General features: G+C 46.0%; 1 protein-coding gene across 1 annotated transcript; it reads left to right on the top strand.

Moving 5' to 3' along the window:
* Positions 1–38437: 38437 nt before the first annotated feature.
* LOC543137 (expansin-A2) lies at positions 38438–40121 on the top strand. The gene is made up of 3 exons (XM_044494749.1): positions 38438–38682; positions 38800–39112; positions 39380–40121. Exons 1-3 carry the CDS (start codon positions 38544–38546, stop codon positions 39681–39683), a joined length of 756 nt encoding a protein of 251 aa, XP_044350684.1. The 5' UTR covers positions 38438–38543; the 3' UTR covers positions 39684–40121.
* The last annotated feature ends 31968 nt before the right edge of the window (positions 40122–72089 follow it).

The raw sequence follows: 72089 nt of genomic DNA on the forward strand, positions 1-72089 counted from the left end.
TAGCTGAGCAATTCTCCTCCATCTTTTAGGCGAAGTACTTGTCAGGGGACTCATACCTCTTGACTCGGGCATGAGTCTGAAATACCAATTTCAGCTCTTGGAACATCTCATATGCTCCATGATGCTTCAAAACGGTTTTGAAGTCCTGGTTGTAAGCCGTAAATCATGGTGCATTAAACTATCAAGTAGTCATCATATTGAGGTAGCCAAACGTTCATAACGTCTGCATTTGCTCATGCAATAGGTTTGTCACCTAGCGGTGCATTAAGGACATAATTCTTCTATGCAGCAATGAGGATAAACCTCAGATCACGGACCCAGTCCGCATCATTGCTACTATCATCTTTCAACTTAGTTTTCTTTAGGAACATGTAAAAAACATAGGGAAGCTACAACGCGAGCTATTGATCTACAACATAATTTGCAGAATACTATCAGGACTAAGTTCATGATAAATTAAAGTTCAATTAATCATATTACTTAAGAACTCCCACTTATATAGACATCCCTCTAGTCATCGAAATGATCACGTGATCCAAATCAACTAAACCATGTCCGATCATCATGTGAGATGGAGTAGTTTTCAATGGTGAACATCACTATGTTGATCATATCTACTATATGATTCACGCTCTACCTTTCGGTCTCTAGTGTTCCGAGGCCATATCTGCATATGCTAGGCTCGTCATGTTTAACCCGAGTATTCTGCGTGTGCAAAACTGGTTGCACCCGTTGTATGTGAACGTAGAGCTTATCACACCCGATCATCACGTGGTGTCTTGGCACGAAGAACTGTCGCAACGGTGCATACTCAGGGAGAACACTTATACCTTGAAATTTTAGTAAGGGATCATCTAATAATGCTACCGCCGTATTAAGCAAAATAAGATGCGTAAAAGATAAACATCACATGCAATCAAAATATGTGACATGATATGGCCATCATTATCTTGTGCTCATGATCTCCATCACCGAAGCATCGTCATGATCTCCATCGTAGCATTGTTGTCGTCTTGCCAACTATTGTTACTACGACTATCACTACCGCTTAGTAATAAAGTAAAACAACTACATGGCGTTTGCACTGCATACAATAAAGCGACAACCATATGGATCCTGCCAGTTGCCGATAACTTTTTACAAAACATGATCATATCATACAACAATTTATATCACATCATGCCTTGACCATATCATATCACATCAAGCCATGCAAAAACAAGTTAGACGTCCTCTACTTTGTTGTTGCAAGTTTTACGTGGCTGCTACGAGCTTCTAGCAAGAACCATTCTTACCTACGCATCAAAACCACAATGATTTTTCGTCAAGTGTGTTGTTTTAACCTTTGCAAGGACCGGCCGTAGTCAAACTCGATTCAACTAAAGTTGGAGAAACAGACACCCGCCAGCCACCTTTGTGCAAAAGCACGTCGGTAGAACCAGTCTCATGAACGCGGTCATGTAATGTCAGTCCGGGCCGCTTCATCCAACAATACCGCTGAATCAAAGTAAGACGTTGGTGGTAAGCAGTATGACTATTATCGCCCACAACTCACTTGTGTTCTACTCATGCATATAACATCTACGCATAGACCTGGCTCAGATGCCACTATTGGGTAACACGATAATTCCAAAAAAATCCTACGATCATGCAAGATCTATCTAGGTGATGCATAGCAACGAGAGGGTAGAGTGTGTCCACGTACCCTCGTAGACCAAAAGTGGAAGCATTTAGTACCGCGGTTGATGTAGTCAAACTGCTTCACGATCCAACCGAGTAAGTACCGAACGTACGACACCTCCGTGTTCAGCACATGTTCAGTTCAATGCAGTCCCTCGTACTCTTGATCCAGTTGAGGCCGTGGGTGAGTTCCGTCAGCACGATGGCATGGCGACGGTGATGATGATGCTACCGGCATAGGGCTTTGCCTAAGCTCCGGAACGGTATGATCGAGGTGTGTAACTGTGGAGGGGGCACCGCACACGGCTAAAAAATCAACTTGTGTGTCTTTGGGGTGCCCCCTGCCCACGTATATAAAGGAGGGACGGAGAGAGGCCGACCCTCCTAGGGGCGCGCCAAGTGTAGGGAGTCCTACTAGGACTCCCAAGTCCTAGTAGGATTCCCTTTCCTTTTCAGAGTAGGAAAGAAGGAAAGGACGCAGAGGGAGAAGGAAAGGGGGGACCGCGCCCCCACCCCTTGCCCAATTCGGTTTGGACAGGGGGGAGGCGCACACCACCTCGTGGCGCTTCTTCCCTCTCTCCACTAAAGCCCAATAAGGCCCATTAACTTTCCCCGGCGAATTCCCATAACTCTCCGGTACTCCAAAACATACTGGAATCACTCGGAACCTTTCCGATGTCCGAATATACCCTTCCAATATATCAATTTTTACATCTCAACCATTTCAAGACTCCTCGTCATGTCCATGATCTCATCTGGGACTCCGAACAAACTTCAGTCATAAAAACACATAACTCATCATACATATCGTCATCGAACGTTAAGCGTGCAGACCCTACGGGTTCGAGAACTATGTAGACATGACCGAGACATATCTCCGATCAATAACAAATAGCAGAACCTGCATGCTCATATTGGCTCCTACATATTCTACGAAGATCTTTATCGGTCAAACCGCATAACAACATACGTTGTTCCCTTGTCATCGGTATGTTACTTGCCTGAGATTCTATCATTGTTATCATCATACCTAGTTCAACCTCGTTACCGGCAAGTCTCTTTACTCATTCCGTAATACTTCATTCCGCAACTAACTCATTAGCCACAATGCTTGCAAGGCTTATAGTGATGAGCATTACCGAGAGGGCCCAGAGATACCTCTCCGAAACACGGAGTGACAAATCCTAATCTTGATCTATGCCAACCCAACAAACACCTTTAGAGACACCTGCAGAGCATCTTTATAATCAACCATTTATGTTATGATGTTTGATAGCACACAAGGTGTTCCTCCGGTATTCGCGTGTTGCATAATCTCATAGTCTGGGGAGCATGTATAAGTCATGAATAAAGCAGTAGCAATGAAACTGTAACGATTATAATGCTAAGCTAACGGATGGGTCATGTCCATCACATCATTCTCCTAATGATGTGATCTCATTCATCAAATGACAGCACATGTATATGGTTAGGAAACTTAACCATCTTTGATTAACGAGCTAGTCAAGTAGAGGCATACTGGGGACACTTTGTTTTGTTTATGTATTCACACATGTACTAAGTTTCCGGTTAATACAATTCTAGCATGAATAATAAACATTTATCATGATATAAATGACAACTTTATTATTGCCTCTAGGGTGTATTTCCTTCAGTCTCCCACTTGCACTAGAGTCAATAATCTAGTTCACATCGCCATGTGATTTAACACCAATAGTTCACATCTGTATGTGATTAACACCCATAGTTCACATCGCCATGTGACTAACACCCAAATGGTTTACTAGAGTCAATAATCTAGTTCACATCGCTATGTGATTAACACCCAAAGAGTACTAAGGTGTGATCATGTTTTGCTTGTGAGAGAAGTTTAGTCAATAGGTCTGTCACATTCAGAGCCGTATGTATTTCGCAAATATTCTATGTATACAATGCTCTGCATGGAGATACTCTAGCTAATTGCTCCCACTTTGAACATGTATCCAGATTGAGACTTAGAGTCATCTAGATTGATGTAAAAGCTTGCATCGACGTAACTCTTTATGACGAACTCTTTTATCACCTCCATAACCGAGAAATATTTCCTTAGTCCTCTTAGGTAACTAAAGACAACTTTGGCCGCTATACAGTGATCCACTCTTGGATCATTATCATACCCCCTTGCCAAACTCATAGCAAGGCACACAACTGTTCTGGTACATAGCATGGCATACTTTATAGAACATATGACTGATGCATAGGGAATGACTTTCATTCTCTTTCTATCTTCTGTCGTGGTCGGGTTTTGAGTCTTACTCAACTTTACACCTTGTAATACAGGCAAGAACTCCTTCTTTGACTGGTCCATTTTGAACTCTTTCAAAAACTTGTCAATGTATGTACTCATTAAAAAATCTTATCAAGCATCTTGATCTATCTCTATAGATCTTGATGCCCAATATGTAAGCAGCTTCACCGAGGTCTTCCTTTGAAAATCTCCTTTCAAACTCTCCTTTATGCTTTCCAGAAAATTCTACATCATTTCTGATCAACAATATGTCATTTGCATATACTTATCAGAAAGGCTGTAGTGCTCCCACTTACTTTCTTGTAAATACAGGCTTCATCGCAAGTCTATATAAAACTATATGCTTTGATCACACTATCAAAGCGTTTATTCCAACTCCGAGAGGCTTGCACCAGTCCATAAATGTATCGCTGGAGCTTGCACACTTTGTTAGTATGTTTTAGGATCGACAAAACCTTCTGGTTGCATCATATACAACTCTTCTTCCAGAAATCCATTCAGGAATGTAGTTTTGACATCCATCTGCCAAATTTCATAAAATATGGCGACTGCTAACATGATTCAGATAGACTTAAGCATCGCTATGGGTGAGAAAGTCTCATCGTAGTCAACTCCTTGAACTTGTTGAAAACCTTTTGCGACAAGTCGAGCTTTGTAGATAGTAACACTACTAGCAGCGTTCGTCTTCCTCTTGAAGATCCATTTATTTAATATGGCTTGCCCATCATTAGGCAAGTCCACCAAAGTCCACACTTTGTTCTCATGCATGTATCCCATCTCATATTTCATGGCCTCAAGCCATTTCACGGAACCTGGGCTCATCATCGCTTCCTCATAGTTCGTAGGTTCATCATGGTCTAGTAACATGACTTCCAGAATAGGATTACCGTACCACTCTAGTGCGGATCGTACTCTGGTTGACCTACGAGGTTCGGTAGTAACTTGATCTGAAGTTTCATGATCATCCTCATTAGCTTCCTCACTACTTGGTGTAGGAATCACTAGAACTAATTTCTGTGATGAACTACTTTCCAATTCGGGAGAAGGTACAATTATCTCATCAAGTTCTATTTTCCTCCCACTCACTTCTTTCGAGAGAAAACTCCTTCTCTAGAAAGGATCCATTCTTAGCAACAAATATCTTGCCTTCGGATCTGTGATAGAAGGTGTACCCAATAGTTTCTTTTGGGTATCCTATGAAGATACATTTCTTCTATTTGGGTTCGAATTTATCAGGTTGAAGCTTTTTCACCTAAACATCGCAGCCCCAAACTATAAGAAATGACAACTTTGGTTTCTTGCCAAACAACAGTTCATAAGGCGTCGTCTCAACGGACTTTGATGGTGCCCTGTTTAACGTGAATGCAATTGTCTCTAATGCATAACCCCAAAACGAAAGTGGTAAATTGGTAAGAGATATCATAGATCGCACCATATCCAATAAAGTGCAGTTACGACAATTGGACACACCATTACGCTTTGGTGTTCCAGGTGGCGTGAGCTATGAAACTATTCCACATTGTTTTAAATGAAGGCCAAACTTGTAACTCAAATATTCTCCTCCACGATCAGATCGTAGAAAATTTATTTTCTTGTTATGATGATTCTCCACTTCACTCTGAAATTCTTTGAACTTTTCAAATGTTTCAGACTTGTGTTTCATTAAGTAGATATACCGATATTTGCTCAAATCATCTATGAAGGTCAGAAAATAACGATACCCGCCAGGAGCATCAACACTCATTGGACCGCATACATCGGTATGTATTATTTCCAATAAGTCACTAGCTCGTCCCGTTGTTCCGGAGAATGGAGTTTTAGTCATCATGCCCATAAGGCACGGTTCGCAAGCATCAAATGATTCATAATCAAGTGATTCCAAAAGTCCATCTTTATGGATTTTCTTTATGCGCTTTACACCGATATGACCCAAATGATAGTGCCACAAATAAGTTGCACTATATTATCAACTTTGCATCTTTTGGCATCAATACTATGAATATGTGTATTACCATGATCGAGATTCAATAAACCATCAACATTGGGTGTATGACCATAGAAGGTTTTGTTCATGTAAACAGAATAACAATTATTCTCTGTCTTAAATGAATAACCGTATTTCAATTAACATGATATAATCATATTCATGCTCAACGCAAACACAAAATAACATTTATTTAGGTTCAACACTAATCCTGAAAGTATAGGGAGTGTACGATGATGATCATATCAATCTTGGAACCACTTCAAACACTCATCGTCACTTCATCTTTAACTAGTCTCTATTTATTCTGCAACTCCTGTTTCGAGTTACTAATTTTTAGCAACCGAACAAGTATCAAATACCCAGGGGTTACTACAAGCACTAGTAAGGTACACATCAATAACATGTACATCAAATATACCTTTGTTCACTTTTCCATCCTTCTTATCCGCCAAAATATTCGGGGCAGTTCCCACTTCCAGTGACCATTTCCTTTGCAGTAGAAGCACTTAGTTTCACCCTTAGGTCCAGCTTTGGGCTTCTTCACGGGAGTAGCAACTTGCTTGCTATTCTTCTTGAAGTTCCCTTTCTTCCCTTTGCCCTTTTCTTGAAACTAGTGGTCTTTCCAATCATCAACACTTGATGCTCTTTCTTGATTTCTACCTTTGTCGATTTCAGCATCACGAAGAGCTCGGGAATCGTTTTCATCATCCCTTGCATACTATAGTTCATCACGAAGTTCCAGTAACTTGGTGATGGTGACTAGAGAACTCTATCAATCACAATCTTATCTGGAAGATTAACTCCCACTTGATTCAAGCGATTGTAGTACCCAAACATTCCGAGCACATGCTCACTAGCTGAGCAGTTCTCCTCCATCTTTTAGGCGAAGTAATTCTCAGGGGTCTCATACCTCTTGACACGGGCATAGTCTGAAATACCAATTTCAGCTCTTAGAACATCTCATATGCTCCGTGATGCCTCAAAACGGTTTTGAAGTCCCGGTTCTAAGCCGTAAAGCATGGTGCATTAAACTATCAAGTAGTCATAATATTGAGCTAGCCAAACGTTCATAATGTCTGCATCTGCTCCTGCAATAGGTTTGTCACCTAGTGGTGCATTAAGGACATAATTCTTCTATGCAACAATGAGGATACACCTCAGATCACGGACCCAGTCCGCATCATTGCTACTATCATCTTTCAACTTAGTTTTCTCTAGGAACTTGCAAAAAACATAGGGAAGTTACAATGCAAGCTATTGATCTACAACTTAATTTGCAAAATACTATCAGGAAGTTCATGATAAATTATAGTTCAATTAATCATATTACTTAAGAACTCCAACTCAGATAGAAATCCCTCTAGTCATCTAAATGATCACCTGATCCAAATCAACTAAACCATGTCCGATCATCACGTGAGATGGAGTAGTTTTCAATGGTGAACATCACTATGTTTATCATATCTACTATATGATTCACGCTCGACCTTTCGGTCTCCAGTGTTCCGAGGCCACATATGCATATGCTAGGCTCGTCATGTTTAACCCAAGTATTCTGCGTGTGCAAAACTAGCTTGCACCTGTTGTATGTGAACGTAGAGCTTATCACACCCGATCATCACGTGGTGTCTCGGCACGAAAAAACTGTCACAACAGTGCATACTCAGGGACAACACTTATACCTTGAAATTTTAGTAAGGGATCATCTGATAATGCTACCAGCGTACTAAGCAGAATAAGATGCATACATGATAAACATCACATGCAATCAATATATGTGACATGATATGGCCATCATCATCTTGTGCTCATGATCTCCATCATCGAAGCATCGTCATGATCTCCATCATCACTGGCGCGACACCTTGATCTCCATCGTAGCATTGTTGTCATCTCGCCAACTATTGTTACTACGACTATCACTACCGCTTAGTAATAATGTAAAACAATTACATGACGTTTGCATTGCATACAATAAAGCGACAATCATATGGCTCCTGCCAGTTGCCGATAACTTTGTTACAAAACATGATCATCTCATACAACAATTTATATCACATCATGCCTTGACCATATCATATCACAGCAAGCCATGCAAAAACAAGTTAGACGTCCTCTACTTTGTTGTTGCAAGTTTTACGTGGCTGCTACGGGCTTCTAGCAAGAACCATTCTTACCTGCGCATCAAAACCATAATGATTTTTCATCAAGTGTGTTGTTTTAACCTTCGCAAGGACCGGCCGTAGTCAAACTCGATTCAACTAAAGTTGGAGAAACAGACACCCGCCAACCACCTTTGTGCAAAAGCACGTCGGTAGAACCAGTCTCGTGAACGCAGTCATGTAATGTCAGTCCGGGCTGCTTCGTCCAACAATACCGCCGAATCAAAGTAAGACGTTGGTGGTAAGCAGTATGACTATTATCGCCCCCAACTCACTTGTGTTCTACTCATGCATATAACATCTACGCATAGACCTGGCTTGGATGCCACTGTTGGGTAACGCGGTAATTTCAAAAAAAATCCAACGATCACGCAAGATCTATCTAGGTGATGCATAGCAATGAGAGGGGAGAGTGTGTCCACGTACCCTCATAGACCGAAAGCGGAAGCATTTAGTAATGCAGTTGATGTAGTCGAACTTCTTCGCGATCCAACCGATCAAGTACCGAATGTACGACACCTCCGCGTTCAGCACACGTTTAGCTCGATGACATCCCTCGTACTCTTGATCCAGTTGAGGCCGAGGGTGAGTACAATCAGCACGATGGCCTAGCGACGGTGTGTAACTGTGGAGGGGGGCACCGCACACGGCTAAAAGATCAACTTGTGTGTGTTTGGGGTGCCCCCTGCCCACGTATATAAAGGAGGGAGGGAGAGAGGCCGACCCTCCTAGGGGCGCAGCAAGTGTAGGGAGTCCTACTAGGACTCCCAAGTCCTAGTAGGATTCCCTTTCCTTTTCGGAGTAGGAAAGAAGGAAAGGAGGGAGAGGGACAAGGAAAGGGGGGGCCGCGCCCCCACCCCTTGTCCAATTCGGTTCGGGCAGGGGCGAGGCGTGCGCCACCTCGTGGCCCTTCTTCCCTCTCTCCACTAAAGCCCAATAAGGCCCATTAACTTCCCCCGGCGAATTCCCATAACTCTCCGGTACTCCGAAAAATACCCGAATCACTCAGAACCTTTCCGATGTCCTAATATAGGCTTCCAATATATCAATCTTTACGTCTCAACCAGTTCGAGACTCCTCGTCACATCCGTGATCTCATCCGGGACTCAAAAAAACTTCGGTCATCAAAAACACATAACTCATAATACATATCATCATCGAATGTTAAGCGTGCAGACCCTACAGGTTCAAGAACTATGTAGACATGACCGAGACACATCTCCGGTCAATAACCAATAGCAGAACCTGGATGCTCATATTGGCTCTTACATATTCTATGAATATCTTTATCGTTTAAACCGCATAACAACATACATTGTTCCCTTTGTCATCAGTATGTTACTGGCCCAAGATTCGATCGTTGGTATCATCATACCTAGTTCAATCTCATTACCGGCAAGTCTCTTTACTTGTTCTGTAATACTTAATCCTGCAACTAACTCATTAGTAACAATGCTTGCAAGGCTTATAGTGATGAGCATTACCGAGAGGGCCCAGAGATACCTCTCTGAAACACGGAGTGACAAATCCTAATCTCGATCTATGCCAACCCAACAAACACCTTCGGAGACACCTGTAGAGCATCTTTATAATCACCCATTTACGTTGTGACATTTGATAGCACACAGGGTGTTCCTCCGGTATTCGAGAGTTACATAATCTCATAGTCTGAGGAACATGTATAAGTCATGAAGAAAGCAGTAGCAATGAAACTTTAACGACCATAATGTTAAGCTAACGGATGGGTCATGTCCATCACATCATTCTCCTAATGATGTGATCCCGTTCATCGAATGACAACACATGTCTATGGTTAGGAAACATAACCATCTTTGATTAACGAGCTAGTCAAGTAGAGGCATACTAGGGACACTTTGTTTTGTTTATGTATTCACACATGTACAATATAATTCTAGCACGAATAGTAAACATTTATCATGATATAAGGAAATATAAATAACAACTTTATTATTGCCTCTAGGGCATATTTCCTTCAAAAGTACTACTATGCATGCCCCTAGGGGGATATATTGGTAGCAAAAGACCATCGTTCATCCCCGACCATCAATCATAAGGAAGACAATCAATAATAAATCATGCTCCAATTTTATATCATAACGAGAGACCATACATGCATGCTTCGGGAATCACAAACCTTAACACTAATATTCTTACTAAACCACAATTACACATTAGCATAACCTTCATATTACCACCTTTATATCTCAAAACAAATGCCAAGAATTAAACTTCTCATATACTCAATGATCTTCATGAAAGTATTTATTATATCCCTCTTAAATACCCATCATATTAGGACTAAATTTATAACCTAAGCAAATTGCCATACTATATGTAAGACTCTCAAAATAATATAAGTGAAGCATGAGAGTTCATCAATTTCTTTAAAGTATAACCACCACCGTGCTCTAAAAGATATAACTGAAGCACTAGAGCAACTACCTAGCTCCAAAGATATAAGTGAAGCTCAAAGAGTATTCTAACATATTCACGAATAATGTGTGTCCCTCTCAAAAAGGTGTGTCCAGCAAGGATGATTGGGGCAAACTAGAAATAAAATAAAACAAAGACTCATATAATACATGACGCTCACAAAACACATATCATGTGCTGAATAAAAATATAGCCTCAAGTAATTTACTTATGGATTGTAGATAAAAGAGGGGATGCCATCCGGGGCATCCCCAAGCTTAGACGCTTGGTTTTCCTTGAATATTAGCTTGGAGTGCCTTGGGCATCCCCAAGCTTAGGCTCTTTCCACTCCTTATTCCTTAGCCCATCGAAACTTCACTCAAAACTTGAAAACTTCACAACACAAAACTCAACAGAAAACTCGTGAGATCCATTAGTATAATAAAGCAAACCACCACTTTTAGGTACTATTGTAAACTCATTCAAATTTCATATTATCATTATATCTACTGTATTCTAACTTCACCATGGTTCATACTTCATACCCCCTGATACAACCCATAGATTCATCAAAATAAGCGAACGACACATAGAAAACATAATCTATCAAAAATAGAATAGCTCGTAGTAATCTGGACTTTCGCCAAACTTCTGTAACTCCAAAAATTCTGAACAATTAGGAAATCGTAGGCAATTTGTATATAAATCTTGTGTAAAAACTTCAGATCAAAAGCACATTTTTGTGAATTTACAAAATTCCAGAACTGGCTGCAAAAGTTTCTATTTTTCAACAGAATCAAATAAACTATCACCCAAACCATCCTAAATGCTTTAATTAGCACACACACACTAATTAAAATACTAAAACAAAATCATAACAGAAGCATAATTGCATATTTTTTATTGAAAAACATAAAGGAAAACAAAAAATTAGAGGATAACTATTGGGTTTTCTCCCAATAACCTCTTTCTTTATAGCCATTAATATAGGCTTGAGATTTCAATGATGCTCACATGAAAGATAATAATTGAAACACAAAGAGAGCATCATGAAACATGCGACAAAAACATTTAAGTCTAACTCTCTTCTTATGCATAGGGATTTTATAAGCAAACAAATTATCAAGACACAAAATATCTAGCCTATGCAAGCAAGAAGAAAGAAACAATAACAATCCCAACATGAAGAAAGGTAATTTAGTAACATGAAGATTTCTACAACCATATTTTCCTCTCCCATAATAATTACATGTAGGATCATAATCAAATTCAATAATATAGCTATCATATAAAATTTTCTCTTCATGATCCACATGCATAAAAGTTTTATAATCTTCCAAGATAGTGGGATTAACATCAAATAAAGTCATGACCTCTCCAAACCCACTTTCATCAAAAAATTCATAAGATTGAGCACTCTCAAAATTTGTGGGATTATTTTTACCTAAATTTGACACACTTCCAAACCCACTTCCAATATTATTGCAGACATTATTATCAATATCATATTCATCGTGAAGCTTACATAAATTTTCAAGATCATAAGAAACATTATCACCCCAATCATGATCATTGCAATAAGTAGTAGACATAACAAAATTATCATCCACAAGATTGTACCTTTGCATATTATTAACATAATTGATATTAATAGAATTTATAATAACATCATTGCAATCATGCTTTTCATTCAAGGAGCTATCACGAATCACTTTATAAATTTCTTCATTTAACACTTCATAACAATTTTCAGATTCATGATTTTTAAGGAAAACTTCATAGAGATAATCAAGTGCACTCAACTCACTAGCATCTAGTTCATCATAATTTGGTCTTTTAAAATATAAGCAAGGGATGAGGGTCCATACAAATATATTTTTAGCAAGCAAAGATGCAAGCAAATAGAAGGCACATGACAACACAAGAAAAGATATCAAACACGCAAAAAGGCACACAGAAAAACAGGCAAATATTTTTGTATTTTTCTGAAAAGGTTTTAGAAGTGGGGGAGAGGAAAACGAGAGGCAAATGACAAATAATGTAAATGTAAGAGATGAGAGTTTATGATAGGTACTTGGTAGGCTTGATGTAGATCCTCCCCAGCAACGGCGCCAGAAATTCTTCCTACTACTTCTTGGGCTTGCGTTGGTTTTTCCCTTGCAGAGGAAAGGATGATGCAGCAAAGTAGAGATAAGTATTTCCCTTAGTTAAGAACCAAGGTATCAATCTAGTAGTAGGAATACACAAGTCTCCAATAATTGCACCTGCACAAACAAACAAATACTTGCACCCAATGAAATAAAGGGGTTGTCAATCGCTTCACAGTTACTTGCAAGGATGAGATCTAATAGTGATAGATGTAATAGATAAATAACAGTGCAAAATAAAATAAAAGTAAATAAATTTCGGTAAGGTATTTTTGGGCTTTTGATTTTGTAGATCTAAAAATACGATAAAAGATAGACTCGGGGGCATAGTTTTCAGTAGAGGTTTCTCTCTTGAAAGAAAGCATACAGTGGGTAAACAAATTACTATTGAGCAATTGATAGAAAAGAGAATAGTTATGATGATATCCAAGGCAATGATCATGTATATGGGCATCATGTACGAGACAAGTAGACTGACTCCTGCCTGCATCTACTACTATTATTCCACACATTGACCGCTATCCAGCATGCATCTAGTGTATTAAGTTAACAAGAACGGAGTAACGCCTTAAGCAAGATGACATGATGTAGAGGGATAGATCCAATCAATATGAAAACCCCCATCTTTTTATCCTTAATGGAAACAATACAAATACGTGTCATGTCCCCTTCTGTCACTGGGATTGAGCACCGCAAGATTGAACCCATTACAAAGCACCTCTCCCATTGCAAGAAAAGTCAATCTAGTTGGCCAAACCAAATCAATAGATCGGAAAGAAATACAAATATATATAAATCATGCATAAAAGAATTCAAAAAAGACTCAAATAATATTCATTGATAATCTGGTCATAAAGCACAATTCATCGGATCTCAACAAATATATCAAAAGAAGATTACATCGAATAGATCTCCAAGACATCAAGGAGAACATTGTATTTAAGATCAAAGAGAAAGAAGACTCCATGTAGCTACTAGCTATGGACCCGTAGGTCTGTGGTAAACTACTCACACATCATCGGAAGGGTAACAAGGTTGAGGTAGAAGCCCTCCGTGATCAAATCCCCCTCCGGTGGAGTACCAGAAAGGTCCCCAGATGGGATCTCACAAAGACAGGAACTTGTGGCATCGGAAAATATTTTTGGTGTTCCCTCTGGTCTATGGGGATTATTTTGGTATTTATAGAAGAAAACTTAGGGTTGGAAGTGCCACGGGGGGCCCACAAGTTTTTGGGGGGGCGCCCCAATGGGGCACGCCCCTGAGCTTGTGGCCATGTCGTGGCTCTTCTAGCCTCCTCCCGAAGCTTCTAGGGTGTCTTGTGGTCCAAGAAAAATCATCAAAAATTTCGTTCTATTTGGACTCCATTTGTTATTGATTTTCTATAAAGACAAAAAACAAGAAAAAAAATAGCAACTGGGCTGGGCACTAGGTTAGTTAGTCCCCAAAATGATATAAAATAGCATAATAATGCATATAAAACATGCAAGATTGATAATATAACAGCATGGAACAATAAAAAATTATAGATACGTTGGAGACGTATTAGTACCCCACAAGCCGGATTTCCAAAAAGACTACGATAGTCTCGATTGGTCCATCCTCTGCCTTGTTCTTGAGGGGAGGGGGTTCGATGAATGTTGGTGGTGTTGGATCATGCATTTGATTAGGAGTGGTAGCACCATGATGAACATTAATGGGGAGTTGGGGCCCTATTTTAGGCATTCTCACGGGATGAGACATGAGGGCCCTTCTTCCCGCTTTCTCTTAACCTTGTGGTGGACATCCTGGTGGCCATCATGGATAAGGCTAGGATGGTCGGCCACATATCAGGCGTGGTTGGGTATATTGCTAATGGAAGGTGGTGTTACCCACACCTAGTGCCGATGACACCATGATCTTGGTAGAGGGGTTGGAACTACATCAGCCTCAAGTTCGTTCTCCTCTGCTTTGAGGCCATGTCCGACCTCAAAATCAATTTCGATAAGAGTGAGGTTGTGGTTATGGGGTACACAACCGCGGATCAACATCGTATTACAGACAACCTTAATGGTAGGTTGTGCTCCTTTCGCATTATGTACTTGTGTATGCCGCTATCTAACTCGAGGATCATTGTCCAAGATTTTGACCTGCTTTCGAGATGGGTCAGTCGAAGCCGTGGTGCGGGAGATTCACTTCCAAAGGGAGTAAATCCATGCTTACCGACTCATGTATATCTACTTTCCCCATGTATCCGATGGGGTTGTATATTTTGCCAAAAGGGCTGCATATCACCAATGATAAGGATCTATCACCCTTCTTCTAGCAGACAGTGAACGAGTACTAGAAATACCATATATTCAAGTGGGCGAATATCTGCTTGCCCAAGGACCTGGGAGGGGGAGGATGTAGGCATGCTCATGCCCCGTCACATGAATGTGTCCCTTATGTTGTGATGGGTCTAGAGGGTTCTCGGGGAGGAGGGGTCTTGTGGGTACATCTTATGAAAGTGAAGTACCTGCTGGGCGCCCTCTTCTCGCTTGTGACCATAGGGAGAGGGCCCATTTATGGAAGTCTATTCAGTCGATCAAGCATGAGATTGGACTTGGACCTTTCGTTTCCATAGGAAATGAAGATTGGACCTTTTCTACTTTGATCCCTGGCTGGGCAGATCTCCACTTTGCGTTGAGTTCCCGCACTTATTTTTTATCTGCTCAGATTTGATAATGTTGGTTGCCTGAGTTGCTCATAATGGGATTGGAACGTCTCACAAATATTTTGGCTCAAGAAAACCATAGCCTAGGCCAACCTTCGGCCTCTCCCACTAATGCTTCCGGAACATCCTGATGAACATATCTTGGTGCTTGGCCCTGTCAGGGCTCTTCTTGGTCAGCTTAGCATATCTCGCACTGTGCCGCACATTGACTCGCGCTTGGGCCACATCTTTGTTGAGAGCACCTCTCCCTTTGAAGATCAAGATCACTGTTTGACAACTTCCGTGTAACCGCCTTTCATCGGAGACTAGCGATGGGTTGTGCCTTTTTTGTGATGTCGACTGGGACCTACATCTTCTTCGTTTGTACCGTTGCTGTTGGAAATATGCCCTAGAGGCAATAATAAAATGGTTATTATTATATTTCCTTGTTCATGATAATTGTCTACTGTTCATGCTATAATTGTATTGACTGGAAACCGTAATACATGTGTGAATACATAGACCACAACATGTCCCTAGTGAGCCTCTAGTTGACTAGCTCGTTGATCAACAGATGGTCATGGTTTCCTGACTATGGACATTGGATGTCATTGATAACGGGATCACATCATTAGGAGAACGATGTGATGGACAAGACCCAATCCTAAGCATAGCACAAGATTGTGTAGTTCATTTGCTAAAGCTTTTCTAAGAGCATCTCCAGCAGGCGCGCCTAAAGACGCGTGCGCGGTAAACCCAGCTTTTAGCGCGCGCGGAATGTTTTGCCGCGCTCCAGCGGTGGCGACAAACTCGCGCGCGCGGGAACCGCTTGCGCGCGCGCGTGAAAAGGCGGCAGCTCATGCGCCATTTTTAGCGCACCGCTTCCAGCGCGCCTATAAAATGCGGCGCTCGCCATGCGCCTTCTCCACGACTCCGATTCCACTTCCTATGCCATGCGCCTCTTCCTCCTCCTCAGCTACGTGCACCTCCACCGCTCCAGCGCCCCACCATCGCCGCGCCACCATGCCGTCGCGCCGCCGAGGAGCGTCGGGCTACCGCGGCGTCCACCTGCGCCCCAACGGCGGGTACTACTCCGAGATACGCTCCGGCGATCTCTGACTCCGCCTCGGCACCTACGAGATGGCGCACGAGGCCGCCCGCGCGTATGACGTGGCGGCGTGGCGCCTAGGCAGGCCGCGCGGGCAGATGAATTTCCAGGACATCTACACACTCCAGCAGGCGCTGGATGTCACCCCGCCGCCTTGTCTTAACACGGAAGAAGAGCGTGCGGAGCACGCTGAGCGGCAGCGCCGCCTCCTCGTTGCCCAGGAGGACGGGCGGGTCATGGGGGAGTGGCGCCGGCGCCACCCGGAGGACGTCGCCTACGAGAAATCCTACTGGGCAAGGCGCCGCAAGGAGGACACCCGTAGGCGCTGCAATTCGCGGTTGGAGAGGCGTCGGTGGAAGGTATTGGCGAATGCACAGTCGGCTATCGTTGCAGCAGGTGGGAGGTCATTCTTCATGGGAAATGATGATCGTTGGTTGGACATATGGCTCGATACCTCGGACGACACCGACGAGTATGATGATGGTGATGATGACAGCGACTTGGAGTAGTTTCTATCTAGTTGCGCCGTAGTTTATCTATGCTTTCGAACTATCTATCTCTAGTTGCACCGATGTAAAATACCTTTGTATCGTTTTTTATTTATGCAATCTATCTAGTTTTTATTTATCTATGCTTCCGATTTATCTAAAAATAAAAAAAATGTTGTGTGCGCGCTGCATTTTTTGTGCGCTGCTGGAGCGGCGCGCGTGCGCTGCATTTTAGCGCAGCTGCTGGAGCCAGCGCTGCGCGCCGCGCCAAACCAGGCGATGGGGGCGCGGCAAACCAGTTTTTTTGCACGCGGCGCATTCGGCGCTTGTTGGAGATGCTCTAATGTCAAGTATCAGTTCCTTAGACCATGAGATTGTATAACTCCCGGGTACCGTAGGAGTGCTTTAGGTGTACCAAATGTCATAACGTAACTGGGTGACTATAAAGGTGCATTGCAGGTATCTCCAAAAGTATCTGTTGGGTTGGCACAAATCGAGACTGGGATTTGTCGCTCCGTATGACGGAGAGGTATCTCTGGGCCCACTCGGTAATGCATCATCATAATGAGCTCAATGTGACTAAGTGGTTAGTCACGGGATCATGCATTACAGAATGAGTAAAGTGACTTGCCGGTAACGAGATTGAACGAGGTATTGGGATACCGATGATCGAATCTCGGGCAAGTAACGTACCGATTGACAAAGGGAATTGTATACGGGATTACTTGAATCCTCGACATCGTGGTTCATCCAATAAGATCATTGTGGAACATGTGGGAGCCAACATGGGTATCCAGATCCCGTTGTTGGTTATTGGCCGGAGAGCTGTCTCGGTCATGTCTGCGTGATTCCCAAACCCCTAGGGTCTACACACTTAAGGTTCGATGACGCTAGGGTTATAAGGAAGATTTGTGTGTGATTACCATATGTTGTTCGGAGTCTCGGATGAGATCCCGGATGTCACGAGGAGTTCCAGAATGGTCCGGAGGTGAAGATTTATATATGGGAAGTTGTCATACGGTCACTGGAAATATTCGGGGGTATACCAGTATTGTACCGGGACCACCGGAGGGGTTCCGGGGGTCCACCGAGAGGGGCCACCTGTCCCGGAGGGCCTCATGGGCTGTAGGTGGAAGGGAACCAGCCCCTAAGAGAGCTGGGTGCCTGAAAGTGCAACTATCCCTATGTGGTTTTGGTAATTCATAACAACATATAGCTCATTGAGCTAATGCTATTCCAAGACTATTATTTCAGGAAAGCTCAATGAATGGCATGACATGGATGATGGAAGTGGATCCCTCAAAATACTAAGGACAAAGGATTGGCTCAAGCTCAAAATCTCAAGACTCTTCATTTTATATTTTAGTGATCCAAGATCACATTGAGTCTATAGGAAAAGCCAATACTATCAAGGAGGGATGAGGTGTTGCTTAATGAGCCTCTTGCTTCATGTGCTTTGTGATATGCTCCAAAACCCTCAGCTACTTTCCCACATCCACAAATGACCTAAACCCAAAGTCAAAATCGGTCACACCGATTCTTCCAATCCGGCGCCACCAATTCCAAAAGTCATAGCCACTGCCACAAACCCTAAGCAAATCGGTCTTACCGATAGGGATCTCGGTCTCACCGAGATGGGATTGTAATCTCTCTGTTTCCCTTCGTAACGTTTTGGTCTAACCGAAGTGAGCGATCGGTCCCACCAAGATTGCAATGTAAACTCTATGTTTCCCTTTTGTAACATTTCGGTCTCACCGAAAAGAGCAAATCGGTCCCACCGAGTTTACCTGACCAACTCTCTGGTTAGCTAATTACCAAAATCGATTTCACCGAGTTTGTGTAATCGGTCTTACCGATATTACGTTATGCCCTAACCCTAACCGAATCGGTCACACCGAGATGCATGTCAGTCCCATCGAAAATCACTAACGGTCACTAGGTTTACTAAATCGGTCTGACCGAGTCTGTTGAATCGGTCCCACTGAGTTTGGTAAATTGTGTGTAACGGTTAGATTTTGTGTGGAGTCTATATATACCCCTCCACCTCCTGTTCATTCATGGAGAGAGCCATCAGACTAAACCTACACTTCCAACTTACCATTTCTGAGAGAGAACCACCTACTGATGTGTTGAGGCCAAGATATTCCATTCCTACCATATGAATCTTGATCTCTAGCCTTCCCCAAGTTGCTTTCCACTCAAACCCTCTCTCCACCAGATCCAAATCCAATGAGAGAGAGTTGAGTGTTGGGGAGACTATCATTTGAAGCACAAGAGCAAGGAGTTCATCATCAACGCACCATTTGTTACTTCTTGGATAGCGGTGTCTCCTAGATTGGCTAGGTGTCACTTGGGAGCCGCCGACAAGATTGTGGAGTTGAACCAAGGAGTTTGTAAGGGCAAGGAGATCGCCTACTTCGTGAAGATCTACCGCAAGTGAGGCAAGTCCTTCGTGGGTGACGGTGATGGTGGGATAGACAATGTTGCTTCTTCGTGGACCCTTCGTGGACTCGCGCAGCCGTTACCCTTCGTGGGTTGAAGTCTCCATCAATGTGGATGTATGATAGCACCACCTATCAGAACCACGCCAAAAACATCTGTGTCTCCAATTGCGTTTGAATCCTCCAAACCCTTCCCTTTACTTTCTTGCAAGTTGCATGCTTTAATTTTCGTTGCCTATATACTCTTTGCATGCTTGCTTGATTTGTGTGATGATTGCTTGACTTGTCCTAAGATAGCTAAAATCTGCCTAACTCTAAAATTGGGAAAACGTTAAGTTTTTAATTGGTCAAGTAGTCTAATCACCCCCCTCTAGACATACTTCAAGGTCGTACAAGTGGTATCAGAGCCTTGGTCTCCATTTGCTTTGATTTCCATAGCTTTTGGTGGTCATAGCCTTGGTTTCACAACCTAGGAAAGCATGGCGTCTAGTGAGGGAAATTATCACCATAGAGGTCCTTACTTTGATGGTACTAATTTGGCTAGTTGGAAGCATAAGATGAAAATGCATATTCTCGGACATAACCCCGCCGTTTGGGCAATTATTTGTATTGGCTTGCAAGGTCAATTCTTTGATGGGAGAGAACCGAACCGTGAAGCGAATACGGAAGAATTGAAGATGTTGCAATACAATGCTCAAGCTTGTGATATCATCTTCAACGGATTGTGCCCCAAAGAATTCAATAAAATCAGCCGTCTTGAGAATGGAAAGGAAATTTGGGATACTTTGATTGATATGCACGAAGGTACCAAATCCGTCAAGGAATCCAAGTTGGATGTGCTCCAAAGTCAGCTTGACAAGTTCAAAATGAAGGATGGTGAAGGTGTCGCTGAAATGTACTCTAGGCTTGCACTTATCACAAATGAGATTGCCGGCTTAGGGAGTGAAGAGATGACCGACAGATTCATCATCAAGAAGATCCTAAGAGCATTGGATGGAAAGTATGATACCGTGTGCACTTTGATTCAAATGATGCCAAACTACAAAGATCTCAAGCCAACGGAAGTCATTGGAAGAATTGTTGCTCATGAGATGTCACTCAAGGATAAGGAGGAACTTCACAACAAGTCAAGTGGTGCTTACAAAGCCTCAAGTGAAGCCCCCACATCATCAAATGAGAAACAAACCTTCAATGAAGAATTGAGCTTAATGGTGAAGAACTTCAACAAATTCTACAAGAGTAGAAGCAAAGAAAGAAGCTCCAAGTCAAGGTCTTATCATGACAAAAAGATCTTCTAGTCGAGAGCGCAATTGCTACAATTGTGGGAGGCCTGGACACTACTCCAACGAGTGTACGGCACCCTACAAAAGAAGAGAAGATTCTCCAAAAAGAAGAAGCAAAAGAGAAGAATCACCACCAAGGGAGAGGAGGAGTAGAGATGATCGTTATGAACGAAGACCCTCACGGAGAAGCAAGGATTCGGAAAGGAAGGACAAGTCATCAAGGAGCTACACAAAATGAAGACATCAAGCTCATGTTGGTGAATGGATATCTGGCTTCGACTCCGACAATCACTCCAAGATAAGCTATCACTCCGACTCCGAACATACTCAAGATGAAGGTGTTGCCGGTCTAGCACTTGTGTCAACCAACTCCTACGACATATTTGATTCACCAAATGAAGGAATTGGAAGATGCTTCATGGCCAAAGGTCCAAAGGTAACACATCCTGAGTATGTTGATTTCAATAGTCATGAAGATGACTTGCTTGTGGATGATGATTTACTTGTTGACAACTCTAGTGATGAATACTATGATGAAACGTCAATTAATCATGCTAATCAAACGAATGACAATGATAAGGAGAAAATTGAGCTTCTAACTAAAGAACTAAACACTCTAAAGTTGGCTCATGAAACTATCTTCGAAGATCATCGAGAACTTTTAAGGGCTCATGAGAAGTTACGCTTTGAAAAGCTCAATGTTGAGCAAGAGCATGAGTTCTTAAAAGCAATCAATGATGATCTCCGTAAGAAAAGTTCTTCTTACATTGCCAAGCGTTTACTCTTATCTACTTACATGCCTCAAGTCAAGTCTAGTAACAAGTACAAGAAAGATACTTCCTCTAGTAGTAACAATAATAATGTTAAATCCAATATTGTTGCTTCTAGTAGTTCTCTTGATTCCACTAATGATTCTCTTAGCCAAGTTACACTTGAGCAAGAAAATAGCTTATTGAAGGGAATTATAGAGAAAGGTGTTTACAAGAGCCTTGCCGGGAGTAAGCAATTCGAGGAAATTGTACGCAAGGAAGGAAGACACCGGAAGAATCAAGGTGTTGGTTTTGAACGAAAGTTCAATGCCAATGGAGTTGAGTGGGAAGAAGATCAATACCCCAAGACGAAGTTTGTTCCTCACCAAGAGAAGTATGATCCTACTTCCTTCAAGGGAACACAAGCTCAAGGTGATCTTCCACCACAAGACCACAAGAACAAAGGCAAGGACAAGCTTCAAGAAGAGATTGATACATTTGAAGAAGCACCTAAGGTCTCTGTCAAGTGGATTCCCAAGACTACGTCAAGTTCTACTTCATCAAGTATAACTACAACTCCAAGGACTCCCATCAAGATTATGTGGATCCCGAAGAAGAAGAACTAGAGAGTTCTTGAGGGTGACTCCGCCAACATTCTTCACTCATATCTTTATGGCAAGGACAAGTGCAATCAACTTCCACATCTTGCACTAGTTCAAGGAGTCACAAACCCTCATGTTGGTAAGGCAAGGGACAAGGTAACCTAATGTTTTCATGGACATCATCTTGTGTGTGCATCACTCTATGTCTATGGATATTCTTGTTTGTTCCTTGTGGGACTAACCCACGTAGGTAAGTTGAAAGTGCAAATCACTCCAAAGGATTGCTCCAAATGATCTACATCAACATTGAGCATCCACATCTTCAACACCTACATGAAGTCATCATCGACAAAACCCAAGGTTAGTTCATCCCTCTAAAGGGGGGATCTCACATCTAGGGGGAGCTTAACTCAAAAATTTGAGTCAAAGCAACTCTAATGGTGTGAACACATCAATGTATTATGTAAAAGTGGTAACCCCACTTGAGCTTAAACGACGAGTATGACCTATGATCAAATGTTCTCATTTGACTCCTAAGTCAATATACTCATATATAGATAACCTAGTCATCGCCAATTGTTTGATAGATGCTAGAATTGGTTGTGCATGCTTTGCCACATATTTCATTTGCTATCTTATTGTGTGAGCATGTTGGTGCATATTTTACTCATTCAAGGACATCCACTTGTTGTTTTGATTGTTTAGTTCTTTCTTATTTTGGCCAAGTTGATGGACAAGAATGCCTAAGAACTTTCTCTAGCTATCTATGCTTTTGTCGTCTCAAACTCTATTCATGCTACATCATAAAATTTGATCAAGTCAAATTCGAACCACTCTGTGTGAGGAGCACTCGGAGTCCCCGATTTGTCATAGACTTAAACTTCCAAAACCTCTTTGTGATTCTCGGTCTGACCGATTCCTCCATTTCGGTCCTACCGAAATCATTAAGTCGATCTGAGTTTTCAATCTCGGTGCAACCGATTTGAACTTTTCGGTCACACTCAGTTGTTGTAACTGAACACAGTTATGCATCTCGGTGCCACCGAGTTGTTCCACTCGGTCACACCGACATGATCGGGCTATATATAGTCACGGGAAATTTTTTGGAAAATTCTCCGAACCCCTTCGCCCGTGCAATAGCTAGCTCTGCCATCGAAGGTCTCCGGATCGTCTCCTCATCGCCAGCCGCCTCCTGTCGCTGCTCTCCACCGCCGTCAACGGAATTCAACCCCACCGTTGCCGCCGTAGCGAGTTCATCACCGCACTAGGGTATGGACTCGATCTTTCTGCTATCCACATCTGATTCCTAGCACATTGTACTCTTATTGATTCTTGCCACAATTGAAACAATCCTAACCAGCCAAAGTAGTCCGTAGAGTAGATTAGATTCAAATTTTTAGGGTTAGGTTTCCGCCGAAACCATCTCGGACCCACCGAGTTGAAAAACTCGGTCTCACCGATTTGGCTTGTGCCATTGCACTAGTGACTCTCGGTCTGACCGAGAATTACTAATCGGTGCGACCGATTTTAGGATTCTGAGAAACCCTAGCAGTCTCGGTGCCACCGAACTGTGACTCGGTCCAACCGAGTTCACCAGTTTAGGTTCCAAAACTCCTTCGGTATCACCGAGTTTGAAAATCGGTTGATCCGAAATGCTTTCTGTGGAAAACTAAAACTGAACTTTTGAATCATTCTTTTGCAAAAATCTCTGCATTTTGTGATGCTCATCCACTCTATCTCATCTATAACTCTTCACAGGGTCTCAATTTTTGCAGCATGTCAGACCAGGGTGACAGCCAGAACAGGTCAGCACAGCAGATTCACATGAGTGAGGGCACTAGTCCCTCTAGCACTTCAGATGAAGGGAGCAGAAGCACTCCTAGCAACCTGCCTAAGGCTGCTACCAGGCAAAGGAGAAAGAGAACCTCAGACTCAGAGGATGATGACTACAAAGCTGAAGAAGATGAGGCTACTTCCAAGAAAGTGGTGCTCAAGAAGGAATATGGCTCAGCAAAGGATACAAAGCCAGGCATGAAGATCAAAAGCCCTGCAAGAAGACAACCTATGTCCAAGGCCAGAGCATCAACTCAACTGGCTGAAAAGCCTGATCCCAAAGAGCTAGCTGCTGAAGGAAAGAAGAGGAAGGAAAGGGTCAAGAAGACCATGGCCAGAGTTGTTGGTCAACCTTCCATGATGGAAGAGGAAGAGCTTGCTGCACCAGCACCAAAGGCACCAAAGCCTATGGGTGATGCTATTAGATCAGGGGCTACAACATCTAAGCCCAAGGAAGCACCCAAAGCTGCCCCCAAGGCCAAGTCTGCACCAAAGAGGAATACCAGGAGTATTCCAGCTGCTGAGAAGAACAAGGCCCCAGTGCCTGAGGTTGCTGAGGAGGAAGATGAAGAAGGACAGGTTCTAAGGAAGCTCAAGCCTAAGATACTAGACCACAATGATGCCCATCCTGTGGCTGAGGACATGAACATCAGAAAAGACTCAGGATTGAGGTTATGGAGGATGGCAGATCCATATGCCACAAGGAGAAGAACTGCTGTTGATTACAGGTTCCATACAAAGGAACAGCAGGACTTCTATGAGACAATCTTATTAGACAAGAAGCCCATTGTGTGTGATATGAGGTGGGTCGACTGGACCTACATGAAGGAGAATGAAGAGCACTATCCTGGAGTGCAAGACAGCTTTGTTGCTTGTGGAGTTGTAGACTTTGTTGGGCAAAAGCTCACAAACTGGAATGATGAACTTATCATGCAATTCTATTCCACAACACATTTTTACCCAGATGGAAGAATTGTTTGGATGTCTGAAGGTACAAGGTACCAATCCACTGTTGAAGAATGGGCAAAACTGATAAATGCCCCAAAGGAAAATGATGATGATCTGGATGTATATGCCAAGAATAAAATGGGACACAATACCATGGCACACATGTACAAGGAGATCCCAGACAAAGCCCTAGAGACTTTGTCTTTTGGATCAGTCCATTTTCTGTTGTCAGGGCTGCCTAGCTACTATCAATTGGATTCTAAGGCACACATTGTTGCCCAAGTCTGGTGACCACAACATGATCATAGGGCATGCAATCAATATGCTGCATTTATTTGATGTGCCACAGAAATTCAAAGTCATGAGCCTTATAGTTGAAACCATTAAGAGGACTGCAGCAGATCAGAAGAGGAGTTATGGTTATGCACCTCAGATTCAGGAATTGATCAACTCAAAGATGGGAACTGGCAAATATCTATTGGATAGGGAACATTTTCCACTCTATCCAGACTTTGAAGACAATGAGGTTGTCATGAATGAGGATGATCCATCATCAGTTCAAGCTCAAGAGAAGAGGGAGAAGGCAAGGAAGGAGAAGGCTGCCAAGATGCCAACTCAAGAGGAGGCATCTGAGTATTTCTTGAAGAACAAGCAGGAGCAGCTTGGTTACTTGATAGCATCATCTCTGAGGATTGAGAAGGGATTGGCCACCCTCAATAGAATCAGGAGAGCCTGGAGAGAATCATGGAACTCAAATTTCATGATCTTGATGTCAAGGTAACTGAGATTCAGATAGTTGTGGAGAAACTGCAGGATGACATGCAGGAGAGAGTGCCTAGAGCTCAGAGATCAGCTGTTGTGCCAGTGCCAGACACTAGAGCAACATCTTCAGCACTGGCTACTGCCCCTTCAGCTCCAGTGCAACCAGCTTCAGCATCAACTCCAGCACCCTCTACATCAACTGAAGCCTTCGTCCAAGGAGCCATCTCAACACCACCAACTGAAGATCAAGCCTGAGAGTCGATCTAGCACTATGCATTTTCTATGAACTTTTTGGTAACTTGTTGCCAAAGGGGGAGAAAAATGTATACATCATAGGCTTCAAGAGAGAGAGAGAGTTGCTTTTGTTCTCTCTTGCTTTGTTGTTTTAAACTTGTTTGTTTTTACTTGTTTGAGATACTATGCTTGTGAGACATTGATGATCATGTGTTTGATCATAAGCTACACTTATGCATGTTTAATGATATTATCCTATCTATCTTATGTGATCATTCACTTTGCTTGGTGATGAGTGCATGTATTCAATACTTATCATTTTGAGCGCTCCACCAAGATGTATGTGACATGGAAGAGTAACCCATGAGCCTAATTCATTGTGCATTTGTAGTCAAAAGCAAATTTTAAACTATGCACAAATTTAGGGGGAGCTCTTGCTTATCATATACTTCTCAAAGCGACGATGTTTTTATTCTTATTATCATTTGTCGAAGCTTTGACCTATATGTTGTCATCAATTACCAAAAAGGGGGAGATTGAAAGTGCAACTATCCCTAGGTGGTTTTGGTAATTCATAACAATATATAGCCCATTGTGCTAATGCTATTCCAAGACTATTATTTCAGGAAAGCTCAATGAATGGCATGGCATGGATGATGAAAGTGGATCCCTCAAAATACTAAGGACAAAGGATTGGCTCAAGCTCAAAAGCTCAAGACTCTTCATTTTATATTTTAGTGATCCAAGATCACATTGAGTCTATAGGAAAAGCCAATACTATCAAGGAGGGATGAGGTGTTGCTTAATGAGCCTCTTGCTTCATGTGCTTTGTGATATGCTCCAAAACCCTCAGCTACTTTCCCACATCCACAAATGACCTATACCCAAAGTCAAAATCGGTCACACCGATTCTTCCAATCCGACGCCACCGATTCCAAAAGTCATAGCCACTGCCACAAACCCTAAGCAAATCGGTCTTACCGATAGGGATCTCGGTCTCACCGAGATGGGATTGTAATCTCTCTGTTTCCCTTGGTAACATTTCGGTCTAACCGAAGTGAGCGATCGGTCCCACCGAGATTGCAATGTAAACTTTCTGTTTCCCTTTTGTAACATTTTGGTCTCACCGAAAAGAGCAAATCGGTCCCACCGAGTTTACCTGACCAACTCTCTGGTTAGCTTATTACCAAAATCGGTTTCACCGAGTTTGTGTAATCGGTCTTACCGAGATTACGTCATGCCCTAACCCTAACCAAATCGGTCTCACCGAGATGCATGTCAGTCCCACCGAAAATCACCAACGGTCCCTAGGTTTACTAAATCGGTCTGACCGAGTCTGTTGAATCGGTCCCACCGAGTTTGGTAAATTGTGTGTAACGGTTAGATTTTGTGTGGAGGCTATATATACCCCTCCACCTCCTCTTCATTCATGGAGAGAGCCATCAGACTAAACCTACACTTCCAACTTACCATTTCTGAGAGAGAACCACCTACTCATGTGTTGAGGCCAAGATATTCCATTCCTACCATATGAATCTTGATCTCTAGCCTTCCCAAAGTTGCTTTCCACTCAAACCCTCTTTCCACCAGATCAAAATCCTATGAGAGGGCGTTGAGTGTTGGGGAGCTATCATTTGAGGCACAAGAGCAAGGAGTTCATCATCAACGCACCATTTGTTACTTCTTGGAGAGTGGTGTCTCCTAGATTGGCTAGGTATCACCTGGGAGCCTTCGACAAGATTGTGGAGTTGAACCAAGGAGTTTGTAAGGCCAAGGAGATCACCTACTTCGTGAAGATCTACCGCTAGTGAGGCAAGTCCTTCGTAGGCGACGGCCATGGTGGGATAGACAAGGTTGCTTCTTCGTGGACCCTTCGTGGGTGGAGCCCTCCGTGGACTCGCGCAGCCATTACCCTTCATGGGTTGAAGTCTCCATCAACGTGGATGTACGATAGCACCACCTATCGGAACCACGCCAAAAACATCCGTGTCTCCAATTGCGTTTGAATCCTCCAAACCCTTCCCTTTCCTTTCTTGCAAGTTGCATGCTTTAATTTCCACTGCCTATATACTCTTTGCATGCTTGCTTGATTTGTGATGATTGCTTGACTTGTCCTAAGATAGCTAAAATCTGCCAAACTCTAAAATTGGGAAAAGGTTAAGTTTTTAATTGGTCAAGTAGTCTAATTACCCCCCTCTAGACATACTTCAAGGTCCTACAGCGCCACCCCCCTAGGGCCCATGCGCCTAGGGTTGGGGGGGACCCTAAGGGGGCGCCCCCCTTGCTTGGGGGCAAGCCCCCTCCCCTTGGCTGCCGCCCCCCCTCTAGTTCTCATCTAGAGGGGCCGGCCTCCTTCCCCCTTCTCCCTATAAATATAGGGGTGAGGGGAGGGCTGCAGTACCACATCCAAGGCGCATCCCCTCCCCTCCCAAACACCTCTCCTCCTTCGCGCGTGCTTGGCGAAGCCCTACCAGAGAACTGCCACTCCATCACCACCAAGCCGTCGTGCTGCTGTTGGAGCCATCTTCCTCAACCTCTCCCTCGTCCTTGCTGGATCAAGGCGCAGGAGACGTCACCGGGCTGCACGTGTGTTGAACGCGGAGGTGCCGTTGTTCGGCGCTATGATCGGAATCCACTGTGATCTGAATCGCTTCGAGTACGACTCCTTTATCCGCGTTCTTGCAACGCTTCCGTCTCACGATATTCAAGGGTATGAAGATGCACTCCCCTCTCTCTCGTTGCTAGTTACTCCATAGATTGATCTTGGTGATGCGTAGAAAATTTTAATTTCTGCAACGATCCCCAACAGTGGCATCATGAGCTAGGTCTATGCGTAGTTTCTATGCACGAGTAGAACACAAGTTTGTTGTAGGCGTCGATTTTGTCAATTTACTTGCCACTACTAGTCTTATCTTGTTTCGGCGGCATCGTGGGATGAAGCAGCCTGGACCAACCTTACACGTAAGCTTACGTGAGACAGGTTCCACCGACTGACATGCACTAGTTGCATAAGGTGGCTAGCGGGTGCTTGTCTCTCCCACTTTAGTCGGATCGGATTCGATGAAAAGGGTCCTTATGAAGGGTAAATAGATATTGGCATGTCACCTTGTGGTTTTTGGCGTTGGTAAGAAACGTTGTTGATACAAACCTATAGCAACCACGTAAAAACTTGCAACAACAATGAGAGGACGTCTAACTTGTTTTTGCAGCATATGCCGTGTGATGTGATATGGCCATAAAGGATGTGATGAATGGAATATATGTGATGTATGAGATCGATCATGTTCTTGTAATAGGAATCATGACTTGCATGTCGATGAGTATGACAACCGGCAGGAGCCATAGGAGTTGTCTTTATTTATTGTATGACATTCGTGTCATTGAATAACGCCATGTATTTACTTTATTTTATTGCTAAACCGTTAGCCATAGTAGTAGAAGTAATAGTTGGCGAGACAACTTCATGGAGACACGATGATGGAGATCATGGTGTCATGCCGGTGACGCTGATGATCATGGCGCCCCAAAGATGGAGATCAAAAGGAGCAAAATGATATTGGCCATATCATGTCACTATTTGATTGCATGTGATGTTTATCATGTTTTTGCATCTTATTTGCTTAGAACGACGGTAGCATAAATAAGATGATCCCTCATAATAATTTCAAGAAAGTGTTCCCCCTAACTGTGCGCCGTTGCGAAAGTTCGTTGTTTGGAAGCACCACGTGATGATCGGGTGTGATAGATTCCAACGTTCACATACAACGGGTGTAAGCTAGATGTACACATGCAAAACACTTAGGTTAACTTGACGAGCCTAGCATGTACAGACATGGCCTCGGAACACAAGAGACCAAAAGGTCGAACATGAGTCGTATAGAAGATACGATCAACATGAAGATGTTCACCGATGATGACTAGTCCGTCTCACGTGATGATCGGACACGGCCTAGTTAACTCGGATCATGTAACACTTAGATGACTAGAGGGATGTCTATCTGAGTGGGAGTTCTTTAAATAATTTGATTAGATGAACTTAATTATCATGAACTTAGTCTAAAACTTTTGCAATATGTCTTGTAGATCAAATGGCCCACGCTAATGTTGCCCTCAACTTCAACACGGTCCTAGAGAAAACAAAGCTGAAAGACAATGGTAGCAACTATACGGACCGGGTCCGGAACTTGAGGATCATCCTCATAGCTGCCAAAATAGCATATGTCCTAGATGCACCTCTAGGTGAAGCACTCGTTTTCCCAGCAACTCAAGACGTTATGAACGCCTGACAGTCGCGTAGTGATAATTACTCCCTGGTTCAATGCGGCATGCTTTATAGCTTAGAACCGGGGCTCTAAAAGCGTTTTGAGCAGCACGGAGCATATGAGATGTTCCAAGAGCTGAAAATGGTTTTCCCAGCTCATGCCCGGGTCGAGAGATATGAAGTCTCTGACAAGTTCTACAATTGTAAGATGGAGGAGAATAGTTTTGTCAGCGAGCACATACTCAAAATGTCTGGGTTGCACAACCGCTTGTCTCAGCTGGGAGTTAATCTCCCAGATGACGTGATCATTGACATAATCCTTCAGTCGCTCCCACCTAGCTACAAGGGCTTTGTGATGAACTACAATATGCAAGGGATGGTGAAAACCATTCCTGAGGTATTTTCAATGCTGAAATCAGCGGAGGTGGAGATCAAAAAGGAACATCAAGTATTGATGGTCAATAAAACCACTAGTTTCAAGAAAGGCAAGGGTAAGAAGAACTTCAAGAAGGATGGCAAGGGAGTTGCCGCGCCCGGTAAGCCAGTTGCCGGGAAGAAGCCAAAGCATGGACCCAAACCTAAGACTGAGTGCTTTTATTGCAAGGGAAACGGACACTGGAAGCGGAACTGCCCCAAGTACTTAGCGGACAAGAAGGCCGGAAACAACAAAGGTGTATGTGATATACATGTAATTGATGTGTACCTTACCGGTACTCGTAGTAGCTCCTGGGTATTTGATACCGATGCGGTTGCTCATATTTGTAACTCAAAACAGGAGCTGCAGAATAAGCGGAGACTGGTGAAGGATGAGGTGACGATGCGCGTCAGGAATGGTTACAAGGTTATTTAGTGCCAGCTTTGAGCATTAACATTGTATCTGGATCTCGTTTAATACGAGATGGCTACTCATTTAAATCTAAGAATAATGGTTGTTCTATTTATATGAGAGATATGTTTTATGGTCATGCCCCGCTGGTCAATGGTTTATTCTTAATGAATCTCGAACGTGATGTTACACATATTCATAGTGCGAATACCAAAAGATGTAAGGTTGATAATGATAGTCCCACATACTTGTGGCACTGCCGCCTTGGTCACATTGGTGTCAAACGCATGAAGAAGCTCCATGCAGATGGACTTTTGGAGTCTCTTGATTACAAATCATTTGACACATGCGAACCATGCCTCATGGGAAAAATGACCAAGACTCCGTTCTCCGGAACAATGCAGCGAGCAAACAACTTGTTGGAAATCATACATACTGATGTGTCTGGTCCAATGAGAGTTGAGGCTCGCGGTGGCTATCGTTATGTTCTCACCCTCACTGATGACTTAAGTAGATATGGGTATGTCTACATAATGAAACACAAGTCTGAGACCTTTGAAAAGTTCAAGGAATTTCAGAATGAGGTGGAGAATCAACGTGACAGAAAAATAAAGTTCTTACGATCAGATCATGGGGGAGAATATTAAAGTCACGAGTTTGGTACGCACTTAAGGAAATGTGGAATTGTTTCACAACTCACGCTGCCTGGAACACCTCAACGTAACGGTGTGTCCGAATGTCGTAATTGCACTCTATTGGATATGGTGCGATCTATGATGTCTCTTACCGATTTACCGCTATCATTTTGGGGATACGCTCTAGAGACAGCTACATTCACTTTAAATAGGGAACCGTCTAAATCCGTTGAGATGACACCGTATGAATTATGATTTGGGAAGAAACCTAAGCTGTCGTTTCTAAAAGTTTGGGGATGTGATGCTTATGTCAAGAAACTTCAACCTGAAAAGCTCGAACCCAAGTCGGAAAAATGCGTCTTCATAGGATACCCTAAGGAAACCATTGGGTATACCTTCTACCTCAGATCCGAAGGCAAGATCTTTGTTGCCAAGAACGGGTCCTTTCTGTAGAAAGAGTTTCTCTCGAAAGAAGTGGGAGGAAAGTGGAACTTGATGAAGTACTACCTCTTGAACCGGAAAGCAGCGCAGCTCAGGAAGATGTTCCTGTGGTGCCTGCACTGACTAGAGAGGAAGTTAATGATGATGATCAAGGTACTTCAGATCAAGTTGCTACTGAACTTCATTGGTCCACAAGGACACATTCCACACCAAAATGGTATGGCAACCCTGTCCTGGAAATCATGTTGTTAGACAACGGTGAACCTTCGAACTATGAAGAAGCAATGGTAGGCCCAGAATCCAACAAATGGCTTCAAGCCATGCAATCCGAGATAGGATCCATGTATGAAAACAAAGTATGGACTTTGACAGACTTGCCCGATGATCGGCGAGCGATAGAAAATAAATGGATCTTTAAGAAGAAGACGGACGCGGATGGTAATGTTACCATCTATAAAGCTCGACTTGTCGCTAAGGGTTATCGACAAGTTCAAGGGGTTGACTACGATGAGACTTTCTCACCCGTAGCGAAGTTGAAGTCCGTTCGAATCATGTTAGCAATTGTCGCATTCTATCATTATGAGATATGGCAAATGGACGTCAAAATGACATTCGTTAACGGCTATCTTAAGGAAGAATTGTATATGATGCAACCGGAAGGTTTTGTCGATCCTAAGAATGCTAACAAGGTATGCAAGCTCCAGCGATCCATCTATGGGCTGGTGCAAGCATCTCGGAGTTGGAACATTCGCTTTGATGAAATGATCAAAGCGTTTAGGTTTATGCAGACTTATGGAGAAGCCTGCGTTTACAAGAAAGTGAGTGGGATCTCTGTAGCATTTCTCATATTATATGTGGATGACATACTATTGATGGGAAATGATATAGAACTTTTGGAAAGCATAAATGCCTACTTGAATAAGTGTTTTTCAATGAAGGACCTTGGAGAAGCTGCTTACATATTAGGCATCAAAATCTATAGAGATAGATCGAGATGCCTCATAGGTCTTTCACAAAGCACATATCTTGATAAGATATCGAAGAAGTTTAGTATGGATCAGTCCAAGAAGGGGTTCTTGCCTGTATTGCAAGGTGTGAAATTGAGCTCGGCTCAAAGCCCAGCCACGGCAGAAGATAGAGAAAAGATGAGTGTCATCCCCTATGCCTCAACCATAGGGTCTATTATGTATGCCATGCTGTGTACCAGACCTGATGTAAACCTTGCCGTATGTTTGGTAGGGAGGTACAAAAGTAATCCCGGCATGGAACACTAGACAACAGTCAAGAATATCCTGAAGTACCTGAAAAGAACTAAGGATATGTTTCTTGTTTATGGAGGTGACGAAGAGCTCGTCGTAAAGGGTTACGTCGATGCTAGCTTCGACACAGATCTGGATGACTCCAAGTCACAAACCGGATACGTGTATATTTTGAATGGTGGGGAAGTAAGCTGGTGCAGTTGCAAGCAAAGCATCATGGCGGGATCTACATGTCAAGCAGAGTACATGGCAGCCTCGGAGGCAGCACATGAAGTAATCTGGATGAAGGAGTTCATTACCGACCTAGGAGTTATTCCCAATGCGTCGGGCCCGATGACTCTCTTCTGTGACAACACTGGAGCTATTGCCCTTGCCAAGGAGCCCAGGTTTCACAAGAAGACCAGGCACATCAAGCGTCTCTTAAACTCCATTCGTGAAAATGTTAAAGATGGAGACATAGATATTTGTAAAGTGCATACGGATCTGAATGTCGCAGATCCGTTAACTAAACCTCTTCCACGAGCAAAACATGATCAACACCAGAACTCTATGGGTGTTCGATTCATCACAATTTAACTAGATTATTGACTCTAGTGCAAGTGGGAGACTGTTGGAAATATGCCCTAGAGGCAATAATAAAATGGTTATTATTATATTTCCTTGTTCATGATAATTGTCTATTGTTCATGCTATAATTGTATTGACTGGAAACCGTAATACATGTGTGAATACATAGACCACAACATGTCCCTAGTGAGCCTCTAGTTGACTAGCTCGTTGATCAATAGATGGTCATGGTTTCCTGACTATGGACATTGGATGTCATTGATAACGGACCACATCATTAGGAGAATGATGTGATGGACAAGACCCAATCCTAAGCATAGCACAAGATCGTGTAGTTCGTTTGCTAAAGCTTTTCTAATGTCAAGTATCAGTTCCTTAGACCATGAGATTGTGTAACTCCCGGGTACCGTAGGAGTGCTTTGGGTGTACCAAACGCCATAACATAACTGGGTGACTATAAAGGTGCATTGCAGGTATCTCCAAAAGTATCTGTTGGGTTGGCACGAATCGAGACTGGGATTTGTCGCTCCGTATGACGGAGAGGTATCTCTGGGCCCACTCGGTAATGCATCATCATAATGAGCTCAATGTGACTAAGTGGTTAGTCACGGGATCATGCATTACAGAATGAGTAAAGTGACTTGCCGGTAACGAGATTGAACGAGGTATTAGGATACCGACGATCGAATCTCGGGCAAGTAATGTACCGATTGAAAAAGGGAATTGTATACGGGATTACTTGAATCCTTGACATCGTGGTTCATCCAATGAGATCATCGTGGAACATGTGGGAGCCAACATGGGTATCCAGATCCCGCTGTTGGTTATTGGCCGAAGAGCTGTCTCGGTCATGTCTGCGTGATTCCCGAACCCGTAGGGTCTACACACTTAAGGTTCGATGACGCTAGGGTTATAAGGAAGATTTGTGTGTGATTACCAAATGTTGTTCGGAGTCCCGGATGAGACCCGGACGTCGCGAGGAGTTTCGGAATGGTCCGGAGGTGAAGATTTATATATGGGAAGTTGTCATACGATCACCGGAAATATTCGGGGGTATATCGGTATTGTACCGGGACCACCAAAGGGGTTCCGGGGGTCCATCGGGAGGGGCCACCTGTCCCAGAGGGCCTCATGGGCTGTAGGTGGAAGGGAACCATCTCCTAAGAGGGCTGGGCGTCACCCCCCCTAGGGCCCATGCGCCTAGGGTTGGCGGGGGGAACCCTAAGGGGGCGCCCCCTTGCTTGGGGGGCAAGCCCCCTCCCCTTGGCCGCCCCCCTCTAGATGTCATCTAGAGGGGCCGGGCCCTTCCCCCTTCTCCCTATAAATAGAGGGGTGAGGGGAGGGCTGCAGTACCACTTCCAAGGCGCAGCCCCTCCCCTCCCAAACACCTCTCCTCCTCCGCGCGTGCTTGGCGAAGCCCTGCCGGAGAACTGCCACTCCATCACCACCGCACCTCGTGCTGCTGTTGGAGCCCTCTTCCTCAACCTCTCCCTCCTCCTTGTTGGATCAAGGCGCGGGAGACGTCACCGGGCTGCACGTGTGTTGAACGCGGAGGTGCCGTTCTTCAGCGCTAAGATCGGAATCCACCGCGATCTGAATCGCTTCGAGTACGACTCCTTCATCCGCGTTCTTGCAACGCTTCCGTCTCGCGATCTTCAAGAGTATGAAGATGCACTCCCCTCTCTCTCGTTGCTAGTTACTCCATAGATTGATCTTGGTGATGCGTTGAAAATTTTAATTTCTGCAACAATCCCCAACAATTGCCCCGTTTTTTTGGGTGATTTGTCCATGATATGTTGCGGCTTTAATGCGAGGCACTGGACCTTGCTGAGTTTCTAGAAACTCGAGCTAACCAAACCGGGAGGAGGCGACACCTCTTCTGGTTAGTGTTCACGGCGATGATCTGGACCCTTTGGAGGATGCGGAACAAGATGATTATTGAGCGGGTCTTCTTGCGATGGGCCATTGACTCTATATTCAAATTTCTGATATTTTTTGCGCAGCATTGCTCTCGGCAGCAGGTCCAGGATCGGTTAGAGAACATGCTAGATGCGTCGACTTCTGCAAGACACCACCTACCCATTTATATGCCAGTCACTTGGTAGCCCTTTCTTCTTCTTCTTTTTAATAAGGCGTGTTTGTGTTGTCGCCCCAGTGGTCTTATATTTATTTTCTCATTATTACTTGAATTTGTTGTATGAATGTGGTGTTTGCTTTACCTATAAAGCGGGCGAATGCCTGTCTCAAGAGAAGGGCGGTGGTGAGGATTCGCCCGAGTAGCCCACGAGGAGGGAGACATGCGTGTGATTACTTCTACTTTTGCCATGTCATGTTTTTTGTCCGAGAAAAGTAGTTTTTGTGCCATTCGTGTACTTTTTTTGCGGGAAATTTGTGTACAACAGTAGAAATATTTGAAACTAAAAATAATGTTTTTTTGGCAGAACGGCCATTAGTAACTGAAATCATAAGCTTGCAGTATACTTGTCGAAGGTTTCAGCCTGACAGATCTCATGAAAATGAAAATTGAACACGTTACACCGTGCAAACCCCATTGTCCGTTAGCATTGTCGGAGACAGAGCTCCTTCCACCTCACCTCTCCAAGGCTCCGACCCAGATCCAACACTCCACCACCCAGCAGCATCACAAACAGAACACCTGGCATGGGCTCACCCGATCATCAGTATTAATGAAAACACTTTTAAAAATCATGAAGCTGCTGATGATGTTGGAAATTGCAGAATGCTTCCAAGATAAGGCGAATCCTCCAGCGACAGGAGATTGGCCGCGATGGCCGGGCGGGCATGCATGTGCGAGTAACATGGCGCGGTGGGGGCCAGGAAATAGACGGTTAATTAGTTCTAGTCGCTGCCGCCGTGAGAGTGAGACTATTGCTTTTGTGAAAGCGTGGCGCTCGGCGCGCATGTTATCTCTGAAAGCCACAGATTATGACAGGAAAGCTAACCGCGATCCCCGCTATATATCCTCTACTAATACGTGATGATGATGGGACGCCGACGGTTCTAAACCATTTTTACCCGTTCTGCTCGCGTAATTTTGTGTTACTTGGCCGTTTATTGTGAAGAAACGATGCTATGTGCTGCGTTTCAAGCACGAGGCAGTGAGGCACAACCAAAAGGAAGGTACAGTACAGAAGTGCATTACACAACGTGCAGAACATGCATGAGCGGCAAGTCAACCGGTGCACCAAAGTCTCTTTCCCATTTGGGTAGCCACTAACTAACCAACGTTTCCTGTACATCGACCCTTGCATTACACGAAGGTTACCTACTTAATTTATAGCAACATTGACATATAACAATCGGAGTAGATCGAGGTTTGGAGCAAGGGCTGGTGCGTTGATTGCAGCCACCGATCGGTTTGACACTTGGCGCACAGGACAGAAGATGCGCCGAGGTCCGTCTGGAGCAAACCAGATCTTGTATGTACATGCATGACATAGCTGCATGCGCATGCAGACAGCAGCATTTGCAGTTTGGTCTGAAGATACCGATTTCCGCGCAACTTTGTCCGCGTACGTACGTGGCCATGTTCATGCATGTGAAGCCGAGAACCTTAGTAAATTATCAACCAACTATGCCTTATAAAACTCTAAACTTATCATTTGGTGTTGGACTGGTAGTGCTGGGCATGCATGTCGCTAGTGCTAGGGAAGTGGCATTTTAACCTCGTTAGATTAATCTGTTTAACTCCCTGATTCGCGTGACTAATCCGATGTTTCTTCCCTAGTTAGTTTCCACACCCGACAGGCAGATCTCAGGTTTATATAACTTTAGTGGAGCGACAGGCTCCGGGTGGCCGGAGGTTACAACCGACGAAAAGTTAACTGAAGAACGCAAGTTTCGAATCTCCTCGCCACCGTTGGAAAGGAGAAAGGCGTCCAGAGGAGGAACATGCTTCACACTCTGGGACGATTGGTTGTCGTGCGCCCTCTTTCCGCTCCTCATATTAATCTACGTGCAACTTGATGGATCGAGCATCACTAAACAAGTGGGTTTGCTTTAGGCTTTCGAGTTCCGTCGGCCGTCGCATCAAACTGTTGCGCGCGACCTTGACATCCTGTCCCTGCCACAGGTCGTAGTAGTAAAAGTTTGGCATGGCATGCATGTTACAATAACTGAATTACCAGACGGCGACGGGAACATGCACAATTCATTAGCAGCAGCATCTTGATCCTGATTGAATCGTGATATATGCCGATCAGGTTCCCACGATCACATGGTTAATCTATGTATTTTATGGTTATGTATCAATCAAGAGGATCCATATTGTTTTTCTTCTTCCCAGTGGCGAAATCCATGGACTGTAGCTCGTGGGAGCCATGTGGGCGGGCGAGCTTAATCTGGCCATGAATTGTACGCACACGACCAGTTGCTGTCTCGTTGTGTGCAGCGTCCGCGGTGACGAGCACCCGCATGTGCGCGCGATTCGTATGTGCTAACCGCCGTCGTGGCCGCTCGTGGTCGGCGGTGGTTCGGGGCCGGGGGATGGATACGCAGTCCCCACTTCCATCTCCGACTTTTGTCCCCTGTTCTCTGCCGTTCGGCAAAGCGATTAACGATTCCAACGGCCAGGAGCACTCGGCAGCTCGCCTATAAATACCTAGCCGGTAGCAGCTCTCTCTTCACAGCCAAGCAACCATCCATCGGTTCCTCAGCAAGTCGGTCGGTCGCTTTACCGAGCTAGAAAGGCACCAGCTGCTAGCTTCGAGCTCTTTGCAATGGCCTCCGCCAATGCTCTGCTCCTGCTCTTCTCGGCTGCCTTCTGCTTCCTCGCCCGGCGGGCCGCCGGCGACTATGGCTCGTGGCAGAGCGCCCACGCCACCTTCTATGGCGGCGGCGACGCGTCCGGCACAATGGGTGAGTTCATCAGGAGTATTACACTGTTGAAGAGAAAAAAACAACCTACCTACCTACCTGTATGTGTGTGGTTCCCGACATGAGTGTAGTACAGTGTCTAACTGAAGTGTCCTGCAGGCGGCGCGTGCGGCTACGGGAACCTGTACAGCACGGGGTACGGCACGAACACGGCGGCGCTGAGCACGGCGCTGTTCAACGACGGCGCGGCGTGCGGGTCGTGCTACGAGCTCAAGTGCCAGGACGTGAGCAGCTCCTGCCTGCCGGGCAGCATCACCATTACCGCCACCAACCTGTGCCCGCCCAACTACGCGCTGCCCAACGACGACGGCGGCTGGTGCAACCCGCCGCGCGCCCACTTCGACATGGCCGAGCCGGCCTACCTCCAGATCGGAATCTACCGCGCCGGCATCGTGGCCGTCGCCTACAGGAGGTGAGGCAGCCAGTTACAAACCTTCTCGCGTGCACAAACTTCCTTAATCTGGTCCCGTGTCGGTGTCGATGGACCATGTTAGGTGGGCCAGAGTGCAGATTTGGTGTAGTTTGGTCTGACAGCGACTCTCGGTGCTGTTTCGAAATAGTTTAGGCGTCACGCTCACTTGACCACCACGATGTGTTGTTCCAAGTTGCATGATCCACTAGTAGAAACTGTTGCGGTTTCACTGAACTGAAGATTTGTGTTTCGCCGATCATGGTGCAGGGTGCCGTGCGTGAAGAAGGGTGGGATCAGGTTCACCATCAACGGGCACTCCTACTTCAACCTGGTGCTGGTGACCAACGTGGCCGGCGCCGGCGACGTGCAGTCCGTGGCCATCAAGGGGTCCAGCACCGGGTGGCAGGCCATGGCCCGCAACTGGGGCCAGAACTGGCAGAGCAACGCGGACCTCGACGGCCAGAGCCTCTCCTTCCGGGTCACCCTCAGCGACGGCCGCACCGTCACCAGCAACAACGCCGCCCCCGCCGGCTGGTCCTTCGGCCAGACCTTCGAAGGAGCCCAGTTCTAGCGAGGTCGTCCGTGGACGGATGGATTGCATTGGTTTGGAGCTTGAGCAAGAGAAGGAAACCTCTTCGTTATAGTAAAGAAGAGGCCTTCGGCTATTCCGAGGCTGCTGCTGATCAGCACCCGCTTAGGCCTTCCCTTCTCTCATACTAGTAGCACAGTAGTAGACATAAATAAGTTATTACTTATTGTGGAGTTGAGCATTTTGATCATTGTTAGTGTGGCCTTGCGTTGTGAAAACATCGCAAGGTGATTTATTTAAGGGTGCTTTAGAGGTACACATGCATGGAGTGGTGTGTGAGAGTGTCTTGTAACTTCTGTTGTTGCCGAATCCTGCCATATGGTTGGGAGATGTTTGTGGGGGCACACTTGTTATTTTGGGGACCATGAACAATGCTAGTTTATGGTTTAACCGTTTCAAGTAGTACAACTATTTTTTTTTCGTTTGAGAGTACGCTACACGTATCATATTTTTATAGAAGACATAATTTCAATTATAAGAGAATTGCAACTTATTGCGAACAACGAGTGTAGCACAACTCAACACCAAGCTAGTCCGAAGGCGGCCACCAGAGACAACAGAAATACAAAGGAGAAGTGCCTATCCAAAGTAGAGCAACAACACCGCGTCTCGACTCCGAAGACAACTTAAACTCCAACTGAACGTCCCTCGTCAACGCACCATCCACCCTTGATGCATAAAAGGAGGTGGCAAGTAGATGGTGGGACTTGGACGGTCCCAAGAAAATCACTGTCTTGAACTCACCGGCGACTATGTACATTGCGCTCCTAAAGCGCATCCTTGGACAACGATGAGCACCGGAGGAGCGCCACATAGAACCTCAGGTAGTGTCTCCAAAAATGGTGCTCCCATTGGAGGAACGACGTCGAAGACGCTGCCGTCGTGCCAATCCAACTCCGAACCAAGGCTTTCGCCCGGAGACAACTACCAACCCCATGTGAGAGCTAGGAAGACGCCGACACACTCGGTGACGCCTCCAAGGAGAAAAACGACACGGGCGCTGTCGCCACCTACACCGACCGGAGACGGATAATCAATTGACCTTTGTCCCATCTCGACTGAAAAATAAATAAATTCATGTGATACTTGGATTAATTGGGTATGTGCCACTCTAAAATGCCACAGTCTTTAATGATTCGAAAAAAGCCACTCCAAGCTACCAAACACCATCGCCGGCACCATCGCTCTCCCGAGAACCCATTTTCCCCCAGGCAACGCCTTCAAGGAGGGTACGTAACAAAAACTTGATGTAGCCGCCACCCAATTCAAGTCATATTTTGGATTTTCACCCGAGATAGAGGTCAGGGTGGAGAGAGCGGACCTCGGCGGCGCCTCCAAGGAGAAAAACGACAGCCTTGGGCCTCGTCGCCGTCAGGCCGGACGAACCGACTAGGGTTTCTCCTGTCCCTTGCCAGCTCCACCAGCACCTTCTACATCAGAGCTGGCGACCGAGGGTCTAAAGCAACCGAGAGCAGCAGGAGAGATACTAGAGATGAAAGAGTCATGTATCTCCGTATATGACGCTGATGAGAAACTCTGCACCACACCTGGATCTTCGCCATTGACTCACCATCCTGCTGACAAAGTCCAATGATGATCTTCAAGTGCACATAGTTGAGTTGTAGATTTTTTGAAGTAAGATTATCGATATCACACGGAGCACATGAAGTGGTCTTTGCCTCTTGTAGAGGTTTACGAGGACGTGCATTGCAAGTTAATGGTTTTTAAAAAAAACATGGTTAAAAAAACAGCTCATGGGTTTTTAAAAGTTCATGGTTTCAAAAAAATCATGAATTTGAAATAAACATATGGCTCTTATTTGGCACCTAAGGCGCCAAATAGCGAATTATTTTCGGCATTGGCCGCATTTATTAACCAAAATAATAAGTGCCACACGTGAGGCACGAAAGCACTCCGACCAAACGTGTTTTCTACCCTTAGATAATTAGCACCAATCTTAGAGCAAGGAGATAATCCATGACAGCTTTTTTCGCTCGGAGGAACCATGCATCATCGTGAACGCCTATACCCAAAGCCACATGAACCTTGTCCATCCACCCTCTCGTCACTTTGTAGATCCCCTGCCGGTGAACCAATCTCTCGCCCTCCCCCTCTCACTACAAAAAAAAGACACATCCGTGACATTTTGGGCCGAACGAAATTTTTTCTGTCATACATATGACACTTCTATGACGATAATTGTGACAAAACCCGGTATCATCATAGATGTGGTGGGCTCCTACTTCTATGACAAAAAATCATGACAGAAAATGGGCTTTTTGTCCTGGGCGGGCCGGAGACGCAGCTGCATGACATTCTTTGGGCCGTCCATGATGGAAAAAACCGTGGTAGAACCGAGCAGGAGGAAAATTTCGTGGAGTTGCCGGTTACGGTGGGAGGTCGGGGGCGGAGCGATGCGCGTTTCTCTCGTACGTACGCGCGTGTGTGCGAGGCGTTGGCTCTAACTGAAGCCGAGCGAGGCGTTGGGCTCTAACTGAACCCGAGCGATTGCACTGCAGGCTACGCATTACTGAACCCGAGCGATCGATCGATGGCTGTTAACTGAACCCAATGGAGCGATTCCTTCGCTACTGCTGCTAACTGAAGCCGATCGATGCTGCCTCTGGGATGAACAATGAGCGTTGCGAGGGGGGGATGAACAGTGAGCGGTGGCGTTGCCTATGGATGAACAGGAACCCATGGTGTGGAGGGCTGGATGAACAAGAGATGGTGGAGGGGTGGCCGTGGAGGGGTGGTTGAACAAGACCCCGTGGTGTGGAGGGCTGGATGAACAGTAGACGGTGGAGGGGTGCCCGTGGAGGGGTGGTTGAACAGTAGCCGGTGGAGTAGCGCATGGTGGAGGCTGGATGAACAGGAGCCCGTGGAGGCTCGAGGAGGTCGACGGTAGCCCGTGGAGGCTGGAGGAGGTCGACGGTGGAGATGAACAATATCCCGTGGAGTCCCGTTTTGCGGTACGCCACACCCCTTCCCCCTCGTTTCGACCGTAGCGCTCCAACACAAGTCCGTTTCGTCCGTTTTGCGGTACGCCACACCCCTCCCGATGAACAGGACCCCCGTTTCGACTGTAGCGCTCCAACACAAGTTTGTTTCGTCCGTTTTGCGGTATGCCACACCCCTCCCGATCAACAGGACCCCCGTTTCGACCGTAGGAGGTCCGTTTCCTCCGTTTTGCGGTACGTCAGGCCCCTCCCGATCAACAGGACACCATTTCGAACGTGGCCGGTCGAACACAAGGCCGTTTCCTTCGTTGTGCAGTACGCCAGGCCTCGTTTCCATCGCCTGTTCCGTCCAAGCCCTCCTGTTGAACACGACCATGCATTCCGTTCCGACCCAGCCGGTTGGCTCCCCATGAACACGACGACGACGCTGTTTCTCCGTTCCGACCCAGCCATGTACGTATGCGCGAGTAGGCGTTCGAGACCCTGCCCGTATGTACGTACGTGGCCGTATTTTCTTTCTTGCACCCTCGCCGCTGTACGTACGTGTACATGCTACGTGCGCGCCTGTACTACGACACGTGCGTGCCTCTACATCTACGACACGTGCGCGCCTCTACATCGACCAGTATGTACGTACACGTTCGCGACCAGAATGACAACGCTATGTACGCTTCGACCAGGTGGGTCCCGACTGTCAGGCACTTCCTTGCGTGCGAAGATGTAGCTGGTGGGTCCCGGCAGTTAGGGGGGTGAATCATTTTTTTTTGCCCGGACGCACTTCCTTGCGTGCGAAGGTGTAGCTGGTGGGTCCCAGCAGTCAGGGGGGAAACGTTTTTTTTCATGAAATATGGTGGCCCGTCCGGTGGGTCCCCTCTGTCAGGTGGAGGAATAATTATTTTGCGCGTAATAAGGAGGCACTTCCTTGCTGCGGCCGTGGACCCAGCTGTCAGCCTCTCCACGTACAGTCCACGTCCGATGGAAGCCGTTCCTTGACCACGTTGACGACGCCGCGCCGAGAGCACCATGGCGGTGGACGACGACGAGGCCTAGGAAGGGGAGGATGCGGAGCTCGGGAAGACGCGGCAGTGGATGCCCACGCGTAGAGGAGTACGAGGGTTCACTGGTTCGCTGCGGTGTGAGGCTGCCGTCGCCGCAGAATAACAGGGGGTGTGGGTGAGTAGAGGGATGGCCTGGCCAGCGGTGGGAGTAGTAGGGGGCGGTGAGGCCTCCGCCGCATCACAGCCGGCCACGGGAGGCAGGAGCACGAGGCACGACCGGCGCTGGTTTGGGCGGCTGGAGCAAGAAGACCAGAGGTTGAAGAAGCACTACGGCCGTTGGATGGACATCGTACGGTCACTGGAGCTAGAATCGTGCATATTGACTAAGTTGACAAAGCCCTCCGTCCCCGTCAACTTAGTAGGCCCACAAGTCAGCCTGCCACTATACTGGGTCCCAGCTAACAGGGGGAGTATTCATTTTTTTGTGCGTAATAAGGAGGCACTTCCTTGCGTGCGAAGATATAGCTGGTGGGTCCGAGCTGTCAGCGGCGGTAACGTTTTTTTCGCGAAATACTGAGGCCCTTTCGGTGGGTCCCCGATGTCAGGTGGAGGAATCATTATTTTGCGCGTAATAAGGAGGCATTTCCTTGCGTGCGGCCGTGGACCCAGCTGTCGGCCTCTCCACGTACAGTCCACTTCAGATGCATGTCGGTCGTTGACCACGTTGACCAGGCCGCGCCGAGAGCACCAGGGCGGTGGACGACGGCGAGGCCTAGGAAGGGAACGACACGGAGGCAGGGAAGACTCAGCAGTTGTTTCCCACGCGGAGGGGAGTACGACTGAACGAGGGTTTACTGGTTCGTCTGCCGTCGCCGGAGAATAACAGCAGGTGTGGGTGAGTAGAGGGATGGCTAGGCCAGCGATGGGAGTACGGTGGGGCGGTGAGGCCTGCGCGGCAGCACAGCCGGCCGCGGGGAGGAGGGAGCAGGCAGTCCCGCCGGCGCTTGTTTGAGCGGCTGGAGCAGGAAGAGCAGAGATTGAAGAAGCACGACGGCCGTTGGATGGCCATCCAACAGTCACTGCTTGTGCGTCAACCTTTTTTTAGGAAAGCCTCAAATCTGTGGAAAACAGCATACACCCATCTGCCATTATTTCTAATAATTTACAGCCCATTTGCTAATTCTTAAGGTTTTGTTTGGAGCCCATATTCTTTTTGTTAGCATTACAGCCCATATTGTGGCCACGGTTAAAAAATTATACGAAATTTTGCATATTTCGGTGCGGTCCGAACTGTTTTTAATCCCGAAATTTCGACTCACATTCAAACTGATTTAAAACTAAATGTATATCAATATAAAATCCAACAAATTCTCCACGCATAAAAATTAATGTAATTTCAAATCTCGAAATGAAAAAAAGATATTTGAAACTAATTGCCGCTTTGATGTGTTTTAAAAATGTACAACCCATTTCTCATTACTGATGGGCCATTTTCTCGGCCAGCCGAATGAAAGCTCTCCTCGTCTTGAAAGATTTGCAGCCCAACAGGCCTGACAAAGCGACTTACTTGGCAAATCACAAAAAAACTGGGCTGTGGCCGTGGACCCAGCTGTCAGCCTCTCCAGGTACAGTACTCTTCCGATGGAAGTCGTTCCTTGACCATGTTGACCACGCCGCACGGAGAGCACCACGGCGGTGGACGACGGCGAGGCCTAGGAAGGGGACAACGCGGAGCCGGGGAAGACGCGGCAGTGGAAGCCCGCGTGGAGAGGAGTACGAGGGTTCACTGGTTCGGCTGCGGTGTGAGGCTGCCGTCGCCGCAGGGCCTGGCCAGCGGTGGGAATAGTAGGGGGCGGTGAGTCCTCCGCGGCAGCACAGCCGGCCACGGGAGGCAGGAGCATGAGGCACGACCGGCGCTGGTTTGGGCGGCTGGAGCAAGAAGACCAGAGGTTGAAGAAGCACTACGGCCGTTGGATGGACATCGTACGGTCACTGGAGCTAGAATCGTTCATATTGACTAAGTTGACAAAGCCCTTCGTCCCCGTCAACTTAGTAGGCCCACAAGTCAGCCTCCCACCAAGGTGGGTCCCAGCTAGCAGGGGGAGTATTCATTTTTTTGTGCGTAATAAGGAGGCACTTCCGGTGGGTCCGAGCTGACAGCGGGGGGGGGGGACGTTTTTTCGCGAAATACGGTGGCCCGTCAGGTGGGTCCCAGCAGTCAGGGGGCAAACATTTTTTTCGCAAAATACGGTGGCCCGTCCAGTGGGTCCCTGCTGTCAGTTGGAGGAATCATTATTTTCCGCGTAATAAGGAGGCACTTACTTGCTGCGGCCGTGGACCCAGCTGAGACTCTCCACGTACAGTATACTTCCGATGGAAGTCGTTCCTTGACCACGTTGACCTCCCCGCGTTCCGTTGCATGCATGCGTCCATGGGCGTGGTGCGTCCCCACTGTCAGCCTCTCACGTACAGTCATCTTCCGATGACTCTCGGTTGTTGACCACGTTGACCACACCGTGCCGAGCGCACCCAGACTGGAACGACCCGGAGATGGGGAAGACGGGGCAGTGGAGTCGCAGATGGAGAGGAGTGGGAAACTTCACTGGTTCGGGTGCGCGGCAGCACAGCCGCGGTGCCGCCCACGGGAGACAGGAGCAAGAACAGAGGTTGAAGAAGGAGCACGGCTGTTGGATTAACATCCAACGGTCCAGCTGCTAGAATCATTTGTTGATTAAGTTGACAAAGCCGTGCGTACACGTCCGCTTAGCAGGCCCACAAGTCAGTCACCAAATCTGACGGGTCCCAGCTGTCAACGGGATGAATAATTTTTTTCGCAAAACAAGGAGGCACTTCCTTCCGTGCGAAGATACAGCCGGTGGGTCCCAGCTGTCAGGTGGAGGAAACATTTTTTTCAGCTTAATAAGGAGGAACTTTCCTTGCGTGCGACCATGGACCTCGTGGGTCCCAGCCGTCAGGCTCTCCACGTACAGTCCTCTTCCGATGACTCTCGTTTGTTGACCACGCCGCACCGAACACAGCGAGGCGGTGGACGACGGCGAGGCCCCGGACGGGAACGACTCGGAGATGGGAAAACGCGGCAGTGGAGTCGCAGATTGAGAGGAGGAGAAGGGTTATAACTGGTTCTGTTGCAATTCATATCAAACTCAGGTTCACAGGACACGTTCATATTCATAGCCAACATTCACTATCAACAACTCAAAAGATTCATATATACACAAGCTCAGCATATCTATGCATCCAAATGATTGATAGATCACACGACAATATTCATACATAATTCACAAAAAGATTCAGATATACACATGTTCAGTATGTTTATGCATCCAAATGATTGAGATCACAGCCAATATGATCCATGGACGAACTTTAATTACCTAGGGTACAGACTGGTAAATGGTGTTCAATCAGAGGTACTTCTTGCTAAAATTAGTTCTTGTACGAGTAAACTTTCGAGTACATAAGAGGCAGCACAGACAATCTGAACTTTGCTTGTAGGTTTATCCTCAAATAGTGGCCTCGTGCCGACGGAGGTTTGAGCAACTTGGCCACTACTTTCATCCAACTAGTTTACTGGCTCATCTTGGTCCTGTATCTCGCCAAAATTCTACATTGCAGACGAGAAAGGAGGCGGTTGAGAAAATGAACCACCCAAATTTTTTGTGCAGTTCAACTGAAATGGAGCATCCTTGGCGTGCAGACTGATTAAGTCCCAGATGAATATACGCGTCAACCAACTTGTCTGGAATCTTTAGACTCCATGCCATATAGTTCGCTACCATATGTGCCGATAACCAAAAGGCACAAGTTGGGACCAAAGACTGGACTGCGTTTTTCTGGGCTATGCACCAAGCAATATTTTTGGCGTTCACTCTCCTAATACTTGGAGTTTGACAATTGGTTGACGCCGGTTGATACTCGAATGAATATAGGCACTTCTTGTCAACATCGATGCTTGTCTGAGTGAACTTTGGAGTACATAGCAGCAGCATAAGTACCTGTCCATCTGATCATTTTGTGCAGTTCTACTGAAATCACCCGATGTAATGATTTGCCTGCGAGTTCAGGCTCCAAATTACTCCTTTATGAAATCGGCAAACAGTAGCACAATACCAAATTACCAATACATATGACAGGCACAATAATCAGGATAAAGACCAGTACCAACCTGTGTGAGGTAGCATATCAATTACTATTTCCTTTGACTGGAAGCCGAGATAAGCCAAGCGACTGACAGCAAAGGAAGAAAGCAAGCGGAGATTAGCGACTGACAGGAAAGGACGGAAGCTGTCGAGGCAATGAAGCACCCAAAGTTTTTGTGCAGTTCCACCAAAATCGAGCATCCCTGTTGGCACATATATTGAGAGAGTGAGATTACTGTAATAGTGGGACTAGTTGATGAAACATACACTAACAAATAGAAGCACCCTCATTATCTTAATGGGTAAAGTTAGCAACATAGTAGTCTTGCTTAAAGAGAGGTATTAGTTTATTTAATCAGTGCCAATTAGCTCAACTCAACACTCAAAGCATTGCCATTTATCATAGGTTGCAAAACTTAAAAGTGCAAAGATAAAGGAGTTTCTCATGACAGTAGCACGATACAAATAGAGATGACAGCAAACTAATATGGATGAAGGCCTTAGGCCCGTACCAACCTGAGAAAAAAAGCTTATTCATGTAGTCCCATAAGAGATGATAAAGCACTCACTGGAATCACACAATAGTATATATTTTTGTGCACTTCAAATGTATGGTTGAAATCACTCTTGTTTACCAGTGCTGAGATTATATCGAAAGATTATCAAGAACTTCCAGCAGAGTTAAAGCACTGGCTGGGATACAGTTCATTGTATTGTCTTGTGTAGTTCCACTAAAATGTATGATTGGCACAACATGATCCCTGTTTGCACAAGTAGGAACAAGGTGAAACCTTCATTAGCTTAGTGAGAAAGGATAGGAAGACATTAGCATATTACTCAAACAGTAGCATCAAATTCATGATGGACAATACGCAAAACATTGCCTCATTGAACCAATGGCAATAAATTGACATGCAAAACAATAGCACTATTATGTCATGACACTAATAATATTCCCTCCCTGCTCCACCACATGATTCACCTCCATAGACAAACATTCACACGTACATGATTCAGCATAGGGTCCTACTAAAGATTTGTTTAACTCCAACAGGAAAATTAGGCAGTAATAAATTAGTGGTACTTAAGTGCTCCTAATTAATTAAGTGAGACAGCAGAAGTGGAAGGGCTCCCTGGAGGATCGTCTCACATGTAAGGTAGTCGTTGCCGGAGCCCTTGAATAGCCTCGACTGAGGCCTCTGGCTTCAGCAAGATCGCCTTGGCACTGTTTATTCTTCTTCTTCTTCCTCTTCATGTTATGTTCCTCTTTCTCCTCACCAGTTGGTGAAACCAAGTACATGATTGGCCTTCTAATTCAGAATTGGTTTTGTCAGTGAGGGAGTACAAGTGTACTAGTAAAAAACAACATTATTTTCTCATGGCAGTCGGAAAATAGAGATGAACACATGCATTAAATATCATTCTTACCTAAAGGAAGGTTATGGTGCCAATATGGATGATGAGGATTGGAACACAGATCTCCCTTTGTGCAGTTCCACCAAAATGAACCAACTGTTCCATCTGACATTCCAGTTAAACAACACAAAAGTCACTTCTTTTAAGAAGAGTTTTGTGCAGTGCACCAAAAGGTCACAACAGCAACCAGGTGAATTGGATATCCCTGTTTGCACAAAAAGGCACAGAGCAAACAGTCAGAGTCTCAAACAATTACAGGCAAAAACATTTGGCTAAACTTGTCAGAGTCTCAAACAATTACAGGCAAAAATAGTGGCATGGCTTCATTTTTACCAGGGATATTATATTAAGAACAGCTAAGGTTGCGTTCGGTTCATAGGTTTGGTGCAGGATTTTCGTAGGAACACAATTCCTACCATATTCTTTCCCTTCCGACCATTCGGAACACGGGAAAGGTGAATAGTGTTTCATAGGAAAGCTGGTCTGGTAGTACTGATTCCATCGGATTAGAAACATCCACGCGCTGCTCATTTTTTGGGCGGAAGCCCGAGGCAGGCGCTCGCTGCCATGCGTTAGACAGGTTGCTGTGCTGTGTTTGCCGGAATAAAAAAATCAACCTATGTGTGGTACGTGAGGTGAGGACAAGAGTAGTCACCGTGCAGCTGAATAAACAAATAGCATCTCATACTGCCAAGCATGCTACTCTAAAAAAACAAATCTGTACATTTCATAGTCCATCCGAACACATTCTCTTGAGGGTTTCCTCCGGTTCGCTGTTCCATAGTTTTATACCTACACTCCTTTCCTATTCCTCTATTTTCATCAAGACCTATGTTTTCTGCCCCTTTATTCCAACCGGAGCCTAAATATTTGGTATAAGGTCATGGGACAGTGGGTGCACCAGCAGTACAACACCATGTACGTAAACAGGGGCATGAAGTGGTGATTAATAGTCTGTTGCCCCGAGAAACAAACATCCAAGAAACATATATGGGTTGGTCTCGTTTTTGTTCACTCTAGCCACCTACTCCTATGTGTGGATAGCAAATCTAGTCCTGGTCATACCACTGTGTACAGCGTTACCCCTATATTTCCCTTTTCGACCAAGAGACCGGTTGGATGACCAGTCTGTACTACTTTCATCCCCTTTCCTTCCTGTTTGTACCAAGTCCGATGTACATACTAAATTCCCCCACCCCCACTTTATTTCAATGACAAGTATTTTCGGACGGAGGGAGTACAAGATTCGACTCCATGAAGTAGCTTTACCTCTAACAATAGAAAAAAATAGGTGACGTTGGACCATCCGATCGAGAGGGGCTGAGAGGTAGAAAATGATGCACATGCAGCGATGTAGCGAGCTGGGGAAGTACAGATAAGGCGGTTTCGAACGAAGATATACCTGAAGGTCGTCGGGATGTGGATAGGTGGGCGGCGGGAGGCCGGATCCACCCACAAGCAACGACGAAGGGATCGGAGGACCTCCCGCGCCGGCGCTCGGCAAGAGATAACGATGCGGCCGATAGTGGGTCTCCTCCCTCGTTGTCGACGACGGCCTAAATGCTGCCCCTCCTCCCCTTCACCGGCAGAGGAGGATACGTCCGGATCTGTAACCAGCGGTGAGGATAGAAAGCCAGTGTTTTTTGAAGGGAGAAAGATAGGGTTACTACCCCTATCTTGTTTAAATCTGGAGAGGATGAGAGTGTGTGAATAGATCAGCCCTAGCAAGCAAGCGCGGAGGCTCCGGCCTATATATAAGTAGTGGGGTAGTTTTCCTTTTTCACTCCATCAAAACAATCGTTTAAAATTCTGTACTATACTACATGCCAGGTCGCGGTTTTGTTTAGTTGTTGATTGTTTTTTGAGATAGCTACCTGCTTGTTCCAAGTGGTGTTACGGTGTGCCAGGTTGCACTTTGTATCGTTCAAGTCTGGTAGTACTACAAGTCCCTCCATTAAATGAACAACCACCCCCTCGTAAAAATTGTGAACAAGCCCACGGCTAAAATTAGCGGAAACATGGGTTGCCCCAACATGCATTCTTATTTATATTTTCTACTCCCTCCGTTCCTAAATATAAGTCTTTTTTATTAGCCACACTAAGACAAGAATTTTTTTATTAGCAGTGAACCCCACATGTCATAGACACAAAAATTGTGGCAAGATTCCCTTAGGCAAGCCAAAGTGTGTCTAACAATTTGAGCAACTCAGGTTAGGCAAGTGTGGCAAGTGTGGGAAAAATAATGTGGCAACATAAGACAAACACAGTCACAATCCAAACAGCCCCGTGATTTTTTGTGACATGCATGAAAATTTGGTTAGTTAAATTTATAGTCAAAATTTGGCAAGGTGCATCAAATCAACACATGCAAGTATCAAAAGGAAAGTCATGGCATGCATGCATGCATTGTACTCCCTCCGTTTCCAAATATAAGTCTTTTTACAGATTGCAACAAGTGACTACTCCCTCCGTTCCTAAATATAAGTCTTTTTAGGGATTCCACTACAAACTACATACAGATGTATATAGACATATTTTAGAGTGTAGATTCACTCATTTTGTTTCGTATGTACTCCAGTTCATAGTGAAATCTCTAAAAAGACATATATTTTGGAACGGAGGGACTAAATACGAAGCAGAATATGTCTACTCCTACATACGAAGTAGCCCATTTGAAATGTGTAAAAAGAGTTTTATCGAATGTAGTGCTTTGATGTGTCGCATCAACTCGTACAAGCCCGAGAAATTTGATTACTACGATGCCCTCTCCCTCGCGGACTCAGCTCCAGTGCCTTAACTGCACCTGCCTTTGGCTGCATGACAGGTGGGCCAACCACCTGTTGGGCCCACCTGTCATGGACGCAAAGGCAGGAGCAGTAATGTAGGACCTTGAAGTAAGTCTAGAGGGGGGGGGGGTGATTAGACTACTTGACCAATTAAAAACATAACATTTTCCTAATTTTAGAGTTTGGCAGATTTTAGCTATCTTAGGGCAAGTCAAGCAATCATCACACAATTCAAGCCAGCATGCAAAGAGTATATAGGTAGCGGAAATTAAAGCATGCAACTTGCAAGAAAGTAAAGGGAAGGGTTTGGAGGATTCAAACGCAATTGGAGACACGGATGTTTTTGGCGTGGTTCCGATAGGTGGTGCTATCGTACATCCACGTTGATGGAGACTTCATCCCACGAAGGGTAATGGCTGCGCGAGTCCATGGAGGGCTCCACCCACGAAGGGTCCATGAAGAAGCAACCTTGTCTATCCCACCATGGCCGTCGCCCACGAAGGACTTGCCTCACTAGCGGTAGATCTTCATGAAGTACGCAATCTCCTTGCCCTTACAAACTCCTTGGTTCAACTCCACAATCTTGTCGGAGGCTCCCAAGTGACACCTAGCCAATCTAGGAGACACCACTCTCCAAGAAGTAACAAATGGTGCGTTGATGATGAACTCCTTGCTCTTGTGCTTCAAATGATAGTCTCCCCAACACTCAACTCTCTCTCATAGGATTTGGATCTAGTGGAAAAGGGATTTGAGTGGAAAGCAACTTGGGGAAGGCTAGATATCAAGATTCATATGGTAGGAATGGAATATATTGGCCTCAACACATGAGTAGGTGGTTCTCTCTCAGAAATGGCAAGTTGGAAGTGTAGGTTTAGTCTGATGGCTCTCTTATTGAATGAAGAGGAGGTGGAGGGGTATATATAGCCTCCACACAAAATCTAACCGTTACACACAATTTACCAAACTCGGTGGGACCGATTCAACAGACTTGGTCGGACCAATTTAGTAAACCTAGTGACCGTTAGTGATTTTCGGTGGGACTGACATGCAACTCGGTGAGACCGATTCGGTTAGGGTTAGGGCATAACGTAATCTCGGTAAGACCGATTACACAAACTCAGTAAGACCGATTTTGGTAATAAGGTTTCCAAAGAGTTGGTCAGGTAAACTCGGTGGGAGCGATTTGCTCTTTTCGGTGAGACCGAAACGTTAGAAAAGGGAAACAGAGAGTTTACATTGCAATCTCGGTGGGACCGATCGCTCACTTCGGTTAGACCGAAACGTTACGAAGGGGAACAGGGAGATTACAATCCCATCTCGATGAGACCGAGATCCCTATCGGTAGGACCGATTTGCTTAGGGTTTGTGGCAGTGGCTATGACTTTTGGAATCAATGGCGTCGGATTGGAAGAATAGGTGTGACCGATTTTGGCTTTGGGTTTAGGTCATTTGTGGATGTGGGAAAGTAGCTGAGGGTTTTGGAGCATATCACAAAGCACATGAAGCAAGAGGCTCATTAAGCAACACCTCATCCCTCCTTGATAGTATTGGCTTTTCCTATAGACTCAATGTGATCTTGGATCACTAAAATATAAAATGAAGAGCCTTGAGCCTTTGAGCTTGAGCCAATCCTTTGTCCTTAGTATTTTGAGGGATCCACTTTCATCATCCATGCCATGCCATTCATTGAGCTTTCCTGAAATAATAGTCTTGGAATACCATTAGCTCAATGAGCTATATGTTGTTATGAATTACCAAAACCACCTAGGAATAGTTGCACTTTCAATCTCCCCCTTTTTGGTAATTGATGACAACATATAGATCAAAGCTTCGACAAAAGATAATAAGAATAAAAACATCGTCGCTTTGAGAAGTATGTGATAAGCAAGAGCTCCCCCTAAATTTGTGCATAGTTTAAAATTTTCTTTGGACTGCAAATGCACAAGGAATTAGGCTCATGGGTTACTCTTCCATGTCACATACATCTTGGTGGAGCGCTCAAAATGATAAGTATTGAATACATGCACTCATCACCAAGCAAAGTGAATGATCACATAAGATAGATAGGATAATATCATCAAACATGCATAAGTGTAGCTTATGATCAAACACATGATCATCAATGTCTCACAAGCATAGTATCTCAACCAATCAAAAAGCAAACAAGTTTAAACCAACAAAGCAAGAGAGAACAAAAGCAACACTCTCTCTCTCGAAGCCTATGATCTATACATTTTCTCCCCCTTTGGCAACAAGTTACCAAAAAGTTCATGGAAAATGCATAGTGCTAGATCGACTCTCAGGCTTGATCTTCAGTTGGTGGTGTCCGGATAACTCCAAGGATGAAGGCTTCAGTTGATGTAGAGGATGCTGGAGTTGATGCCGAAGCTGGTTGCACTGGAGATGAAGGGGCAGTAGCTGGTGCTGAAGATGTTGCTCTAGTGTCTGGCACTGGCACAGCAGCTGACCTCTGATCTCTAGGCACTCTAGCAAAGACATTTGTGGTTGTCTTGCCCTTCCTCTCCTGCATGTCATCCTGTAGTTGCTCCACAACTGACTGAATCTCAGTTACTTTGACATATCGATCATAGAATTTTTGTTCCATGATTCTTTCCAAGATCTCCTGGTTTTGAGTTAAGGTGGCCAACCCCTTCTCAATTCTTAGTGATGATGCTATCAAGTAACCAAGCTGCTCCTGCTTGTTTTTCAAGAAATACTCAGATGCCTCCTCTTGAGTTGGCGTCTTGGCAGCCTTCTCCTTCCTTGCCTTCTCCTTCTTCTCTTGAGCTTGAACTGATGATGGATCATCCTCATTCATGACAACCTCATTGTCTTCAAAGTCTGGATAGAGTGGAAAATGTTCCCTATCCAATAGATATTTGCCAGTTCCCATCTTTGAGTTGATCAATTCCTGAATCTAAGGGGCATATCCACAACTCCTCTTATGATCTGCTGCAGTCCTCTTAATGGTTTCAACTATAAGGCTCATGACTTTGAATTTCTGTGGCACATCAAATAAATGCAACATATTGATGGCATGCCCTCTGATCATGTTGTGGTCACCTGACTTGGGCAACAGAGTGTGCCTCAGAATCCAATTGATAGTAGGCAGCCCTGACAACAGAAAATGGACTGATCCAAAAGAGAAAGTCTCTAGGGCTTTGTCTGGGATCTCCTTGTACATGTGTGCCATGGTATTGTGTCCCATTTTCTTCTTGGCATATACATCAAAATCATCATCATTTTCCTTTGGGGCATTTATTAGTTTTGCCCATTCTTCTACAGTGGATTGGTACCTTGTACCTTCAGACATCCAAACAATTCTTCCATCTGGGTAAAAATGTGCTGTGGAGTAGAATTGCATGATAAGTTCATCATTCCAGTTTGTGAGCTTTTGCCCAACAAAATCTGCAACTCCACAAGCAACAAAGCTGTGTTGCACTCCAGGATAGTGCTCTTCATTTTCCTTCATGTATGTCTAGTCGACCCACCTCATATCACAAACTATGGGCTTCTTGTCCAATAAGATTGTCTCATAGAAGTCCTGTTGTTCCTTTGTATGGAACCTGTAATCAACAACAGTTCTTCTCCTTGTGGCATATGGATCTGCCATCCTCCATAGCCTCAATCCTGAGTCTTTTCTGATGTTCATGTCCTCAGCCACAGGATGGGCATCATTGTGATCTGGTATCTTTGGCTTGAGCTTCCTTAGAATCTGTCCTTCTTCATCTTCCTCCTCAGCAACCTCAGGCACTGGGGCCTTGTTCTTCTCAGCAGCTGAATACTCCTGGTATTCCTCTTTGGTGCAGACTTGGCCTTGGGGGCAGCTTTGGGTGCTTCCTTGGGTTTAGATGTTGCAGCCCCAGATTTAATAGCATCACCCATAAGCTTTGGTGCCTTTGGTGCTGGTGCAGTAAGCTCTTCCTCTTCCATCATGGAAGGTTGCCCAACAACTCTGGCCATGGTCTTCTTGACCCTTTCCTTCCTCTTCTTGCTTTCAGCAACTGGCTCTTTGGGATCAGGGTTTTCAGGTAGTTGAGTTGATGCTCTGGCCTTGGGCATTGGTTGTCTTCCTGTAGGCCTTTTAATCTTCATGCCTGGTGAGGAGTCCTGGATTAGGGGGTGTCCGGATGGCCGGACTATGACCTTCGGCCGAACTCCCGAACTATGAAGATACAAGATTGAAGACTCCGTCCCGTGTCCGGATGGGACTTTCCTTGGCGTGGAAGGCAAGCTTGGTGAAACGATATGAAGATATCCTCCCATTGTAACCGACTCTGTGTAACCCTAGCCCTCTCCGATGTCTATATAAACCGGAGAGTTTTAGCCCGTAGGACGAACAACAATCATACCATAGGCTAGCTTCTAGGGTTTAGCCTCTCTGATCTCGTGGTAGATCCACTCTTGTACTACCCATATCATCAATATTAATCAAGCAGGAGTAGGGTTTTACCTCCATCGAGAGGGCCCGAACCTGGGTAAAAACATCGTGTCCCTTGTCTCCTGTTACCATCCGCCTAGACGCACAGTTCGGGACCCCCTACCCGAGATCCGCCGGTTTTGACACCGACATTGGTGCTTTCATTGAGAGTTCCTCTGTGTCGTCACCGTCAGGAAGGATGCCGCACCCCGTCTTTAAAGACGGCGCTGTTGCTAAAGGAGCTTTGGCTGTCGGCCAAACTCTCCGGCTAGGCAGGTTTTTGATGACCGCCTGTTCGGCCGCCGCGCCGACGATGACCTCTCGGGCCATCGAAAGCAATCTTCACATCAGCTCGGAACTCGCCGAGCAGTTAGATCCGACGGAGCTCTCTTCCCTGAATGAGCTCCTGGATCGCATTGCCGCCCTGGGAGTCGCTACAGATTACGGCCAGATTGGGCTTAAACCCGATCAGAGAGAGATCGACTCTCCCCAGGTCACCCACCACGTTGAAGTGGTGGAAGAACAATGCGGCGCATCTTCGCCCGCTCTAAGGACCAGATGTGTCCGGATTCCCGACCCCTCCAAGCCGGATACCCGTGGAGGGGAGGACGTTGCCCAAGCCCTGAACCTAAAGTCAGGCAGTAGGCCTGATCCATTGAATAATGTCCAAGAAAGCAAGCTTCCAAATTTGGAAACTTCTTGGCCCCTGAATCTTTTATCGGGCAAGGTTCCGGATTTAAATCCACCCGCCCACCCAACTATAAGGGATTTATCCCAAATACGGCAAGTGCCCGGGGAAACAGTACACCACTATTGGGCCAGATTCCTCCTGGTTATGAACAGGATAAAGGACTGCCGTGAGGAAGAAGCAATTTCATTCTTCTGTAACAACTGCACGGACACCGGAATCCTCAACGCCATAAGTCGCCGCGAAATTACACGCTTCGCCGACTTGACATCCATAGTACGAAAATACTGTGCGAGAGAAAGCGTTCGGAAAACCGAAGATAAATTCTGGGACAATCCGGCCCTGAATACAACACGAGTCCGAAACAAAAAGGCGCATTATCGCCAGGCACCTGAGCCAAACATCAAAAAACAAAAACCCTCTATAGGGTATGGGACCGTACTGGAGGGATGGCTCAATGGACCCTGTAAAATTCATAGTTCAGGGGAAGTCACACCAACTCACAGCCTTAGAGCATGTTGGATACTCCGGCAGGTGGCCAGAAGTGGCGAGGAGCTTCTAACTCCAGAATCCGAAGAACACCACCCCAGAAACGCCAGTATGGTGTCGACAGTCTTCGAGACCTTCGCATCAAACAATGCGAGGAAACGAACCCTCCGCAACCTTACCGAAGTCTACCAAGTAGCAACAATAAACCCATGGAGTGACACGGCTATTACTTTTAATGCCAGTGACGAACCTAAATTCCGGACAGCCCGAGCACCAGCCGCATTGGTCCTCAGTCCGATAGTGGACGGCTTCCGACTTACAAAGGTACTCATGGACGGCGGCAGCGGACTTAACCTCATCTACGAGGAAACCCTGCGAAAAATGGAAATAGACTAGAACCGCATTGAGCGAAGCAACGCAACCTTCAGAGGAATAATACCAAGCCGGGAAGCGTGCTGTTCAGGTAAAATCACACTGGATGTGGTGTTCGGCACGCCGGATAATTACAGATCCGAGGAGGTCACATTTCAAGTGGCCCCGTTCAGCAGCGGATACCACGCTCTGCTAGGGCGAGAAGCATTTACAATTTTTCAAGCCATACCCCATTATGGGTACATGAAGCTCAAAATGCCCGGACCCAACGGAATCATCACTCTTGCAAGTGATCCGGACACAGTGCTCCGCGCCGAAAACAAGACAGCCGCACTGGCCCTAGAGGCATTATCCGAAGCCCTAGCAGCCGAGGAACTAACTGCGTTGCGCTCCACGGTGGACAGGGACGATGTGATACTAGATAAGAGATCCAAGTCCACCTCTTTCAAACCAGCGGACGAAATAGTCAAATTCCAAGTCCATCCAACTGACCCCACAAAAACGGCCTCCATCGGGGCACAACTAAAACCCGATGTAGATGCCGCACTCAGAGAATTCCTGCGGGAAAATTGGGACATTTTTGCCTGGCACCCTTCAGACATGCCAGGAATCCCACGCAGGCTGGCTGAGCACAGCCTGAACATCCTAAAAGGGTTTAAGCCCGTTAAGCAGACTCTGCGGCGTTTCTCCGAACCCAAGAGACAAGCCATGGGAGAAGAGCTAGCAAAACTACTGGAAGCCGGATTCATCAGAGATATAAAACATCCGGACTGGCTAGCAAACCTGGTGATGGTACCAAAGAAGGACAAATCATGGCGCCTATGTGTCGATTTCAAAGACCTAAATAAGGCCTGCCCAAAGGATCCTTTCCCGCTCCCCCGAATTGATCAAATCATCGACGCCACCGCAGGACACGACTCATTGTGTTTCCTCGATGCATACTCTGGCTACCACCAAATCAAGATGGCAGAGTCAGACCAAGCCGCAACGGCATTCATCACCCCATACGGCCCATTCTGCTTCAACACGATGCCCTTCGGGCTCAAAAACGCCGGCGCAACATATCAGCGCATGATTCAGACATGTCTGGCCAACCAGATCGGCAAAACAGTTGAAGCATACGTAGATGACGTGGTCGTCAAAACAAAACACGTCGATACTCTAGTAGACGACTTGAGGCTCACGTTCGACAATCTCCGAACATATGACATTAAGCTCAACTCGGAAAAATGCGTTTTCGGCGTACCAGCCGGAAAGCTCTTGGGCTTCATCGTATCCGGTAGAGGAATTGAAGCAAACCCAGCCAAGATCCGAGCTCTGTCACAATTGGATACCCCAAAAGACCTCAAACAAATACAAAAATTGACAGGATGCGTGGCGGCTCTAAGCCGCTTTATCTCCCGCTTAGGAGAAAAGGCATTACCCCTCTATCGCCTCCTGCGGCGCACCGAACACTTCGAGTGGACGGATGCCGCCACGGCCGGACTCGAAGAAATAAAAGCCATACTGGCAACAAATCCGGTCCTGGCCGCGCCCAACACGGGCGAACCAATGCTATTATACATCGCGGCAACCCATCAAGTTGTAAGCGCGGTGCTCGTCGTCGAACGAGAAGCGGACGGACACAAGTTCCCTCTCCAAAAACCAGTTTACTACGTGTCCACTGTCCTAACTCCATGCAAGTCACGGTACCCGCATTATCAAAAGATAGCATACGCGGTGTTCATGGCATCCCGGAAGCTGCGACACTATTTTCAAGAGTGTTCAATAACAGTGGCATCCGAAGTACCTCTTAATGACATTATAAACAACCGCGACGCAACGGGCCGGATTGCCAAATGGGCCATCGAGCTCCTCCCATTCAACATAACTTACAAGCCAAGGCGAGCTATTAAGTCGCAGGTTTTGGCCGACTTCATCGCCGAATGGACTGAAGCCGAGCTCCCTAAAGAGTACGGCGCATACTCCAACTGGATCATGCACTTCGACGGCTCCAAAATGTTGGCGGGCCTGGGGGCTGGCGTCGTTCTGACGTCCCCAACCGGAGACACAGTCCAATACGTACTTTAGATAATGTACACGGATTCCAACAATGCAGCCGAATACGAGGCCCTTCTACATGGCCTCCGGATGGCAGTCTCCATGGGCATTCGGCGCCTAGAGGTCCGCGGGGATTCAAACCTCGCAATATCCCAAATAAATGGAGACTTTGACGCCAAGGATCCGAAAATGGCAGCTTACCGCAACGCCGTCTTAAAGATGTCAGCTCGGTTTGAGGGGCTCGAATTTCATCACATAGCCCGGGAGAATAACCAGGCAACAGACGTGTTGGCACGCATCGGCGCCAAGCGCGATGCCGTCCCCCCAACATCTTCCTAGAGAGGCTGTTCAAGCCATCCGTATCATGGGAGGGAGAGTCCGGAAACAATAGCCAGGACGCAACCGCACTGCCCCTCACCGAACACTCTGACACAGTTGGTGGCTCCGCCAACGAAACAACACCGTCAGCCCACACAATAATGGCAGTCATTGCCCCGTGGACAGAACCATTCCTAGCCTACCTAACTAGGCAGGAACTTCCCGAGGACCAAAACGAGGCCCGTTGCATAGTGCGGCGATCTAAAGCCTACAAAGTCCACGAGGGAGAGCTTTATAAGAAAAGCACAACTGGAGTCCTTCAAAGGTGTATCTCCGAAGAGGAAGGGCGAGACCTTCTGGCTGAAATTCATGCCGGACTTGGCGGGCACCACGCCGCAGCCCGGGCCCTTGTAAGCAAGGCCTTCCGTACCGGATTCTATTGGCCAACGGCCCGGGCAGACGCTCAGGATTTAGTGTAGCGATGCGTCGGTTGCCAGTTATTCGCCAACCAAAGCCACATGCCGCTTACCGCCCTACAAACTATACCCATTACCTGGCCCTTTGCGGTCTGGGGGCTTGACATGGTTGGACCCCTTAAAGGAGGAACCCACAAGCAAAAATATCTACTGGTCATGGTGGACAAATTCACCAAATGGATAGAGGCCAAGCCTGTAAAGACGGCCGAATCCGGACTGGTGATAGACTTCATATCCGGGGTCATACACCGTTACGGCGTCCCCCATAGTATCACAACTGACAACAGCACAAACTTCACAGCCGATGAAGTTAAAGTCTGGTGCAAAAAGATGGGCATTAAGCTCGACTACGCTTCAGTCTATCACCCTCAAACCAATGGTCAAGTCGAACGAGCCAACGGTCTCATTATGAGCGGCATCAAACCCAGACTAGTGCGATCCCTCAAGGAATCTAACACGCACTGGGTGGAGGAGCTTGACTCCGTACTCTGGGGGCTGCGGACCACGCCGAATCGCACTACCGGATTCACACCATTTTTATGGTATACGGCGCAGAGGCAGTACTGCCCTGCGACATAATTCATGACTCACCTCGAGTGCGCATGTACGGAGAAAGAGAAGCCGAGCTCGATCGGCAGGACAGTTTGGACGCAATGGAGGAGGAGCGCGACATGGCAAAAGCTCGTTCCGCATTCTATCAACAGCAGGCTCGAAGATATCAAAGCAGAGAAGTACGGGCCAAAACTTATAACGTTGGCGAACTAGTTCTACGCCCGCCGGACAAGAAAAAGGACAAACTAAAGCCCAAATGGGAGGGTCCCTTCATAATCGACCAAGTACTGACTGGTGGAGCGTACCGTCTGCGAAACGCATCGGGCAACCGACTCGAGCCGAACCCATGGAACGCAGCACGCCTACGACGATTCTACGCCTAGCGCCGGACTCCGTGTTCGTCTCCTTCCTCTATCTCCTTATTTTATTTTATTTTTATTTTTTCACATTAGCTGTCCGGGATTTCGCTCCCTCTCCCTTCCTTTTTTCTCCCAAGCCCTTAGGGGCTTGCATGTGCATTGTTCGCACGTACTTGACGAGCCACCCGCGCTCCTCATACCTGGGGGCTTCTTTATCAGAAGTTTATATAAAATGGGCCTCGTGCCCAAAACATGTGTGATACTTCCGCATGAACCTTTTATACACCATTATATGCATCGATATGACTTAAGTTTTGGCCAAGCTGGGTTGCCTGGCTCCTGTGCTTACCCCTACGTTCCCGTTCGTTCGGCTAGGTGGTAAAGGGAGCACCTCTACGATTGTTACTGCCGGGTCAGCCGGTTGTGTACCTCGGACTGGGTGAAGCCGAAAGCTAGCGTTCTTAAGGGAATATTCGGTCGGTGAACTAAAAGATGATCTTTCGTGTTTATTTATCTGCCCCCAGATGCTTTTCTGCTCTTTTTAGTAGTTCGGACATGCACTTTAGGGCATGCCTCCCAGGGAAAGGAACCCCTAACGGAACTATTCTCCCTGGAAGATGTTTCTTACTAACCATGTAATATAACATAACTAGTTGGGCACTTGTCTGCTAAAGCAATTATGACCCGTACGCCTTGTCTCCATGCATGCCCCGGTTCTTTCATAATCGAGAGGGTATTCGGACACACTCTGGACTATAGGGTCCAGAGGTTGAAGGGAAAAGGTCTGCAATGACAAACAATCTACAATCCGGCTAGAAGGCATTTTTCATGTCATTTTAAATTGCAGAGTCAATCCGACTCGGTATATTCTTCTTCAATACCATCCAACAGGCGGTCTAATTTACAGTCCTGTTGGGAATACTTTGCAGCCAGCTCTACCTGGCCATATACTAAGCTGACAGGGATCTCCTTTCCGTCAGGACCCATAGCTCCGACCTCGGCCATGTGGTTTGGGTCAGCCTTCATGTACCGAGTCTTCACCATGGCCCAGGCCTCCCTGGCACCTTGACGGCAGACCGATATCTTGCACAACCGGAAGCGCTACCACACTCCCTCCAGCTTCTTCGTTAGTTCCCCAAGGCCTTCGGGCATGGAGAGGGATGGCCACATAGCCTGAATGACGCTCTGCATTGCCTGCTGAACTCTTTCGTGCAGTTGCAACAGCTCGACAAGAAGGTCTCCTGTTGAACCGGGCATTTCCTCCGCAGGACGACCTGTCAGCAGACCTACAGACATAGCTCTGTCAATCAACTTCCTCGCTGAATTCTTTTTTCGAAGATTCATTCAAGCACTTACTAAAAATGCCGCATCGAAGTCGCCGATTCTCCTTTACAGAAGCAGACAGCTGAATACGAACATCCTTTAGTTCCTCGCACAGCTGGGTATTGGTGTCTTGAAGTTTGTTCTTCTCTTGCCTCACCCTCGCCAGCATGCTCGCGCCAGCCTTTAGTTAGCGTAGGAGTTGCTGCTTGTCCGGATTTGTTCCGGCCCCATCTGCACTATTATAGTCAGAATTGCACACCTGCCACGCTTCACAACGAAATTATCTTTTGAAGCATATATTACCTGAGGGCGTCTCCTCGGCATTTTCTGAAGCGGAAAGTGCGGCCTCGAGTTGGGCCTTGCACTCTTCAAGCTCCTGGGACAGTCGTGTATTCTTCTTTGTAAGACACTGCATAGCACATGATCCTTAAAACAGTTATCTTCACTGTTTCAAGTCTCGGGGGCTACTGACATATATAACCTTCAATTTTACCCACTTGTATGTCTTTTACATACTGCTCTGTGGCTCTGGCTAGACCATTTTGAGCGGCACGGAGATACGCATTTCCTGTATTAAAGGCGTCCAACGCCTCTGGGGAAAAACATGCGTCACGAAGAACAGTCCGGCGACGCCTGTGGTTCAAGGCACTCTCCACCTCTAAATTGGTGGCAGATAGCCCGTCTGCATCCTCTGTCGGAGGAACGCTTGAGGCGCGCCCCGTGCTCGTCTCCACTTCCGGACCCGGCCTTGAACCTTGGCCGACGGATATAGTCCGGCGGGCTCTCTTCTTTCTAAGAAAATCATAAGCGTTAGTAAGACTCAAGGGCATAAACCCTAGGCGTTAAATTTGCACACCGTACCGTTGCGCCGGAGTCTCGATCTGGTCCGCACTTCTTTTTGGCCCGCCTGGCTTCAGTGGCCCTTGTTGGCTACCCGCCGTGGGCTCGGCCTTCCGCCTCAAGGATTTACCCTATGAAACGAAACACTATTAGTTCACGGCATTCAAGATAAAGCATGAATGGATCTCCTTAAAGATACTGGGACTTCGGTCTCGGTTACCTTTGAGGCTGGAAGTAGTCCGGGATAGTCGGCCGTAATGGCCACTAGGGTGTTATCCCTACTCAATTGATGAAACACTCCTTCAATTAACTCCACACATAAGTCCGGGTCCTCTTGGGAGTCCGGATCGAGGGATCGTTCTGGGTCCTCGGGTTGTGGAGGAGGGCTGTTTATCTCCTTCACTGTCTGGCGCAGCTCCTGCGTTAACATTGTTAGACTAAATGCTCAATTGCGGGAATTTCGAAAGCAGGTCGGCAGGTGAAAATGTTCGCTCACCCAGCTAGGAGGATTGTACATGGAGAATCCGCCCTCCAGGTTGACACGGAGGAATTCCTCTTCTTCTCCCTTGTACATAGAGGATAAGATTCTCGTTAAAGTGGCAGCCGAATCTGGCCCCTTACGACCGCACCGGGTGGCGTCATCCTCCCTGTTGAAATCCCACATAGGGTGACCTCTGTATTGAAGCGGCTGCACCCCTCGCGTAATGCATATGGCCATGACCTTGATCATGGTCAGTCCGGAATGAGCCAACAACCTTATCCGGCTCATCAAGTAAAGGACATCCCGGTCAGTTTCTCTCTGAGGGTTCCGCGGGCGCCAGCTCAGGCGCTTCTTCAATGGAGCGTTATTGAACTCAGGGAGGCCGATCCGTACAGGGTCCGGCAGGGGGACGTCATCTATATAGAACCACTCCGAGGACCAGTCCTCGGACGTCCTCTTTGGGGTACCGGATAGATATCCGGTCCCGGCGATGCGCCATAGTTCGGCTCCGCCCACTTGATAAATAGACCCCTCCTGAGAACGGGGCACGAGGCAAAACAACCTCTTCCACAGTGCGAAATGGGCTTTAACGCCCAAGAACAGCTCGCAGAGGGCCACGAAGCCCGCAATGTGCAGAATGGAGGCGGGCGTGAGGTTGTGTAGCTGGAGGCCGTAGAACTCCAGCAACCCTCGGAGAAACGGATGAATTGGAAATCTGAGTCCTCTCATCAAATAAGGGACTAGGCATACCTGCTCTCCTCGAGAGGGATTGGGGGCGCTCTCCGCCTGCTCTCCGCCGCTATAGGTAGCAATCCCGACTTGAACTGGGACCATATATGCTGGGGGGAGAAGCCCCTTGAACTGAAGCAATACTAGCTTGCTATGTGGGATGGAACGCCGCCCCCAATCTCCGGGCCGAGGGCTGGAGAGGCGAGAGGACGAGCTGCACCGACCGGCCATGGTGGAATGGATCTCTGTCGAAGGCACTCTGATGAAAGCTCGCGGAGGGAAGATGGTGTGAATTGGATCTAAATCCACGTCTCTTTTATGGGCGGTTCATTAACGCAACCAGGGGGTGACTGAAAAAATCCCCTGGCTTTTCGCATTCGTTTGACACGTGGAAGATGGTCATTATGGGGCACAGAAGCAGAGGAGGGCAGCACGCACTGGAAGCCGGACACTATTCAACGGGTACAAGGAATTTGAAGAAGAACCCGCCTTGCAATGCCAAAGACAACTTGCACGCCAGACTCGTCGTCATTGAAGCCTGGTTCAGGGGCTACTGAGGGAGTCCTGGATTAGGAGGTGTCCGGATGGCCGGACTATGACCTTCGGCCGGACTCCCGGACTATGAAGATACAAGATTGAAGACTCTGTCCTGTGTCCGGATGGGACATTCCTTGGCATGGAAGGCAAGCTTGGCGATACGATATGAAGATCTCCTCCCATTGTAACCGACTCTGTGTAACCCTAGCCCTCTCCGGTGTCTATATAAACCAGAGAGTTTTAGTCCGTAGGACGAACAACAATCATACCATAGGCTAGCTTCTAGGGTTTAGCCTCTCTGATCTCGTGGTAGATCCACTCTTGTACTACCCATATCATCAATATTAATCTAGCAGGAGTAGGGTTTTACCTCCATCGAGAGGGCCCGAACCTGGGTAAAAACATCGTGTCCCTTGTCTCCTGTTACCATCCGCCTAGATGCACAGTTCGGGACCCCCTACCCGAGATCCGCCGGTTTTGACACCGGCACCTGGCTTTATATCCTTTGCTGAGCCATATTCCTTCTTGAGCACCACTTGCTTGGAAGTAGCCTCATCTTGTTCAGCTTTGTAGTCCTCATCTTCTGAGTCTGAGGTTCTCTTTCTCCTTTGCCTGGTAGCAGCCTTAGGCAGGTTGCTGGGAGTGCTTCTGCTCCCTTCATCTGAAGTGCTGGAGGGACTAGTGACCTCACTCAAGTGAATCTGCTCTGCTGACCTATTCTGACTCTCACCTTGGTCTGACATGCTGCAAAAGCTGACTGTTGACCCTGTGAAGAGTTATAGATGAGATAGAGTGGATGAGCATCACAAAATGCAGATATTTTTTAAAAGAATGATTCAAAAATTCAGTTTTAGTTTTCCACAGAAAGCATTTCGGATCATCCGATTTTCAAACTCGGTGATACCGAAGCAGTTTTTGGAACCTAAACTGATGAACTCGGTTGGACCGAGTCATAGTTCGGTGGCACTGAGACTGCTAGGGTTTCACAGAATTCTAAAATCGATCGCACCGATTAGTAATTCTCAGTCAGACCGAGAGTCACTTGTGCAATGCCATATGCCAAATCGATGAGACCGAGTTTTTCAACTCGGTGGGTCCGAGATGGTTTCGGCGGAAACCTAACCCTAAAAATTTGAATCTAATCTACTCTACGGACTACTTTGGCTAGATAGGATTGTTTCAATCGTGGCAAGAATCAATAAGAGTACAATGTGCTAGGAATCATATGTGGATAGCACAAAGATCGAGTCCATACCCTAGTGCGGCGATGAACTCGCTATGGCGGCAACGGTGGGGTTGAATTCTGTTGACGGCGGCGGAGACCAGCGACAGGAGGCGACTGGCGACGAGGAGACGATGCGGAGACCTTCGATGGCAGAGTGAGCTATTGCGCGGGCGAAGGGGTTCGGAGAAATTTCTAAAATTTTGCCCGTGTCTATATATAGCCCGACCCTGTCGGTGTGACCGAGTGGAACAACTCGGTGGCACCGAGATGCATAACTATGTTCAGTTACAGCAACTCGGTGTGACCGAAAAGTTCAAATCGGTTGCACCGAGATTGAAAACTCAGATCAACTTAATGATCTCGGTAGGACCGAAATGGAGTAATCGGTCAGACCGAGAATCACAAAGAGGTTTTGGAAGTTTAAGTCTATGACGAATCGGGGACTCCGAGTGCTCCTCACACAGAGTGGTTCGAATCTGACTTGATCAAATTTTGTGATGTAGCATGAATAGAGTTTGAGATGAGAAAAACATAGATAGCTAGAGAGGGTTCTTAGGCATTCTTGTCCATCCACTTGGCCAAAAGAAGAATGAACCAAACTATCAAAACAACAAGTGGATGTCCTTGAATGAGTAAAATATGCACCAACATGCTCACGCAATAAAATGGCAAATGAAATATGTGGCAAAGCATGCACAACCAATTCTAGCATCTATCAAACAATTGGCGATGACTAGGTCATCTATATATGAGTATATTGACTTACGAGTCAAATGAGAACATTTGATCATAGGTCATACTCATCGTTTAAGCTCAAGTGGGGTTACCACTTTTACATAATGCACTTATGAGTTCACACCATTAGAGTTGCTTTGACTCAATTTTTTGAGTTAAGCTCCCCCTAGATGTGAGATGCCCCTATTAGAGGGATGAACTAACCTTGGGTTTTGTCGATGATGACTTCATGTAGGTGTTGAAGATGTGGATGCTCAATGTTGAAGTAGATCATTTGGAGCAATCCTTTGGAGTGAGTTGCACTTTCAACTTGCCTACATGGGTTAGTCCCACAAGGAACAAACAAGAATATCCATAGACATAGAGTGATGCACACACAAGATGATGTCCATGAAACCATTAGGTTACCTTGTCCCTTGCCTTACCAACATGAGGGTTTGTGACTCCTTGAACTAGTGCAAGATGTGGAAGTTGATTGCACTTGTCCTTGCCATAAAGATATGAGTGAAAGAATGTTGGCGGAGTCACCCTCAAGAACTCTCTAGTTCTTCTTCTTCGGGATCCACATCATCTTGATGGGAATCCTTGGAGTTGTAGTTGTACTTGATGAAGTAGAGCTTGACGTAGTCTTGGGAATCCACTTGACCGAGACCTTAGGTGCTTCTTCAAATGCATCAATCTCTTCTTGAAGCTTATCCTTGCCTTTGTTCTTGTGGTCTTGTGGAGGAATATGAAAGTGCAACTATCCCTAGGTGGTTTTGGTAATTCATAACAACATATAGCTCATTGAGCTAATGCTATTCCAAGACTGTTATTTCAAGAAAGCTCAATGAATGGCATGGCATGGATGATGAAAGTGGATCCCTCAAAATACTAAGGACAAAGGATTGGCTCAAGATCAAAAGCTCAAGACTCTTCATTTTACATTTTAGTGATCCAAGATCACATTGAGTCTATAGGAAAAGCCAATACTATCAAGGGATGAGGTGTTGCTTAATGAGCATCTTGCTTCATGTGCTTAGTGATATGCTCCAAAACCCTCAACTACTTTCCCACATCCACAAATGACCTAAACCTAAAGCAAAAATCGGTCACACCGATTCTTCCAATCTGGCGCCACCGATTCGAAAAGTCATAGCCACTGCCACAAACCCTAAGCAAATCGGTCTTACCGATAGGGATCTCGGTCTCACCGAGATGGGGTTGCAATCTCTCTGTTTGCCTTCGTAACGTTTCGGTCTAACCGAAGTGAGCGATCGGTCCCACCGAGATTGCAATGTAAACTCTCTGTTTCCTTTTTGTAACATTTAGGTCTCACCGAAAAGAGCAAGTTGGTCCCACCGAGTTTACCTAACCAACTCTCTGGTTAGCTAATTACCAAAATAGGTCTTACCGAGTTTGTGTAATCGGTCTCACCGAGATTACGTTATGCCCTAACCCTAACCGAATCGGTCTCACTGAGTTGCATGTCGGTCCCACCAAAAATCACTAACGGTCACTAGGTTTACTAAATCGGTCCGACCGAGTTTAACGATTCAGTCCCACCGAGTTTGGTAATTGTGTGTAATGGTTAGATTTTGTGTGGAGGCTATATATACCCCTCCACCTCCTCTTCATTCATGGAGAGAGCCATTAGACTAAACCTACACTTCCAACTTACCATTTCTGAGAGAGAACCACCTACTCATTTGTTGAGGCCAAGATATTCCATTCCTACCATATGAATCTTGATCTCTAGCCTTCCCCAAGTTGCTTTCCACTCAAATCATCTTTCTACCAGATCCAAATCCTATGAGAGAGAGTTGAGTGTTGGGGAGACTATCATTTGAAGCACAAGAGCAAGGAGTTCATCATCAACGCACCATTTGTTACTTCTTGGAGAGTGGTGTCTCCTAGATTGGCTAGGTGTCACTTGGGAGCCTCCGACAAGATTGTGGAGTTGAACCAAGGAGTTTGTAAGGGCAAGGAGATCGCCTACTTCGTGAAGATCTACCGCTAGTGAGGCAAGTCCTTCGTGGGCGACGGCCATGGTGGGATAGACAAGGTTGCTACTTCGTGGACCCTTCGTGGGTGGAGCCCTCCGTGGACTCGCGCAGCCGTTACCCTTCGTGGGTTGAAGTCTCCATCAACGTGGATGTACGATAGCTCCACCTATCGGAACCACGCCAAAAACATCCGTGTCTCCAATTGCGTTTGAATCCTCCAAACCCTTCCCATTACTTTCTTGCAAGTTGCATGCTTTAATTTCCGCTGCCTATATACTCTTTGCATGCTTGCTTGAATTGTGTGATGATTGCTTGACTTGTCCTAAGATAGCTAAAATCTGCCAAACTCTAAAATTGGGAAAAGGTTAAGTTTTTAATTGGTCAAGTAGTCTAATCACCCCCCCCCTCTCTAGACTTACTTAAAGGTCCTAGAGAAGATCATCTTGAGCTTGTGTTCCCTTGAAGGAAGTAGGATCATACTTCTCTTGTTGAGGGACAAACTTCGTCCTAGGGTATTGATCTTCTTCACACTCAACTCCATTGGCATTGAACTTTCGTTCAAAACCAACACCTTGATTCTTCCGGTGTCTTCATTGCTTGCGTACAATTTCCTCGAATTTCTTACTCCCGGCAAGGCTCTTGTAAACACCTTTCTCTATAATTCCCTTCAATAAGCTATTTTCTTGCTCAAGTGTAACTTGGCTAAGAGAATCATTAGTGGAATCAAGAGAACTACTAGAAGCAACAATATTGGATTTAACATTATTATTGTTACTACTAGAGGAAGTATCTTTCTTGTACTTGTTACCAGACTTGACTTGAGGCATGTAAGTAGATAAGAGTAAATGCTTGGCAATGTAAGAAGAACTTTTCTTACGGAGATCCTCATTGATTGCCTTTAAGAACTCATGCTCTTGCTCAAGATTGAGCTTTTCAAAGCGTAACTTCTCATGAGCCCTTAAAAGTTCTCGATGATCTTCGAAGATAGTTTCATGAGCCAACTTTAGATAGTTTAGTTCCTTAGTTAGAAGCTCAATTTTCTCCTTATCATTGTCATTCGTTTGATTAGCATGATTAATTGACATTTCATCATAGTATTCATCACTAGAGTTGTCAACAAGTAAATCATCATCCACAAGCAAGTCATCTTCATCACTATTGAAATCAACATACTCAGGATGTGTTACCTTTGGACCTTTGGCCATGAAGCATCTTCCAATTCCTTCATTTGGTGAATCAAATATGTAGTAGGAGTTGGTTGACACAAGTGCTAGACCGGCAACACCTTCATCTTGAGTATGTTCGGAGTCAGAGTGATAGCTTCTCTCGGAGTGATTGTCGGAGTCGGAGCCGGATACCCATTCACCAACATGAGCTTGATGTCTTCGTTTTGTGTAGCTCCTTGATGACTTGTCCTTCCTTTTTGAATCCTTGCTTCTCCGTGAGGGTCTTTGTTCATAACGATCATCTCTACTCATCCTCTCTCTTGGTGGTGATTCTTCTCTTTTGCTTCTTCTTTTTGGAGAATCTTCTCTTCTTTTGCAGGGTGCCGTACACTCATTGGAGTAGTGTCCAGGCCTCCCACAATTGTAGCAATTGCGCTCTCGACTAGAAGATCTTTTGTCATGATAAGACCTTGACTTGGAGCTTCTTTCTTTGCTTCTACTCTTGTAGAATTTGTTGAAGTTCTTCACCATTAAGCTCAATTCTTCATTGAAGGCTTGTTTCTCACTTAATGATGTGGGGGCTTCACTTGAGGCTTTGTAAGCACCACTTGACTTGTTTTGAAGTTCCTCCTTATCCTTGAGTGACATCTCATGAGCAACAATTCTTCCAATGACTTCCGTTGGCTTGAGATTTTTGTAGTTTGGCATCATTTGGATCAATGTGCACACGGTATCATACTTTCCATCCAATGCTCTTAGGATCTTCTTGATGATGAATTTGTCGGTCATCTCTTCACTCCCTAAGCCGGCAACCTCATTTGTGATAAGTGCAAGCCTAGAGTACATTTCAGCGACACCTTCACCATCCTTCATTTTGAACTTGTCAAGCTGACTTTGGAGCACATCCAACTTGGATTCCTTGACGGATTCGGTACCTTCGTGCATATCAATCAAAGTATCCCAAATTTCCCTTGCATTCTCAAGACGGCTGATTTTATTGAATTCTTCGGGGCATAATCCGTTGAAGATGATATCACAAACTTGAGCGTTGTATTGCAGCATCTTCAATTCTTCCGCATTCGCTTCACGGTTCGGTTCTCTCCCATCAAAGAATTCACCTTGCAAGCCAATACAAATACTTGCCCAAACGACAGGGTTATGTCCGAGAATATGCATTTTCATCTTATGCTTCCAACTAGCAAAATTAGTACCATCAAAGTAAGGACCTCTATGGTGATAATTTCCCTCGCTAGACGCCATACTCTCCTAGGTTGTGAAACCAAGGCTAAGACCACCAAAAGCTATGGAAATCAAAGCAAATGGAGACCAAGGC

Source organism: Triticum aestivum, chromosome 3B, assembly GCF_018294505.1.
Source record: "Triticum aestivum cultivar Chinese Spring chromosome 3B, IWGSC CS RefSeq v2.1, whole genome shotgun sequence".
Taxonomy (NCBI): domain Eukaryota; kingdom Viridiplantae; phylum Streptophyta; class Magnoliopsida; order Poales; family Poaceae; genus Triticum; species Triticum aestivum.

Excerpts from the sequence above, each read along its gene's own strand:
- LOC543137 (XM_044494749.1), top strand. The coding sequence starts at position 38,544 with ATGGCCTCCGCCAATGCTCTGCTCCTGCTCTTCTCGGCTGCCTTCTGC. Across the intron at positions 38,683-38,799 it reads CGACGCGTCCGGCACAATGG|GCGGCGCGTGCGGCTACGGG; the intron begins GTGAGTTCATCA and ends AGTGTCCTGCAG. Across the intron at positions 39,113-39,379 it reads GTGGCCGTCGCCTACAGGAG|GGTGCCGTGCGTGAAGAAGG; the intron begins GTGAGGCAGCCA and ends ATCATGGTGCAG.